At 50.3% G+C, this 53432-nt stretch overlaps 1 protein-coding gene across 2 annotated transcripts; it reads left to right on the top strand.

Annotated features, from left to right (window-relative positions):
- Window positions 1–423: 423 nt before the first annotated feature.
- SLC43A2 (solute carrier family 43 member 2) lies at window positions 424–47774 on the top strand. 2 transcript variants are annotated; one of them, XM_037492391.2, is made up of 14 exons: window positions 424–510; window positions 1410–1613; window positions 11130–11337; window positions 12417–12472; window positions 13497–13573; window positions 31173–31265; window positions 32723–32856; window positions 32941–33143; window positions 34174–34320; window positions 36853–36991; window positions 38311–38443; window positions 40858–40931; window positions 42156–42279; window positions 42768–47774. In XM_037492391.2, the coding sequence occupies exons 2-14, from the start codon at window positions 1454–1456 to the stop codon at window positions 42927–42929; spliced, it is 1710 nt and encodes a 569-aa protein (XP_037348288.1). In that variant the 5' UTR covers window positions 424–510; window positions 1410–1453; the 3' UTR covers window positions 42930–47774. The 2 variants fall into 2 exon arrangements, with proteins under 2 accessions (XP_037348288.1, XP_037348289.1); XM_037492392.2 differs by lacking the exons at window positions 424–510; window positions 1410–1613 and adding an exon at window positions 4439–4583.
- Window positions 47775–53432: the final 5658 nt, after the last annotated feature.

The following is a 53432-nucleotide window of genomic DNA, read 5'->3' as shown; positions in this document are numbered from 1 at the left end:
AACCACCCCCGGGAGCCAGAGCATCGGGGCTTGGCGCCCAGGGCCGAGGGAAGCCGCGACTATGTGGTCTGCCGGAGCCCCGTGCAGTGCGCGAGCTCAGTGGTGCTCCAGGGACTCCGGCGTGCAGCGGGGCAAGTTCGGGGGGCGCCGGGCGCCCAGCCGGGGTCCCAACCCCGGGCAGGGTGTGGGGCTCTGGCGAGGCGCAGGGGCAAGACCCCGGGGGTTCCCAGCCCGGCGGGGACTCCGGCTGAAGGCGGCAGAGCGGGGCACAGCCCGGCGCTGCCCCCGAGCCCCCCCAGCTCTCTTGTTTGTCTCCAAGTCCGGCCGGAACCGGCTTCTGCTCGCCGCGGGGCGGGCGGGCGGCCGCGGATTGGACGGCGCCTGTTTCCAGCCCCCGCGCAGCCAATCAGCGGGCGGCAGTGTTTTCATCTCGGGGTCGGAATAAAAGGGCTGGAATAAAAAGGGGCAGAAAAGGCGCCGGCGGGCCCGACACACACCACCAGGAGCCGGGTGAGCTGGGATCCAGGGCTCTGGGCCTCCCGAGGGTGGACAAAAGCAGCGCCAGCGGGAGCCTGGGGAGAAGATGTGTGACTCTGAGAGGAAAGACACGGGATGGATAAGGCGTCGCCGGGGGGGAGAGATGACGGACAGAGAAGGGCCCGGGGATGGAGGAACGGGGTGTGCTGTCATGGAGGCGGGCGAGTAACTGAGGGAAGGGCCCAGGATGGGGGTCGCGCGGGCAGCTCGCGCCGCCGGTTTGAACCGGCTTTGCTTCTCCCATGCGGGGTTCGCGTGGCCGCAGCGCCTAGCGACCTGCGCAGTGGCCAATGATGCGGCAGTTCCTGTGCGGCCAGGCCAATGAGCAGGCCGTGGGCGGGCCGTTCCGGAGCTCGGAGCGCTGATCTTGTGGTTGAAGCAACCTGCTCTGGGGAAGGGTCTCGAGGTCGGGCGGGAGGGCGCCAGTCAGGGCCCGAGGGGACTGGCAGCCCTCAGGTATGCCCCCAACCTGGTGTCGGCCCCTCAGGCTGCCGCCCCTGTCGGCCCCCAAGCTGTGTCTGTCCTGCTGGGAGCCAGGACTATCCCACGTCCCTGAGCATGCGTTAGTCTCTTCCGGCTCTCGTGCCTCAGTTTACCTCTGAGTCAGCTAAGGGAGAAGTCTCCCGCTTGGGGGAGAACTGCGCTCCCGTGGCCTAAGGCAGCCCGTCCAGCCAGCTGCAGGGCTGAGGGTAGGGGATGGCCCAGGGCTGGGGCAGGGCTGGGGCAGGGCTGGGGCTTCTTCCCTCACTGCGCGCACCTACAGCCCGCGCCACCGAGGGGTGACAAGCTCCGCGCGCTGCGGCAGCGGCCGGCGTTGCCCCCTCGGGCTGGGCTGGGCTGGGCTGGGCGCTGACGCCGAGGTCTGTGCGCAGGTGGCTGCACAGCCGGGAGCCGGGCCACCGCGCTGAGCCGCGCCATGGCGCCCACCCTCGCCACTGCCCATCGGCGCCGATGGTGGATGGCCTGCACCGCCGTGGTGGAGAACCTCCTCTTCTCGGCAGTCCTCCTGGGCTGGGGCTCGCTGCTCATCATGCTCAAGTCGGAGGGCTTTTACTCCTACCTGTGTACCGAGCCAGGTGAGATCTGTGCGGTGGGCTCGCGGTGGTTCCTGGAGGGGAGCTCTGGGAGACGGCGGGCCGGCGGGATGGCGGTGAAGAGCTAAGCAGCAGTACCACCTCACAGCGCAGCGCCTCCCAGTTAGCAAGAGGCCCATTGGATCCGTATCATTGTCCCCTTTTGTGGATGAAGAAACTGAGGCTCGTATTTTTCTGATTTGCCCAAGACCACACAATCGGGAACTGATAGGCCCAGAACCCCCAAGTCCAGAGTGTTCTTTCTGCCAGGGAGGAACATTGCTGGACTCCTCTCCTCCCAGAGCCTGGCACATCACTTGCCTTGCAGTAAACATGTTGCTGCTCCCTGACTGTAAGAAAGAGGAACTCCTGATTCGGTGGCTGGGGTGCAAACTAGAGAGAGGAAGTGGCTTGGCCTCCACCCCATGGAGGGTTCATCTAGAATCTAGATGTTTTTTAGGCCATTATGGAGTGTCTTAAGGACTTGTCGGGTAGAATTTTTTGCCTGTTATTGCTGCTTTATGATTTTCTAAGGGACATTTGCTTTCGTAGGCAGTGAGAACCATCTCAGTGGCCTTCTACCTGCAATGGGAGAGCGAGGAAGAGAGGCAGGGGTGCCTTTATGGGAATGACTAGGGCTGTTCTTTCACTTTGCCACACCATCGCTGTTGCTGAATGCAGGGTGAAGATTCTTGTCTACAAGAAGGATCTGCACCCCTACCTTTACACACACATCCCTACCCCCTATTGAGGATCCTAATTACAGCAGGTTAGCAGTTTCAGGTGAAGAATAGGACCCAAGTGGCCCACAACCTCTTTCTGTCCCTGACAGAGTCTACCCAATAATTGTACTCAGTAATCTCTCTCCCCAGTGCTTTTGTCTGCCCACCCCCTGCCTGATCCCCTTAGATGGAGATCACCCAAGTTTGATGCCAGTACCACTGACATGCCTTTTTCTGGACTTCTAACTTGGAGGGGGAGAGGAAGCTTTGGACCAGCTCATGCTGCCTGTAACCCTATGTAAAACCCTCCCTGTTTGCCTTTTCTGATCTTCCTGGGAGATTCCTGAGTGTTTCAGTATCTAGGGAAGCTTTGCTGTAGAGGTTAAGGGCAGGAGAAAGGGAAGGCAAGCGAAGAGGGCAGAGTATGTAATTTATAACCTTTAACCTTTAGCCTCAGAAATATTTCTGTTATCCTTAAGGGCTCTTGGCAGCCCTTTCCCCACATCAGCAAGAAATCTTGGGAGAGGAGTTTCACTCAGACCTTTGAATAAGCTTTCTGCTTTGTCCAACAGATGTTAGGAGATTAGTGGCGCTAGAAGGGACAGGTTGGGGAGTTTGGCTCCTCCGCTCCTCTCACTGCTTCCTTTTAGATCTTGACCCTTCCTGCTAGTGTCCCTGATGCGCTCTCTCAGGCTGAACAGAGGTTTTTTAAAAATGAAAAGAAACATCTTCATCCCCAGAGGAAACTTTTAGCATCTCACCCAGATTGACGTACTTTTGTGGTCAATTTTGTTTGGACCCTCTGTGGCGCTGGAGGGACAGATTGCCCAGGTTGCCCACAGACTTGATTTATTTTATGCGGTCGGCAGTATTGGGGCTGGTTACTTCACTCTTGCCTCAACCTTGACTTCTTCCTTCATTTGCGTGGGAGGAGACCAGAGATTGTACAGACACTGTGCTGAGCTGGTGCTTAAGTCCTTGAGAGGCTTGCCTGACCCTCCCATAGACCAAAGTGAAGGTGAAGGGTCAGGATTGTGGGTTGAACATCAACTTCTTATCACGTGCCTTTGCTCCTGCCTCTGATTTTGGTTTTTCTGACTATCTGGCAAGCCTGCTGACCCAGCATCCTCCATGGGCAGGCTGCTGATTTCACACATCTTATCTCTCTGGCTTCCCTGCTCCTTGCTTCTTGGAGTCTACGTCACCTGTTGTCTTACTGGACCAGGAATCTCCATGCCTCACCTAACTGGGTGTGCCTGGAAGATTTTAGGTTCAAGGTTTCTGCTTGGGCCTAACATTTTCAAACTTGGTGGATGGCTGAATTACAGAGGAGCAGCTAGGCCATTTATTGAATTTATTGAATTACAGTCATGATAAGCTGATCAGCCTACAGCTGATTGAGATGCAGATGTGTCAGCTTTTCGTTGCTTTTAGGACTGATGCTTTGGTTTTTTTTTTTTTAAAGATTTATTTTTTATTTATTTATACAAGCACTGGGTACAGTCAGAAGCGCAGGAGGGTGAGAGAATTCACCAGAGCCAGAGCAGGGAGCAGAGCAGGCAGAAGGACCGAAGTACACTGCTGAGGGGAGCAGCGGGCGGCAGGAGAGGTCTGCGCGCCATGTGGGACCCTCCTCCGGTGGCCGGGGAGCAGCTGGGGATCGAACAGGCACTGCAGAGGCTGCGGGCAGCTTCGCAACCCAGAGCTCAACCGCTGCGCCACTGGGGAGGCCCCGCTTTGGTTTGTTTTTGAAAGAAAATTTGCCTGAACCTGTTAAAAGGTTCTCAGGACTCTCAGGACCCCAGTCAGAATCTGGACAAGACATGGTGCTGGGTTCTAGCTTGGTGCGGCGGGAGAAGGAAAGAAGTAGCCTCGTTCTCTGTTGCCCTTTGCTTATTTTGCCCCCTGACTGGACAATCAGGATTGATGTCACAAGGGCTGTGAACCTAGGGCTGGTGTGAACAGGACGCCAACTGGGTTCCCAGCCTGGGAGCAATGAGGCTTTCTCCATACTATGTCCTTTTGGTCCTGAATGGCTGCCGTAGCAACCACACCTATCTCCTTCATTTTCTTAGTCATCTGGTGGCCCACTATGACAAGGTGAGCTCAGGGGGCCGGTGCTACCTGTGGATGTTTAATCTTCTCTTTCATACAACCTGCACATTCAGTAAACATTTATTGGGGTGCTGTGCTGGGATTCTGCTGTCTGCCAGTCCAGCAAGTCATCACACAGAGACCTACAGGATTCCAGGTAGAAGTTGCACTCCACAAACAGCAGGGTGCCAGGAGTGAGAATGCTTCAACTTGGGTGAAGTTATTTGACAAACTCTGATGTTTAAGAAGTGTGTGACCTGTTAGGAGGGGTGAGTCAGGAGAGGGCGGGCCAGGAGTCCCATGGCAGTTCCCAGCAGACTGCACATTGGAGAAGAGGCAAAGGATTAGTGGGGCAAGAGGTGACTGGAGTGGTGGGAAGGCGCTCAGGGCCTGCATGACCTGGGAGGACACTGGGGAGATTGGATTTTACTCTCAAGGAAGGAGAAAGTGATTAAGGTGGGAGGTTGATGCTCAGATTTGCCTAATAGGACCCTGGATCACTGGGGATTTGGCCGGATGGGGGCAATGGTGGGACACATGGCCTCTGTCAAGGAAGACACAGTGCAGCCCAGTCCTGTATTCTAAGGGGCTCCCAGTTCTGTGTTCCTGACCACTGCAGGCATTCTGCCTATGGTGATGGTGGGAAATTGTATCCCTTACCTTGAAATTGTATCCCTTACCTTGAAACAAAGCAAGGAGTTGCACTCTGGGGCCCTGCAAGGGAAGGGGGGCAGCTGTCACCCAGGAAAGCAGGACCAGGCCTGGCCCCTACCAGACTGGGTTGAAGACATAGCTGTGGACAGGAGATATTCCGGGCTGCTTCCAGGCCCTCCCTTTTCACAATCTCCTCCCATACCCAAAGGTCAGTGGTTAATAGTTTTTGAAAACTACTGTTTGCTTTTATTGCTGTGAATGTGTTTTAACTCCTTCTACCCCCCAGTTTGTTTTGAATTTAAATGAAAACGTTTTGTAGCAATGGGTAAAAGGGTCTAAAGGCTGATGCCTACAGCCTCAGGATCTATCGCAGAGAGGAGCTAGTGTCCTTGGGCCTTCCCATCAACCCTTCTTCCTTCTCATCTCAGGGCCTGACTTCCCTCCCCCATATCCCTTGGCCCCAGTTGGCTTCTTGGTGTCCCACTGAGGTCCTGTCCCACTTGGGTTAGCTTTCAGGAACCTCATGGTAAGGTCTTGGGGGTGGTCCCAATCTCACTAGGTGAAGGGCCATCCGGTGTGGTTTGTCCCATCTCTATTCTCTCAACATTTTCTCTCTGGAATGCTCTAACCCAGGTAATACAGCATAAGCACAGCCTGAAAGATCAAAAGCAGGAGTTTTGAGGTAGAATCTGACTCAAGTCCGGCTTCCCTAAAGACCATCTCTAAGACCTCCAGCAAGTGACTTACCTGCTGTGAGACCTCCTGGTACCCTGGTGTGGAATATGGAAAGAGGGCCTCCCTGGTGGCCTAGAGGTTAAGTCTCAGTGCTGTCACCACTATGGTGTGAGTTCTATCCCCAGCCAGAGAGCTGACCCACATGGCGCAGACCTCTCCTGTCTTACCTGTTGCTCCCCTCAGCAGTCTATTTCAGTAGATCTGCCTGTTCTGCTCCCCACTCTGTTGCTGGTGAATACTCTCACTGCCACACCTCTGGCCTGCACCCCAGTTCTTCTGTACACCAAAAAAAAAAGTGGAGCGGAGGTGGAGTGTGTTAGTGACATAGAAACCAATAGTATCGAACCCAGCGTTCATTACACACAGCTACCCTGTGACCACGGCTATGGGGCCAAGCCCTGGCCTACCCAGGACAACTCGACTCTCTGGCCCTCTGACTGTCCCTGCTCTGTCTCTTATTTGCTGTTTGAGGTTGACCTCTTACCTACATCCCCCCTGCTGGACTGAGATGTTGCTTCCTGTTGCCGGATAGACAAGGATTTGAGAGACAGGAGATCCTGGGGCAGAGACCATCAGCAGGGAGGTCCAGGGCCTGCCCCTGGGGTTTGGCGTGGGGGAGGGTCTGTAAGCAGCCTGTCAGAGAAGGAGACTTCTCAGGAATTTTGAGGGCCCCCCAGCCAGGTGCCCTTTTGCTCCCTCAAGCATCCTCTTGCCAGCTATTCTGAAGGCTCCCCTCTCCTTTTTTGTTCTTGGGTTGGAGGGAGCCCCCTCTTTGACCGAGGGATGTCAGAGGAGACTGAGTAGGGTCACAACACCCTCTTTTCTCCCTGGAGTTCTCTGTAAAGATTTTGTGTATGAGTCTTCTGTGAGTGGGGCTGAACAGTGCGGGCATTGTTCTTTCTTCCTTGATCGTAGGTCTCCTCCTAAACTGCCTGTTCCCTGCACACTCTGGCCTCACCAATTCCTTGCCTGTCTTCTTGATTCAACTTCCCTGTCTGTGCTGGGCCAGGCCACTCTGGCTGTCCGTTGTGGAGGCATCTGTTTAATAAACAGGCACAGGTGAGGCACAGAGCAGGCTGGACTGGGATGAGGGCTCAGCCATAGGCGGCACAGAGGGGCACCCCGGGGCTTGGTACTTCCTGGTTGCTTATCTGTTTGTGTCTCTCCTGGCACACAATGGCTCAGGTGGGAACAGAGGGAGAGGAGCAGCCTGGGTGTGACTGTGTTAGGGCATCTGCTGGATCTCTGCCTATTTGTGTGGGTTGTTTACTGTTAACAAAACTGCTGGGCTCACCTAAGTTTTAGTTCCCTCTAGGAGCAGGGAGACTCTAATAATGCTCCATAGGCAGGACTAAAAAAGCCAGGCAGGTCCCCAGACCCCAGATTGACCCACCCCCATCACTGCCCTGAGGCAGGAGGGCAGAGGGCCACGTGCCTCCATTGGCAGGGATTTATTTAGGGAGAGAAGGCTGGTGACCCAAAGTGTAAGGTCCCTGCTCCTGTGTGGTGGCTTCAGCATGAAAGACAGGAGGGACAGATGCCCTTCCTTCCACTCTGACCTTTCTTCTCACTGGCCCCCTCTCTAGTTAACAACGATCTGTAAACAATTCAAGATGTTTCCGCCCCCATCCCCACTTACAGCAAATCAGGCAGATTGCTTTGGATACATTGCTTTGGGATTTTATTTCCCTCTTTCAGTGAGTGTCGTCATGGATTTAGGGGTCCAGTTGTGGTTCCTCTCTGGGAAAACTGGGGGGCAGGGTGTAATGAACATACAAAGCTTACAAGTAAAACTAAAAATACTAAGGTGCCTGAGAACGCGAGCACTGTGAGTGAAAATGGCTGCGGCCAAATACTGAGTGTTAAAGACTTGTAAGGCAGATGGTGCCCGAGGCTAAGCCTGGTAAGGATGTATAAAAGGTGCGGATCCCTGAAGCAAATTCAGAGCTGTCCTAAAACTGGCTCTGAGCAAGGACTTGCCGGAGGCTACTCAAGTCCGGAGGCTGCTCTTTCGAAGTCTAGCTCAAAGTCTAGCTCGTTGCCCCCCTTTGGACTCAGGCTGCTCTCCAGCCGGAACTTCTCCTCCGTTTGTGGTGGCACCCTCCGGCCTCGGTTTAGAAACCTGTTGCCTGGCACCCTTCAGCCTGGTCCAGCTACTGCTCCCAGCCTGCAACAGCAAACCCTGCAGCACTCAAACCTGGAGTTATAGTGTGTCCCATAGTGTACTAAGGGGCTTTAGACCCTGATGGCCACAACCAGGTCTTATAGGCCAGTGATCCAGGCCCTGGGGTGCCTGCTCACCCACCCACTCTGCTGCATTAGTGCTAGTTTGCTTGTACCTGCACACTGACCTGGAAATGCCATTGCTGTGTAGAGACCCTGTTCCCCCACTTCACAATTCCTGTTGTTGCTTCAGAGCCAATCTTTGAAGCAGCTCTGTCTTTCCAGAAGCTTCCCCACAGTGGATGAGTGGCTCAAGCCTGCCAGCCAAGGCAGCTGGTGTGACAGTTCTGAGCTGGGTCGTAGTGGGCTCACATCATTCTGCTTGTGTTTGGGCTACCAGTGTGGTAGAGCCCCTTTGAAAACAGAGCTAGTGTCATGGAAAGGGGCTAGCAAGGCTGGGAACAGCAGAACTGTGACTTGCTATATTGTTTCTGTGACTTCAGGAGGTTAACGTAGCTGTAATCTTCAGTTCTCTCTATCTTCAGCTTGGTTCTGAATGTCCTGTTTCCTTTCCACTCTTTTGATCCTTTTGGCCATGGTGATCTGATTTCATTGCTTTCATTCATTCAATAAACAACTCTTGTGCATCAGGACCTAGGAAAGGTACTGCGGGCTCAGGTGGCTAAAACACAGTTCCTGCCCTGTAGGGCCCCTAACCCAGTGGGAGACCAGACTCAATTGATGTTACCAACCACAAAGTTACAGCCTCTGTGTGCCAGTCAGCTCCATGTGCCTTTGCTCTGCTGCCAGTCAGCTGTACCATTACCCCATCCCAAGGCTCTAATAATGTAAGAATAATAACTATTGAGTGCTTTCTATCTTGTGTGAGCTCTAGAATATAATCTAGATTTTCTCATTTATTTTTCCCAAAGCTCTAGGAGGTAGATACTAATTCTATATTATGACCATTTTTTTAGACAGAGAGACTGACATAATATGAAATGAAGTCACTACTCCAAGGTTATTTGAATAGAAGGTGAAGGAACCAAAACTAGAACCCAGAGGCCAGGGCCTGGCAACTCACCCTCAATCAACGTGCCCCCAGCAGGGCTTGGTGATTAGAGGTTGGCATATGGCATGGTTCACCCAAGGGGCATCCTTTTCTGTGACCTCGGGGCAGCCCTGAGAGGCCTGGGCTGGCTTCTGCAGACCTCAGCTTTACAGCCCAGGCGCCAGAGGGCTGCTGTGGGGACGCACGCAGTTATCTGGAGAGGTATTTCTTGCCTCTCCCGGTATGACCTCACATCTAATCAGGCATTCTTCAGGATTAGTCAGCATCTCTTAACTAGCAGTCCCGGAGAAGAGAGAGTCCTTAACTGTATCCCGGCCTTTTCCCCACCCTCCTGCCCTCAGCTGCCACAGCACTTTTTCTTCCTTATTTTTGTTGTCTTGATGCTGGGTGAACTTTGGAGGGGGCCATTAAGGGCTGGGATAATAGCACAGGTGTGGCCACAGGGGACAGCAATACAAAGACCTCAGCAGGAAGAGTTAAAAAGGTGCACCTGAGGGCCTCCCTGGTGGCAGAAGGGGTTAAGCACTGTACTATGAGGCTATCTGCAGCCTTGCAGCACAAGTTCGATCCTCAGCTGGCCAGGGTGCTACCCACATGGCGCAGCAGACCTCTCCTCTCTCACCCACTGCTCCCCTTGCAGTGTATTTCAGTCTGCCTGCCTGTTCTGTTCCCCACTCAGTCTCTGGTGAATCCTTTCACCCCCCCCCACCTTTGGCCTGTACCCCAGTTCTTTTTTTTTTTTTAAAGATTTATTTATTTATACAAGCACTGGGTACAGTCAGAAGCTCAGGAGGGTGAGAGAATTCACCAGAGCCAGAGCGGGGAACAGAACAGGCAGACCGACGAAGTACACTCCTGAGGGGAGCAGCGGGCTGCAGGAGAGGTCTGCGCGCCATGTGGGACCCTCGCCCGGTGGCTGGGGATTGAACCGGTACTTCAGAGGCTGCGGGCAGCTTCGCAACCCAGCGCTCAACCGCTGCGCCACTGGGGATGCCCTGTACCCCAGTTCTTGTACGCATAAATAAATAAAAAAAAATTTTAAAAAAGGTGCACCTGAACAAGTGAAAACAAATAACTTTGGATGTTAAAAAAATACCAAAAACCCTGCCCCAAGGATGAATGGCTGGCTTAGCTGCCAGGCCCAGGACAAGATGTGACAAAGCACATGTGGTGGTTGATGCTATGAAATGATCAGGGAGGAGGTGGCAGGTAGACCATGCATTTGAGAAGTCTGCCATCCTTAGCAGTCGAGGAGTCCACTCTTACCCCTGCTTCACAGAGAACCAGGCAAGTGCTTGCCCTTCCCAGGTGGTCTGGAATCCCTCCTACGGACTGGCTGCAGTTTCTTTCCATGGACAAAGCTGAGAAGTGTCTAGCCAGCCGGTACCAACGTTGGGTCCCGAGGTCTGTATTCTAGGGCGTAGGTTACTCTTGAATGAGAATCCCAGCCTGAGCAGTATGAAGCCCCTGAAACTGTGCTCAAGACTTGTGCTTTCTCTGGAGAGCAAGAACATAGATTTCTTTTTTTTTTTTTTTAAGGGTGATTTAATTGTGGGTTTTGTTGTGTGTTTTTTGTTTGTTTGGTGTTTTTGGTGTAGAAGAAGTGGGTTGTAGGCCAGAGATGTTGGGGGGTGAGAGGATTCACCAGAGACAGAGTGGGGAGCAGAACAGGCAGATCCACTGAAATACACTGTTGAGGGGAGCAGCGGGTGAGACAGGAGAGGTCTGCTGCGCTATATGTGGGTTAACTCCCTGGCCAGGGATCAACTCGGGCCATAGTGGTGATAGCCCTGAGACTTAACCTCTAGGCCACTAGGGAGACCCCAGGAACATAGCTTTCTTTATTGGCTTCCCCAGAGGGTCTGTGATTCCCACAAAAGTTAAGAACGTCTGCATTATCATTTCAAGGGGCTTAGGCCACATAGACATTCAAATCTGCTGGAGTAGCCAGAGCCCTCAAGGGACTCAGAAGCAACCCTGTCATTCCCCGTGGGGTGACTTGAACGAGCACCTGCTTCTGTGATCTTTGGGAATCCCTGCCATGACCCTGTGATCAGGTTTCCCTCCCTCTACACACAGAAAATGTCACCAATGGCACAGCGGAAGGCACGAACAAGTTGGAGCAGGAGGAGGTGAGCTGGATGAATGGCTGGCTCAGCTGCCAGGCCCAGGACGAGATGCTAAACTTGGCCTTCACCGTGGGTTCTTTCCTGCTCAGTGCCATCACCCTGCCTCTGGGCATCGTCATGGACAAATACGGCCCAAGGAATCTCAGGCTACTGGGCAGGTCAGTGCTGGGAAGGGACAGGCAGGTGGACTCCTTGGGCTGGGATCCCCACTGGAGGGAATCCTGGTATTTGCTATCAGGAGCCCAGGAAGGGTTTCCTACACCATTTGCCACTGAATTAGCAGGTACCGTGGTCCTTATAATGTGCTGATACATAAAAAAAGACAGCCCTTCCAGACCTTTCTGAGAGGCCCAAGTTGCTTGCTTTTTGACCTTATACCTCTGTCAGATTAAAGGATTTTGAACATATAGCTCCCATATAAGCTCATGGATTTATCAGCTACATACACATGAGCCATATATGTATATGTGTGTATATATATGTGTTTGTGTGTATGTGTGTGTCATAAAGCACTAAAATATATATATACATACAAAAAGAGAAATTAAAGTGGTGGAGATTAAAAATTACAAAAGTTCTAATATTTCCCCTACTCCTAACACCCTAGTGGATCATCTTGTGCACCCGCTGAGTGTGAGTCCCTAGTCTATAAAGCTGTAGTCTACCATACTCAGGGTCAGCTCACCAAGCAGCTCACCTGCCAGGCCAAGATCCTCCCCAAGTTGGTCCCATTAGGAATAATCTCTCCCTGGGCAGTGGTTCCCATTGAGTATGACAGTGCCGCGGTTTGAATCGCTCTTTGGCACTTAGAGCCCCGATGCCCAGGGCAGAACAGGTGGAGGGGATTCAGGAGCTGCTCTCATCTCCCCCATACCCATTGAGGTACTGTCCACCCTCTGACTGAGTGGGCATAGCATTGTGCTTCAGAGCCTTGCCCTCTGCAGTCTGGGGGTGGGAGTGCAGTGCCGTATTCACCAGATTTGGCTCTGTGGCTTAAATGCCAGCTTCACCACCTATTAGCAAGGAGACTTTGGAGAATTTAGTTCTTCCTTTTTTTGAATTTTATTTTTTTCGTTAGTAAAATGGGGCCAATTAGACTTAGAATTGTTAAATGAAATAACATGTAAATTTCCTGAAAGTATCTGACACACAGTAAATATCCACAAGTAATAACAGTATGAACAAAAACAATACACCATGTGATAATAAGTAATATACTGTTTCTTCTGGGTTTTAGTGCCTGCTTTGCTGTCTCCTGCTTGATGATTGCATATGGAGCAAGTAACCCAAATTGTGAGTACGTTTTTCTTCCACCCTTTGTCAGGGACTGGGAAGGGAGTGCCCAGGAAGCCGTGCCAGGCCTGGTCTCACTGCGCATGTTAGAGGGGCCTTTCCCCACACCCTTCCTTCAAATGGCCAGTTAGGTAAGAGGTCAGTCACCCCAGCAGGTGACTGAGAGAAGCCCTCAGGTGGTGTGCAACTCTAAGCCCACCAGTCCCCAGTGGCCTCATTGATGCCAACCTGGGAGACAAGTGCTAGGAACTAGGCCGGGTGCAAGGGTGGGTACAGAACTAGTGAACTGTGTCCCCTCCAGGCATCCCTAGCCAACACTTGAATGGAGTTGGAGCTACCTGGTTCCCAACCTTGTCTAGGTGGCGCTGTCAATTCAAGAGCTGGTTTTTTTTCAAGATTTATTTATTTATACATACAATAACTGGGGTACAGGTCAGAGGTGCAGCGGGGGTTGGGGATATGTGAGAGGATTCACCAGAAACAGAGTGGGGAGCAGCACAGGTGAATTGACTTAAATACACTGATAAGGGAAGCAGCAGATGAGACAGGAGAGGTCTGCTGCACCCTGTGGGTAGCTCCCTGGCGGGGGCTCGAACTCACACAGCAGTGGCTGTGGATAGCTTCATAGTGCTTAGGTTTAACCCCTTGCACCACCAAGGAGGCCCTTGAGAACTTTTAGAACAAACACCAAAGTAGAACCTGGGTTTCATCCAAATTAACCAGGTTCATTTACTGATTTGGGGTTATCTATATTTTATTTCAATGAAACAGTTCCTCTCAGCCTCTCCCTTGCTGCTCAGGTTAGTGGAGAAGGGAGGATAGAGATGTACCTTTTGCAAGGGTCCTAACTCCATAAAACAGAAAAGAGGGGTGTGAGTAAGATGCTGTTGCTGTTGCACCCAGGTGGCCTGTCATTCACTCACCTTGCATTTGTTTGGAGCCTGCTCCCTGCAAGGCCCTGGGCTAGGTGCTCCCTGGTGCTCACCTGTGGCTCCCCACTCATGAGCTTTCTGTTTCCTTACAGCTCTGTCTGTGCTCATCTTCATCTCCCTGTCTCTGAATGGCTTTGGTGGGATGTGTATGACTTTCACCTCATTAACAGTAAGTATCAGTTTTTTTAAGATCTCTATTTCAGTAACCTCCTTGTGAACTTAGAGTTTATTGGCTTCCATTTCTTTGCCTTCCATTCACCTATGTACACCTGCACATCCCAAGCAGAGGACCCCTGGCAGCAAAACCAGTCCAGGTCTCCCAAGTGGGGGAGGTCCTGTGAGCTGGCCTGACCGTAGCAGAGCATGACTGTCCTTCTCCTGGAGCCCATCTCCAGCCTGCTGTCCTTGGCTTAGGCCATGTGTCCAGGGAAGACAGGCACACTTTGTCTTCTCTTCTCCATGGCAGCTCTGGCTAACAGTGCAACCTAAAAACAAACCTCCCTTGGAATTGCTCCCACCCTAACCATTTCCTTTGTCCAGAACTGAATGAAAAACTTCAGGGAGCACATAGACTACCTGTCTCCTTGGATTTCAAAATGCCAGGGCACAGAGAGCCCTGTAGGACGGGATATGTTTTCTCTAGATGCTGAGCACACCCGTATCATTGTACCTACAAGAACACCACAGAATCTGCTGCTTCTTAAGGTGGAAGGAGCCGCAGGATGGTCCAAGTTGAAAGAAAGAAAGTCAAAGAAGGCAAAAAAATGTCTTCCCCAGAAGGAAGGGCATTCCCTGTGGGCTAACCCGAGAGAGACTTCCATCCTGTGGGAGAGTAAGACTTGCCTTAGTTTACCCATTTAAAAGTTGTGGGCTTTTTAAAATTTATTTATGCATACTAGAACTGGGGTGTAGACCAGAGGTGCAAGGGGGCTGCTGGTGAGAGAATTTACTAGAGACAGAGCTGGGGAGCAGAACAGGTGGAGCTACTGAAATACACTGCTGAGGGGAGCAGCGGGCAAGGACGGAGAGGTCCACTGCACCTTGTGGGTAGCTCCCTGGCCAGGGATCAAACTTGTGCTGCAGTGGCTGCTGATGGCTTGATAGTGCTGAAACAACCCCTTGCACCACCAGAGAGGCCCCTCATTTAAAAGTTTTAATAACACCATACCCACCATCACTCTTTGCAGTGTACTGATTCCTGATTTTCCTTTCCACTGCCATGTTGGGGGGTGTGCTGTTGAAGGTCCCTTCTGAGTTTGAGGGAGCCCTGGGGACTCCTGGTAAGGATCTTGTGGAGGAACTGACATCTCTGTGACCCCTTATCTGCATGTGGTGAGCCAGAGGTCAGGCAAGGCCCAGCTCTCCCATTCACCCTTCTTAGCCTTTGTCTTGTTAACGTGTCCTGGTGTGTATGATTAACTGTCTGGCCTAGGCCCAGGGAAACAACTTGGTAGAGCATGTGTTAGGTGAGAAAGGCCTGGTCAGCACCATGCACATGGTATGCATCATACTCAGGTATGGACACACACACAGATCTGGATTCTGGTTGTCTTCTCCCTCGTGGTTGAGGGAGAGTTACTTTGTACTCCTTTGTGCATTTTTTGTTTTTTGATCAGGTCTGTTATTTATTTATTTATTTTTTTGGAGATTATTTATTTATTTATTTATACAAGCACTGGGTACAGTCAGAAGCGTGGGAGGGTGAGAGAATTCACCAGAGCCAGAGCAGGGAGCAGATCAGGCAGACTGACGAAGTACACTGCTGAGGGGAGCAGTGGGCGCGGCAGGAGGGGTCTGCGCTCCATGTGGAACCCTCGCCTGGTGGCCGGGGATCGAACCGCGCTACAAAGGCTGCGGGCAGCTTCGCAACCCAGCGCTCAACCACTGCGCCACCGGGGAGTCCCAGGTCTGTTTTTTAAAAACGGATATATTCCCTTCCCCTCTCAAATACCCAGGGGAAGACAAATGTTGAACCCATAGGAGAGATATTCGAACTGTCAAAAGTACACACATTACACAAAGTTGTGTAAATTGTGAAACAGGATTCATGGTTCTGTTCTTTGACAGTGTAAAAAAAGACCAACTCTTTCATCAAAATAGAAAATCAAAACCTGGCATCACCCCCTTTATTTTAGTCATGCAATGCCTGTGTCCTAGCAGTTCTAAATTTTGGGGATAAAAGAAATAGATGGTGCTTGAACCTGAGGAATTCATAATCTAAAATACAAAAAGATGAAAGCATCAGACAGATAAAACCAATATAATATGACTCCCTGGTGAGAAGCCTTTAAAATAAACTCACAGTTATCTTAAGAAACCTTTAGGGGGAAGCTAGTAGGCCCATAAAGATGATTTTTCTTTACTTTTTATGATTACAAAACAAAAATTATTTATTTATTTATTTATTTATTTATTTATTTATTTATTTATTTATTTATTTATATAAGAACCAGTGTACAGGCCAGATGCGCAGGAGGGTGAGAGGATTCACCAGAGACAGAGTGGGGAACAGAATAGGCAGATCTACTGAAATACACTGCTGAGGGGAGCAGCAGGCGTGACAGGAGAGGTCTGCTGCGCCATGTGGGACCCTCGCCGGCCAGCCGGGATTTAACCGCAGCGCTCAACTGCCTACGCCACCAGGGGAGGCCCTATTTTTTTTAAAGGTTTATTTATTTATTTATGCATGCAAGAACTGGGGTACAGTCCAGAGGTATGGGGGGTGAGAGGATTCACCAGTGACTGACCAGTGACAGAATGGGGAACAGAACAGGCAGACTGACTGAAATACACTGTTAAGGGGTGCCACGGATGAGGTAGGAGAGTTCTGCTGCAGCATGTGGGTAGCTCTCTGGCCAGGAATGGAACTTGTGCTGCAGAGGCTGTGGATAGCTTCATAGTGCTGTGACCTTGCACCACAAGGGAGGCCCCCCCAAAATATTTTTTTAAAGATTTATTTATTGGGCCTCCCTGGTGGCGCAGGTGGTTGAGCGCAGCACTGTGAAACTGTCCACAGCCTCTGCAGTGCCAGTTCGATCCCCGCCGGCCTCGGAGCAACCCACATGGAGAGCAGACCTCTCCTGTCTCGCCTGCTGCTCCCCTCAGCGATGTACTTCAGTCAATCTGCCTGTTCTGTTCCCAGCTCTGTCTCTGGTGAATCCTCTAACCCTCCTACGCATCTGGTCTGTACCCCGGCTCTTGTATAAATAAAATAAATCTTTTAAAAGAAAAGATTGATTGATTGATTGAGTTACACAAGAAGTGGGGTACAGGGCATAGGTGCAGGAGGGCAAGAGAATTCACCAGAGACAGAACAGGGAGTAGAACAGGCAGAACGACGGAAAACACTGCTGAGGGGAGCAGTGGGCGAGACAGGAGAGGTCTGCCGCACTCTGTGGGTTTCTCCCTGGCCAGTGGAGAATCAGACCCGCATGGCAGAGGCTGCGGACAGCTTCATAGCACTGTACTCAACCTGCTGCGCCACCAGGCAGTTCCCCCAAAAAACTATTTTTATTTTAAAAAGCCAATATTTTAGAAACATAAAGTACATACAGTAAAATTCTTTTTTTTAAAGATGTTTATGTATTTTTTTTTTTTTTTAAGATTTATTTATTTATTTATACAAGCACTGGGTACAGTCAAAAGCGCGGAAGGGTGAGAGAATTCACCAGAGCCAGAGCAGGGAGCAGAACAGGCAGAAGGACTGAAGTACACTGCTGAGGGGAGCAGCGGGCAGCAGGAGAGGTCTGCGCGCCATGTGGGACCCTCACCCAGTGGCCGGGGAGCTGCCAGGGATTGAACTGGCGCTACAGAGGCTGCGGGTAGCTTCGCAACCAACGCTCAACCACTGCGCCACTGGGGAGGCCCCATACAATAAAATTCTTTAAGCCTATCTTCAATTTAGAATATATCTCCTGTATTTAAAAAAAATTTGCATATACCAGTGTTACTTTTGTTTAAAAATACTATTACAAATTGCCTTTTTCAGCTAACAATGTACCTTTCACTCTTTTCCTGGCAGTACTTAGACTCTACCTTATTCTGTTAAACTCCAGAGACCCACCCTATTATTAAACAGTTCCATGGTATTCTGTAGTATAGTTGTACCATAATTTATTTAACCAGTTTCTACTAATGGACATTTGGGTCGGGTTCCAGTTTTTCTGATTAATGATGCTGCTGAAGTGAACATCCCTGTACATATTTTTTCTGCAAGATAAATTCCTGGAAGAGGAATTGCTAGGCTACAGGATTTAATTTTTTTTTAAAGATTTATTTTATTTATTTACGCATACAAGAGCTGGGGTATAGGCCAGAAGTGAGGATGATGGTGTAGGCCAGAAGTGGGGATGATGGTGAGAGGATTCACCAGAGACAGAGTGGGGAGCAGAACAGGCAGATCCACTGAAATACACTGCTAAGGGGAGCAGCAGGTGAGACAGGAAAGGTCTGCTGTGCCATGTGGGTAGCTCCCTGGCTGGGGATGGAACTTGTGCTGCAGTGGCTGCCAGTAGCTTCACAGTGCTGAGCCTTAACCCCTTGCACCACCAGGGAGGCCCAGGTTTTAAATTTTAATATGCATTGTCAAGTGTTCTTCTCCAAAGATTATACCCTGATGCTATCCTACCAGCATGTATGAGAGTGCCTTTTTCTTCACTCTGTTACAGGGCAGGGAGAGGGGCAGCCCAGACCCAGCAAACCTGCCTGCTCTAAATAGGTTCTGCCATCTGCCTCATCAACACAAAACATATGAGACTTTAATGGAAAGGAACTTTAATGCAATTAGTAAACAACACAGGAAGGGCAAAGATTATAGTCTCTAAATCAAGCACCCAAAGTTACCCGTCCCCTTGTGGGTAAAAGTCCACCCAAGCAGGATTGGCCCAGAGCAAGGCCCAAAAGCTTGCCACAAGTCCTAAGCACCTTTCAGTGGTGACCCACAGAAAAGGATCAGAAACAACCAGACAGGTCTGGAAGGAAAAGAGCAAAATCAAAATCAAGATGAAAGCTGCCATTGTTATCCTCTCCAAGGGTCTCTCACCCACATCTGTTTCAACCAGTCCAAGACCAAAAGGCAAGTGCAGTTTCTTCATGTGTCTCTCGGCTCCATGTGCCTCATTCAGGTCTCCTTCTGGCTCTCCATCCTGCTTTCTTCCTTCCTCAGTCCCTGCTGCAGCTTCTTCTCCCTGCTCAGCTCCACCCTCTCTTGGTGGGGCAGGAAACCTGGAATCTCCCCCTTTCCTGGGGACCACCATGTTACAACACCTCTGCCAACACCCTAGTACTCATCTTTTAAACATTAAATAACCTGATCTATACCTGATCTATACCTGATCTATACACTCTCATACATGCTGGTAGGATAGCATCAGGGTATAATCTTTGAAGAAGAACACTTGACAATGCATATTAAAATTTAAAACCTGGTATAGATAACCTGATCTATATAACCTGGCTATAAGAAATGATAAATTATGAATTACATTTCTTCTATAATTATTAGTGAGATACAATGTCTTTTGTGGTCATTTGTATTTCTTTTGTGAATGGCTTCTTTGTGTCATTTGTCTATTTTTCTAAGGAGTTGTTTATCTTTTTTTAGTGTTTTCTAAGAGCTCTTTCATATGCAAAGAAATTAGCTCTTTGAGTTACCTTGGGGTTTTTTAGACCTGTAGGTGGTCCATTAATAAGCTTCAGAAGGTGCTGTGTGACCCCTAAGATTACAGGCAAGCAACCTGTGTGTGGGTTAGGGGGTGCAGGTGCAGTTTCTGGGGGGGCGTCCATTGCTTTCATCAGTCTCCAGTGGGTCTGTGTGAAGGCCGCAGTGCTACAGTGGGAAGGTTAGCCCCCCTCTCCCAGGAGGTAAAAAGGCTAGGTAATGACTAGACAAGAAAACCATTCAGTTGTCACCTAAAGCAGGGACCTGTTTAAGGGAAGCTGATGGCTTGTCCTCTTGGTCCCAATTCTTGGACTTAGAGCAGTCCAGTTCAGACCACTGGGGTTTCGTGAGCCAAGTTTTATTGGTGCATAGCCACACCTACTTATTTACTTATTGGCAGTGGCTGCTTTTGTGCTATAGCAGCTGAGGATAGAGGTTGTGACACAGACCACATGGCCTGCAAAACCTAAAATATTTACTAGTAGCCCTTTATAGGAAATGGTTGACAGCCTTTGGTCTAGAGGTACCAAGAAGCTGTTCACTCACTATCCTATCTAAAGGCTGAGGTTGACACCCACATCTGCCGTCCCACATCTGCCGATGCCTCCCCTCCTTTTTAAGATTTATTTATTTATGCGTGCAAGAACTGGTGTACAGGTCAGAGTTGTGGGGAATGAGAGGATTCACCAGAGACAGTGAGGAACAGGTGGATTGGCTGAAATACACTGCTGAGGGGAGCAGTGAGCAAGACAGGAGAGGTCTGCTGCACCATGTGTGTAGCTCCCTAGTGGGCCAGGGATGGAACTTATGCTGCAGAGGCTGCAGGTAGCTTCACAGTGCTGTGCTTAACCCCTTGCGCCACCATGGAGGCCCCGATGCTCCTTCTAAGCACTTCTAAAATGATATCTTTCCTTCCACCACTGCTTCCAGCCTGAGGGATTTCCTTAGACATTCCCCTGTCCCATGAGGCCTCAAACGAGAACCCTGTGATTGCACCTTTCCAGAACAGACCCTGGAAGGGGAATGGAGGCAGGTCAGTGAGGACAGGGCTGGAGCTCTTGGGCAATGTTCTTGGGCTGGCCGAGGCTTCTGCTGAGCAGAGCTGAATCTCGTTCTGACACAACCCAGGCCTTTAAAAAGCAGAACTGTCAGGGCCAATTCCCAGAGAGGCCAGGCACAATGGCACTTTCTGTTTGTGTCTCCCACCCATGTTCTAATTTTGGGGAGAAAGAAATCTTCAGGGTCGCCTTTAGGAGCTTCCTAAATCAAATCTCTTGCATAAGTGCTTTGGGGCCATGGATAATTACTCTGATAAGCTGGGAATCTGGGGGGGATGGGTTACCATAGAAACCTCAATTTGGGTACTTTCTGAGTCTCCAGGGTTTTGTGTTGCATGGGCTCTGGAATAAATAAAGATGACCAGGGGCTGTGAGCTATTACTCCCATTGGTGGAGAGGGGGCCCCCAACTTGGCAACAAAATGCCTTTTCCGCACAGATGAGGTTGAGACCCATAGGCCACTCTACAGAGCTCCAGAGATCTGTACTCATGGCTGAGCCTGTCCTGTAAGGTGGAGGCTCAGAGGAGCAGGGGTATGTCCCATACCCGCAGGCTGCCCAGTGCCAGAACTTGCTTTCCCAGATCCCCGCAGCAGGGGAACTGGATGAGGTGACATCCTGGGAAGGTGCCAGGTTCACTCCCTGGGTGAAGAGCACCCCCCCCCAAGGTGCAAAGCCTCAACCTCCCCTCTCCCTCTCACCCCTTACACCCCCCTCCGACATCTGGACAGCACACTTTGGTCTGTTTGGTCTGTTTGCTCAATGCTTTGCATTTGTATAAGCCTGTAACTCGCCTCGGAGTGCAAACACTGGCCGGCGGCTGAGGCGGCGTCTTTGGGCCACCACCCCAGCATCAGGGCTTGGGTTGCTTAGAGATGTGAGCGGATGCAGCCAACATTGTGAACATATCTTTTCCACTTCATTACTCTGACCCCTGTCAGCGTGGGCGGGACAGGGAGTTCTGAGCTGAAACCTTTGCAGAAAAATGGTTACAAAATGTTGCCAACCTCCTTAATGAAAAAATTCTCTGTGGGCTTTTCCTGTTTGATTCACTGAAGTCTGACTTTAAACTTGAGGAAGAAAGGATCCCATGAGAGTTGGGATCGGCCTCTGAAAAGAACAGAATAAATACCAGTCTTCAAATACCTGAGAGACGGGGAGGGAAAGGACTCAGGGTACAGCAGTAAACCAAGTGCCTCGTGTGGGGGTGGGGGAGTACAGCTTTCCTGCTTAGCTGACCTATTTCTGCCGCCAGGGGAAGGTCCCTACAGCAACCCAGCACCCCAGTCAACTTGCTGGGAGCCCGGGTGCCCTGTGAGCTGACTTGTCCTGTTGCCCAGAGCCAGTTTTGCCTCTCGTTTCTGTCCTTTGCCTTGAGAAGCCAGAGCAGTCAGCTGATTGCCACTGGCCGGGGAGAAATTCACCCATCCAGGGTTCTGCCTGGTCAACTTCCTGTAGCATGTGACACACTCAGTGGTGGCTAGAAATGTTAGAGGGGCATCAACAGAGCTGGACCTGGTTGGGGAGGTGAATGAGGTGGCTGAGGGAGTGAAGTCCCTTCCCCCCACTCCCTCAGCAGTGAAGCGGAAAGGTGACCGCAGGGACCTTCTGGAAATGTGTGCTTGGAGGTGCCTGGTTGTTTTGGGTTAGGAAATAGCCCAGCTTTGCTGAGTCCGCTTGTCCAGACTGGTACCTGGATCCTGGCCGATACAGGAAGTACAGAGCTCTGGGTGTGTACACCAAGCATCTGATGAGGTCTCTCATCACTGGAAGGGGCCTGAGGGCCAGAATACCCACCTATACCCAGGCTGCACCTGGCATCTCCCCCAGGGCCAGGGAATACCTCCAGCTGGTGGGCTCCAGTGGCCACATATATGGAAAGTCAGTGCCAGGGGACTACACAGTTCCCTGTCCCTGCCTGCCAGCAACCCCCAGGCCAGGGTAAAGAAGCCTGCACCCTCAGCCGTCTTCGAGAGGATCCTTCTAGGAGGACAGCCCATCCTCACGCTCCTGGAGCTTAGGCACCTGGAGACGCTAGTCCAGTAGCCATGCCCAGTGGCCAGAACTCTAAGAGGGGCTTCCTGCAGCTGCTGTTTTCCCTTCTCAGAAAGTCACACAGCCAGGGCCTGTTTACAGTGCAGCTGAGGGGCTGGGAGGATGAATCACCACTGCATCCCCCTGTGAGGAGACCTGCATGGAGGCAGAGCAGCCCGGGCCAGGAGGAAGGCTGTGCCCCAATAGCCTACTCTAGCCCCCTCAGCGTCTGCCCTTGCAGGGGTGGCTATGGGAAGTACTCAGCTGTGGGATAGGACCTATGCTCCCCACCTGTGAATGCAGTTATGAGCCCGAGTCAGGAAACAGCCTCTGCTGAGTGTTTTCCCCTGGCATCTGTCATGCAGCTCGGCTCCAGCTTCCTACTTGGCAGCTGGGTCCGTTCTTCCCTCCCCACCAGGCCCTTGAGGCCCACACTAGGGCACTTTTCTCAGTACGCAGCCATCGTTCCACCATGAGGGCTTCTGAGTAACCATTATTTGGAGCTGAGGCAGAAGGAGGGGGAGAGAGGAAAGAGGAAGGACGCGGAGACCAACCTGTGGACGAGTATTCAGTCATGCAGATGGAACTGGAGAGTCCACAGGCAAGTGCAAGATCACTTGATGATGAGACCCTGGAGCACTAGGAGGTTGGCCTCCAGGAGGGGCAGACGGGTCTAAGAGGAGCGTCAGAAAGGATCTTAGAGGTCACTAGGTGAGAGAGCACACAGAATGCTTGGTAGGGAACACATAAGAGCCTTCGAAGTGAGGGTAATTGCCTTGGGGCACAAGCTGAAGCCTGTACCCGACGGGCCACATGAGATTTCCAAGGCAGAGTAGCGCAGTGACTGGGCACATAAGCCTGCCCTCTTTGAACCTTTACCAGCTTGGGGGGAGTCCCTTGACATTTCTTTCTTTTTTTTTTCTTTTTTATTTATTTATTTATTTATTTAAATTCTTTTTTTTTTTTTTTTTTTTTAGAGGCATGTTTTTTATTTATTTATTTGTTTGTTTGTTTGTTTGTTTTGTTTATGCATGCACTGGGTACAGTCAGAAGCGCGGGAGGGTGAGAGAATTCACCAGAGCCAGAGCGGGGAGCAGAGCAGGCAGAAGGACCGAAGTACACTGCTGAGGGGAGCAGCGGGCGGCAGGAGAGGTCTGTGCGCCATGTGGGACCCTCCTTCGGTGGCCGGGGAGCAGCTGGGGATCGAACCGGCACCGCAGAGGCCGCGGGCAGCTTCACAACCCAGCGCTCAACCGCTGCGCCACCGGGGAGGCCCTTTTTTTTCTTTTTTAAAGATTTTATTTACTTATGTATACAAGAGCTAGGGTGCACCAGAGATGCGGGGGGTGAGAGGATTCACCAGAGACAGAGTGGGGAGCAGAATAGGTAGATGTACTAAAATACACTGCTGAGAGGAGCAGCAGGCGAGACAGGAGAGGTCTGCTGAGCCATGTTGGTCACCTCCCTGGCTGAGGATCGAACTCGTGCTGCAGTGGCTGCTGATAGTTTCATAGTGCTGCATCTCAACCCTTTGCGCCACCAGGGAGGCCCCCTTCACTTTCCTAATCCTAAAGTTTAATGCCCATTAAGTGAGAGTGATAAGTGACTCCTACCTTGTAAGGCTGTCCTAAGGGATTTTAAGATAACATGTAGTACTAAAAATAGTTGCTATTATTATTTTAACAATGGTATTATATTATGACAATAATAAATTAATATGATTATGTTATATATCATTACTTAAGAAGGAAAATTCCCTGGGCATGTATGACAGCTCTAGGAGGAAGGAAAGGAAGAGGCTTAAAGGATAAAACATTAGTATTAACATCTAAAAAATAATTAGGGCCTTCCTGGTGGCCCAAGGGGTTAAGAGGCAACCTATGAAGCTATCCACAACCTCTGCAGCACAAGTTCGATTCCCAGCTGGCCAGGGAGAGACCCACATGGCGTAGCAGACCTCTCCTGTTTCACCTGCTGCTCCCCTCAGCAGTGTGTTTCAGTCAGTCTGCCTGTTCTGTTCCCTGCTCTGTCTCTGGTGAATCCACTCACCCCTCCTACCTCTGGCCTGTACCCTAATTCTTGAATGCATAAATAAATAAATCTTCAAAAAAATGATAAATGGGGCCTCCCTGGTAGCGCAGCGGGTTGAGCTCTGCACTGTGAAGCTGTCCGCAGCCTCTGCAGCACGGGTTCGATTCCCAGCCAGCCAGGGAGAAACCCACATGGCGTAGCAGACCTCTCCTGCGTCTCCCACTGCTCCCCTCAGCAGTGTCTTCAGTCTGTCTGCCTGTTCTGCTCCCCGCTCTCTCTGGTGAATTCTGTCATCCTCCTGCGCCTCTAACCCGTACCCCAGTTCTTGTATAAATAAATAAATCTTTAAAAAAAAAAGATTAATGTCCACAGGGACACCTTCTCTTCTCCTGTGCTTGCCTTTCTTTTGTGACTGCACACAGACTGTTGCCAGGATGTTTATGCTTTGGGTTTCACTGGTCAAGGTCATCCTGATATTCTTTTCAGAGAGATTTCATATGACACAAACTCCAGTTAGTACCTAAGAGCTGAAACACACTTTCACCACCTATTTAAACACTTCTGTTGGTCAAAAAACACCATGAACTAAGAAGTTAAATGACAAACAAGGAAAACATTTGCAGTAGATGGACAAAGTGTAACTGTCTTTAATATGTAAAGGGCCAATACAGAATCATTATAAAAAGACTGATATCCCTATAGGAAAAAAAGGACAAGTCTAAGTACTTATAGAAAAATGTTCAGTCATTTCTAATAAAATAAATGTAAATTTTTTTCCATTTCTTTTCTTAATCTTGGAAAATTTTAAACCTACATGGTAGAGTGGAAATAGTAAAAATAATGGCAGCACACAGGGTTGAAGTGGCTAGACACTGGTAGGGGTATTGATTGGTGTAAATTTTCTGTAGGACAATTGGCACACAGGACAAAAAATTTAAAATATGTATTCCGGGCCTCTCTGGTGGCGCAGTGGGTTGAGCGCATTGCTGTGAAGCTGTCCGCAGCCTCTGCATCGCGGGTTTGATTCCCGGCTGGCCAGGGAGATACTCACATGGCACGGCCAACCTCTCCTGTCTCGCCCGCTGCTCCCCTCACCAGTGTTTTTGGTCCCGTCTACCTGTTCTGCTCCCCGCTCTGTCTCTGATGAATCCTCTCACCGCCCCCTGCTCCTCTGGGTTGTACCCCAGTCCTTGTATAAATAAATAAATCTTTTTAAAAATATATACCTTTTTGCCTAATGATTTGACTTTGGGAATTAACCTCAAGGAAATAAAAGCTATGTGCATATCTTTTTAGCTTCAGGATTATTTATTGAAATGTTGTTTATGATAAGAATTAAAAAGCACCTGAATTCCAATTTCAGAGAAATGGTTGCATAAATTATAACCTATCCAACTAAGGAAATACTAGGCAGTCATTACGGATTATATTGAAGAATACTAAATGATATTAAAAAACATAATATAACAAGTGAAAAAGGGAAAACTATAAAATAATATATAGCATATAAACTATTTTGGTAAAAAGTAATAGGTTTTTGTAAGAAAAGATGAAAGGGAAATAGGTCAAAATGTTTAGTGGGGACCTCCCTTGGTGGCGCAGCAGTTGAGCGCTGGGCTGCGAAGCTGCCCGTAGCCTCTGCAGCACCGGTTCGATCCCCGACTGCCGGTGAGGGTCCCACATGGCGCGCAGATCTCTCCTGCCGCGCCTGCTGCTCACCTCAGCAGTGTATTTCGTCAGTCTACCTGTTCTGTTCCCCGCTCTGGCTCTGGTGAATTCTCTCACCCTCCCGCGCTTCTGACTGTACCCTGTGCTTGTATAAATAAATAAATAAATAAATCTTTTTTAAAAAAAATGTTTAATGGGTATATTAGAGTGGCTTTTATTGTATTCTTTATGTGTGCTCTATTCCAAATGTTTTATAGTGGATATGCCTTGCTTTTCTAATCAGGAAAAGTAATCGTAATTAAAAATATAAACTGGGGGGCTTCCTTGGTGGCCTAGGGGTTAGGTTTCAGTGCTACCAACACTTTGGCCTGTTGATCCCAGACAGGGAGCTACCCACATGGCACAGCAGACCTCTCCTTGTCTCGCCAGCTGCTCCCCTCAGCAGTGTATTTCAGTTAATCCACCTGTTTTGTTCCCTACTCTGTCTCTGGTGAATCCTCTCACCCCCCCAACCTGCACCTCTGGCCTGTACCCCAATTCTTGTATGCATAAATAAATAAATCTTTAAAAATAAAATGCAAGACTCAGGTGGTGGAGGGAAGACTACATTATATAGAGTATGGTTGCCCTGAGGCGCTGTCCTCCCCTAGGAATCGCCCTATGACCAAAATAATGTGGGGGACAATCATAATGTTGGGAGTCAGAACTTTTTTGGTGTTGCTAAGAATGTTCTAGGTAGAGAGAGGCAGGGCAACAAGGACGGCAGCTGGGAGGCTACTGTCCTTGGTATGAGAGCGAGGGAGGAACAGTAGGAAAGTCACTATCTTCTCCCTGCCTTCCATTCTTCTTTTCCACCTCAAATAGAAACTCTATGCCATTAGTATTTCTTCCCATTTTCTTCTGTTTCAGCCTTAAGCAACTGCTAATCTTTTTACTGTCTCTGGATTTGCCTATTCTGATGCTGAGGAGAAGATTCCAGAATATAGGTCAGAGTTGCACACTAGCCCCAAGCCCCTGTAGTTCTGTTGGCCTCTAGCCTGGATTAGTGAAGGCAAGCTCCAGCTTAAGGTAGAAGCAAAAGCTCTATCTGGCAAGCTGTCTGCTCTTTTGGAGTCTCCCCTGGCACTGTCAAACAGTTAAGACAGTCTTTGTGCCTTCAGGTGACTGCAGCAAAAATGTTTACCTGGCTTGACTGTGCACCAGTGGCCTTTTCTGCACCAGGCTCTTTGCCTCCATTTGCTTTTTTTTTTTAAAGATTTATTTATTTATTTATTTATGCAAGCACTGGGTACAGTCAGAAGTGTGGGAAGGTGAGAGAATTCACCAGAGCCAGAGCAGGGAACAGAACAGGCAGAGTGATGAAATACACTGCTGAGGGGAGCAGCAGGCGGCAGGAAAGGTCTGCGCACCATGTGGTACCCTCACAGGTGGCCGGGGAGGGGGATCAAACCGGCGCTGCAGAGGCTGCGGGCAGCCTCGCAACCCAGCGGTCAACCGCTGCGCCACCAGGGGAGGCCCTCCATCTGCTTTTCTGGTTGGTTTCTAAGCCTTCTTTGATCCCTCTTGTCCTGTACCTGCCCTCATTGGAGTGGCATCCCAGGTGGGAACAGTTCCCATACAAGCAGAACTAATCTTTTGATTCTCCCTGGGGCATTTATGGCCCCAGAAATGCCTCCCTGCAAGGCATCCTAGCTGGAGTGGCCAGCATGGGGCAGCCCAAAGATACGAGCTCTGAAACCAGGGGATCCTTTGACCCGCAGCATACCTAGGAAGCAGGTATGCTCACCTGGGCATGCCCCTGCATACATGAGCACATCCCCTTTTCTCTGTCTCTTGCTGGGGGGATTTTCCCTATACTTTTGATCCCCCCTGACCCTCTCTGAGAAGCCTGACTGGACAGAGGGGCCACTCTGCAGGGGGGCTGGAAGGAGAACACTTTGTATGCTGAGAATTCTTTGAGGAACCACACCATAAAATGGCCTGGTCGGCCATACACTATAGATTTGTTCATGTTGCCCTTGATACTGTTATTTTATGTCTTTTTTTTTAAATGGAGGTAACGCTGGTTTAAATTCTTGTTCCTTTTAATCTTGGGATTAAAACTCCTGTTTGGGGCCTCCCCTGGTGGTGCAGGCAGTTGAGCGCCACGCTATGAAGCTGTCTGCAGCCTTTGCAGTGCTGGTTCGATCCCCGCCGGCAGGGAGGGTACCACATGGCGCGGCAGACCTCTCCTGTCTCGCCCGCTGCTCCCCTCAGCAGTGTATTTTATCAGTCTGCCTGTTCTGTTCTCCGCTCTGTCTCTAGTGAGACCTCTCCCCCTCCCGCGCATGTGGCCTGTACCCCGGTTCTTGTATAGATAAATAAATAAATCTTAAAAAAAAAAACCTCCTGTTTGTTTGTTTTTAAGATTTAATTTTATATATTTATGCATACAAGAATTGGGGTGTAGGCCAGAGGTATGGGAGGATGAGAGAATTCACCAGAGACAGAGTGGGGAGCAGAACAGGCAAATTTACTGAAATACACTGCTGAGGGGAGCAGCAGGTAAGACAGGAGAGGTCTGCTGTGCCATGTGGGTATCTCCCTGACCGGGGATCAAACTCATGCTCCAGCGGCTGGTGATAGCTTGACAGCACTGAGATTGAACCCTGGCGCCACCAGGAACCCCAAAACTCCTGTTTTTTAAACAGCATATCAAGGCATAATTTTCATATCATACAATTCACCTAAAGCGTAGAATCCTGTGGTTTTTTAGTGTTTTCAGACTTGTGCCATCATCACCAGTATCAATTACATCACCTCAAATAGAAACCCTGTACCCATTAGCATTTTTTCCCCATGTTCTATTCCGTCCCTAAACAGCTACTAATCTATTTACTGTCTCTGGATTTGCCAGTTCTGGGCATTCCATATAAATGAAATCATACAATTCCATACAATGTGGACTTTTATGGCTGATTTCTTTTGCCTAACATGTTTCCAGGTTCATCCATTTTGTGACATGTATCAATATTTCATTTCTTTTTATGTTGAGTAATATTCCACTAAATAGATCCAGCCCAACTTGTTTATCCATTCACCCATGGATGAACACTACATTGTTTATACTTTGTGGACATTATGAAGAATGCTGTTGTAAATACGCATATAGAAGTGTGTGTAGACAACATTTTCATTTCTCTTAGGTAGATACCTAGAAGTAACATTTCTGGGTCGTAATTGTTTGAGGAATCACCAGACTTAGCCAAAGTTGCTGGACCATTTTACATTCCTACTTGCAGTATATGCAAGTCCTCTAAGCCTCACTGACATTTGTTAATATCTGACTTTTTTTTTTTTTTATTATACTCACTCTGGGGAATGTGAAGTAATCTCATTGTGGTTTTGATTTGCATTTCCCTGAGATTAATTTAAGTATTATACTGTGTATATTTTCATGGCCCTATTGGCCATTTGTGTATCTATCGAGAAATGCCTATTCAGATCCATTGCTTATTTTAAAAATAGTTTATCTTTTGATTACTGAGTTGTAGAAGTTACTTACAGTCCCTATCAGATACACGATTAGTAAAAGCTTTCTCTCTTCCATACATTATCTTTAACTTTTTTTTTTAAGATATATCTATTTATACATATAAAAACTGGGGTATAGGACAGAGGTGGGGAGGGTGAGAGGATTCACCAGAGACAGAGTGGGGAGCAGAGCAGGCGGATCTATTGAAATACACTGCTGAGGGGAGCAGCGGGCGAGCCAGGAGAGGTCTGCTGTGCCATGTGGGTCAGCTCCCTGGCTAGGGATCCAACTTGTGCTGCAGTAGCTGAGGATAGCTTCATAGTGCTGAGACTTAACCCCTTGTGCCACCAGGGGGGCCCCATCTTTAACTTTTTCGATGGTGTCCTTTGAAGCACCAAGTTTTTAATTTTGATGCTGTCTCTTACTCATTTTTTTACTGAGATAATTTACATATAACACTATCCATTTTTGGTATACAACATGATTTGATATATGGCTCACTCATTTTTAATGGTGGGCAAAATAAGCACACATGATGAGGGGCAGGGGTATAGCCAAGTGCACACTGCCTGGGCCCAGCAATAATGGGTTAGCTGTAGGCAGTCATCACATGTTTCATGTTTGATAAACCACAAATGATTCAGTGCAAATGGGGGAGGGGAACATAGATTAGATCCATATAAACAACCTGAATGCAACTAAACAGGTTGGTATAGCTATCCAGGTAGCAGTTCTCAATGCCAGGGACATCGTGGGTGTGGATGGGAAACCTTCACAACAGGCCTGGCTGTTTGGGAAGATGTTCTCTGCCCCATGACTATGGAGTCATTTTTTTACCAAGCCTGGATTTGTTGGGGAATCACTGAGGGTTTCTGCTTTGAAATCATGTGGGAAAGGCTGATGCAAGATGCAGTGGTTCAATCTTGCTGTTGACTTTCGCAGGTGCTGATCGATGGGGCAAAACATCAGGTGGACAGGGAAACCCCTCCTTGTTCTTATAAATTCAGAAACAGGAATCCTAGACCCACTCCCTCCTGAACCCTAAGGAAACTGTAGAATTCTGATTGGTGCCTTCCTGAAACCTAGTCTCTCAGAATCAAAAGCAGCTTTTGCTGACATCTGTTCTTTCTGGGACACTGATTTTTTTATTTATAAAATGACGCTCTTATCCCCAAATAGATTCTTATTTTTAACAGGCTTGCTCCCTTTGAGGGATGTCTGAGGCTCACAGTTTTGCTTTCTGGCATGTCATTGTAACCCTGCAAACACGGGAAGGCCCCAGCCTGTGCCAGAGCAGGCGGAAAAGGAGGGCCACTCTTCTCCCAGGAGGGCCAAGTCTGTCTTTACATCTGGAGTTTGATTTCTGCTTTACTCTTCTCCCCTCCACTTTTTTTTTCTTTTTAAGATTTTATTTATTTTTGCATAGAAGAACTGGGGTACAGGCCAGAGGTGTTGGGGGGGATTCACCAGAGACAGAGTGGGGAGCAGAACAGGCAGATGTACTGAAATACACTGCTGAGGGGAGCAGCAGGTGAAACAGGAGAGGTCTGCTGCACTGTGTGCGGGTTAGCTCCCTGGCCAGGATGGAACGCTGGCAATAGCTTGATAGTGCTGAGACTTTAACCCCTGCACCACCAGGGAGGCCCCAGGAAAAACTTCTCAATTATCAGTAATTGCCCCCAGGAGAATCCCTGTATGAATAACTCAGGGAGGAGAAAAGTTTCCTGGAGATGCCTGGAGCCTCTTCCCTCTCCTTCCTGCGTCCTCTGCCCCTTCTCTCAGCTTCCTTTCTTCTTGTCTTCCAGCTGCCCAACATGTTTGGTGACCTTCGTTCCACGTTTATTGCCCTGATGATTGGATCTTATGCCTCCTCAGCAGTCACCTTCCCAGGAATCAAGGTGAGGGTGTGGTTGGCTGATTTTCCGCATGTTGGTTTTGTGCGGGTGTCTGAACAGGGACCTCTCCAAGTCTCCTTCAGTTACTTCAAGAGGAAAGTAATTGTGGGTGCTGGGGCAGGCCCCTTCCTATTTTCCCCAACACACACACACACACACACACACACACACACACACACACGGATGCACCTGGGCCCCACATAAATAAGAAAACCACGGGGCCATGGGGGACAGAAAAGTCAAGCGTATCGCCCAGGTGTTCCCACAGCCTGCCTTTGCATTTCTGGGCAGTGGTAGAGAAAGGGAGTGGGTGAGTCTGTCCGTTCTTGAATCCAACTCCTGTCTCCCCTACCCCCAGCTCTGTTGTTGTTGGGCTGTTACTCTCCATTAGCAAAGCGCTGCTCTCAGCCAAGTTGGTTCAGCTGTTTCCCTCCCAGGCAGGATTCTGAGCCCATGGAAGTCACACAGGGTCAGGATGAAGCAAACACCTCATAGTCCATCAGATCCAGTTCCTACTCCAAACCCTGCTACCCCTGCAGAGGTTCAGAAGGGGTTTCTCTCTCCCCTGGCACCAGCACTACATGAAGCCCATTTCCTGAGGTATATGGGGGAGAGGGGGCATGAGGAGAAGGCATCACAGATGTGGGCTGGCCAGCTGGGAATCAGGGTGCCTCGAGGGTCCAGGACCAGCCATCCTGTGGACTTTAGGGGTCCTCACACTCCCAGAAGAGCTGACAAGTCCCTCTATGCTCTTCTCAGTGTCTAACCGCTAGTCTCCTTCCTGGGGAGTTGGGCAGCTGTCTGCCAGGACTCCCGGGACTACTCTGCTGGAAGTAAATGGTGATAAGCCTGTATTTAATAACAGGTAACACACTCAGCAGGTGTCCCACCTGCTGGGGCCCATTCTGAGAGCACTCTCCCAGCATCAAACTCGCTTACCCCCATCCTACACCACCACACAAGCCCATGTTACTCCCATTTCACAGAGCAAAGCAAGACATTCCTCTGGTCATTCCTCGAGTATTTTTTTGGCACCTACTATGTGTACTTCTTCAAGGCATGAGAGAAACATCAGTGAACAGGGTTAGCAGGTTCCTGTTCACTGGAAGTGAGTCTAACAAAGACAAGTAAATAAACCAAGAAGCCAGGAATCTCAGCCAGGGCTATTTACTGTGAGCCAGGGATGTGACAGTGATGGCAGTGTCAGGGAAGGCCTCTCCAGGGAAGTGACATTTGGCCCAAGCTGGAGGCTTAGGGGGTTAATGACATGCCAGTGTGAGCTCGGATTGTGGGGATGCAGGGTGCCTGATGACTAAACACCCAGACTGACAGGCTGTGCCTCCTCATGCAGCTAGCACAGAGAGAGTGGGGGCTGCCAGATGCCCTCTGCCTGCCACCCGCCCCGCTTCCCTCTGCTAACTGTCCTCCCTTCCCCTCCCTTACCCCTTTGTGCCTGTCAGGTCATCTATGACTTTGGTGTCTCCTTCATCATCATCCTCGTGGTCTGGGCCAGCTGCTCTGGGCTGGTTTTCCTCAACTGCTTCTTTAACTGGCCTCTGGAGCCCTTCCCTGGGCCAGAGGACATGGATTATTCGTAAGTGCATATTCTGTCTGCCCCTAGCCCCACCCCAGCCAGTATCCTGGGCAGCACTGACAGATGCTCTTCCATGGCTTCCAGGGTGAAGATCAAGTTCAGCTGGCTGGGCTTCGACCACAAGATCACAGGGAAGCAGTTCTATAAGCAGGTGACCACGGTGGGGCGCCGCCTCAGCGTGGGCAGCTCCATGAGGAACACCAAGGAGCAGGCAGCGCTGCAGGAGGGCCACAAGCTATGCCTGTCCACTGTCGACCTGGAGGTCAAGTGCCAGCCAGATGCTGCAGGTACCTGCCATGCCACCCTCACCTTCTGGGTCTGGCTGAAATGTCAGTCAGGGCACCTGCATCTACACCCTGGCAACAGGAGTGGCCAACCCAGATCTGGGGCTGAGGCTTCCCCAGGAACCTGCCTCACTGTGCCAGCACTGGCTGAGGGCTTAATGGCTACCGCCTCACTTAATTTTTTTTAAAAGATGAATTTATTTATTTATTTATACAAGCACTAGGTACAGTCAGAAGCGCAGGAGGGTGAGATAATTCACCAGAGCCAGAGTGGGGAATAGAACAGGCAGACCAACGAAATACACTGCTGAGGGGAGCAGCGGGTATGGCAGGAGAGGTCTGCACGCCATGTGGGACCCTCGCTGGCGGCCGGGGATTGAACCGGCACTGCAGAGGCTGCGGGCAGCTTCCCAGCCCAGTGCTCAACCTCTGCACCACCAGGGGAGGCCCTCACTTAATTTTTTTTTAAAGATTTATTTATGCATACAAGAACTGGGGTGTAGGCCAGAGGTTGGTGGGGTTGAGAGGATTCACCAGAGACAGAGTGGGGAACAGAATAGGCGGATCTACTGAAATACACTGCTGAGGGGAGCAACGGGCAAGACAGGAGAAGTCTGCTGCACCATGTGGGCTGGCTCCTCGGCCAGCCGGGGATTGAACTCATGCCATGCTGCAGTGGTTGTGGACAGCCCCATAGTGCTGCGATTCAACTCCTTTCGCCACCTGGGAGGCCCCCCACATCACTCAGTTTAACCCACTTCCTCCCCAGTGGGCAGCTCATCTGGTTCACAGATGAGCACACTAAGGCTCAGAGAGGGTAAAGGGATATCTAACTCACTTCACACAACTGGGTGACCTGCCTCTGGCATGCACACCACTAGCCCTGCCAGGGCCCCACTTACATCCAGCATGCAGTATGCAGCAATTTGGTCAGCAAATCGGACCTTCCCCATTCACACACCTGGCCCCTGGGTGGTGGGTGGGCTTTTCGGCCGTGGCAGCACTGTTCTCCCTGAGCACCTTCTCCCCACAGCGGCCCCCTCATTCATGCACAGCGTGTTCAGCCCCATCCTGCTCCTCAGCCTCGTCACCATGTGCATCACACAGCTGCGGCTCATCTTCTACATGGGCGCCATGAACAACATCCTCAAGTTCCTGGCCGGCGGCGATCAGGACGTAGGTAGGTGGCCCCTGGCCCTCAATGTGCAGCCCTACAAGACTCCCCGCAAAAAGTAGTCACTCCCTTGTCCCTGAGGTCAAGTCCACTGCCCGACTGACTGGCAGCAGGACTGTGAAACGGCAAAACTCAAGAGACCGATTGATGGCATGTTGGAGCCGTTTCATCACAGTCGGGGTGTTTGGGATGTGGAGGGGATGTTTCCATCGCCTGCGGGTGGACGGTGTTTGTAAGTGAAAACATTGCACAGAACAGAGTCCTCTACCTGAGACTTGTTGAAAGACGGCAAATCAAACCCAATGCCAAGAATTCCCCAGGAAACCTCAGGGTTGGTGTGTGAAGAGGCCGGGTGCCTTGGGGGAGGACAGACCATCCGACAGGAGACTCTGGGACAGTTGGACCCACACTGATATTGACCTCCTGAGCCGGAAGCCCGGCCAAGAGGAGGCCTCCTCCCCATGTAATCCAGTCGAGACTTGTTAAGTCTGGTAAACAGAACTGATAACCCACATGCCTCTTTTCCAAAAACCACACAGAATGTCCTCAGCTGATTAGAGGTTTTGATTGTACAAAGAAAGTCAGTACTTCCTCAGGGCCTGAGCTGAGTCAGCTTTAGTCATTCCTAAACAGGACAAACACTTTCGGTAAATCTTTTTTATTGGCAATCTCTTTGGTGTGCAGCTTTTTTGTTGGTTGAATTGTTTTTCCCTGAGGGAAGATAACCTAGGCATTGTAAGGAGTCGAATCCTGTTTTATTGGGGACGAGAAAAGATGACAGGGAAACAGTCAACACTGGTTCCTCTGTGAACTGGAAGGAACACAGTCATGGGGCCTTGCAGAACCTCACAGTGAACATTGACATAGCAAAGCCCTGATGAGCCTCTGGGAAGAAAATCACCTGTTTAGCTTTGTTTAATCCAATGATAGTCCCCCAAATGTGTACCACAGGAAAACTCCTGTCAGGTAACACTCATTAAAATCTGTGCACCACACCTTAGGGAAAGCTGATCTAGCAGATCTAAACACCTCTACTCCGAACTCTCAGGCTGAGGGAGGGAGAGTCCCTGAAGTGTGCAGAGTAAGGCCTTCACAAGGGCCTTTGGAAGGCGAATTTCCCTATTGCTGACTCATAGCTTTTTCACTCAAGTTTTCTGAGAAATATTTTGCTACCTAAGAGGATTTTTTTTCCCCCAACTGTTTCCCACATTCAACAAGTTAATTTCAAGAAGTAGAGGAAGTTGGGCCAGGAAATTTAGTCTGTGGCTGAAAAGGGCATTGGTTTTCCCCACCCTGCCCCTGTGAGCCACTGCACCCATACCAACAGCCATGGCTATGCCCAGAGTGCCTGCTTCAGGGTCAGGGAGCCCATGTGGTTGAAGTGAGACCCACTCTGGCAGTTTGGGGGAGACCCGTGGAGTCTGACACTTTGACTGTGGGTTGAGGTGGATTCTTTGATTTCTGGCAAAGATGTGTCCCTGTGGGGGAGGGAGAGAAAGAGATTGAGATTGAGACAGACAGACAGACACACAGACACACACAGTGAGGGCCTCAAGTTCTGCAGGATCCTTCTGCACCCACACTACTTCCTCATCATGGTCCCCAGCCAGTACCACAGGTCTGATTCACCAGCCTGTCTGTGACAGCACCAGCTGCACATGACTGAGGCCCCAGTAGACAAGAAAACGTCAGTGGGCACCCACGCCAGCCTTCCTGCCTTCGCTCCCAGAACCTGGCTCAAGCTTGGCCTCTTCTGGGCCTTCTTAGGATCAGTTCTCCATGGGAAATAACATGCACACGGGCCCCAGAGCTCACTTGGCCTCCACAGCCCATCTCTCTGTGACAACCTTTGAGATTTTGCTGCTAATAACCTCCCTCCTTTCTGCTTTTTCCACCCTTGCTTTCTTGGTGCAGTGATGGCCACTGGTAAGCAAGGGGTGGGGGGTTTCTGGGAACATTGCAACATTCCCTCCCAGCCCATCTTTGTTCAGCCAAGAAACACCTTACCTTGAGTTCCAAAACATCCCTGTTGGCCAGAACTGTGGGTGGGGGTGGGGCAGCTTCTATTTGCCTGAAAAATCCTGGCGTAATTTTAAGACTCTTTGAAGATAGAAGCTCTTACGTCAGAGCCCCTATGAATGGTGCCTTCCTGATATATTTCTAGAGGCAGAAAACTAGCAGTCAGTCGCACACAAAGCCTCAGTCGCAGGCCTTGGTAATTTTGTGGTTCCCGAGTCAGAGAGACTTCCTGAAGCTTCTGGGGGAGGTCATTGTGACATCCTGGATTTCGTTAGAGATGTTTCTTGGAAACGAGCAGGAGATTTGGAGAACAGTGTAATCTGCCTGTTGCCCCAACAGGCAGATTTGATTTCAGAGGTTAAGGTTTCATTTCTCTCACCCTCATAACCCAAAGTGACAAGGGAAGGGAGGTCTGGGGGAGACCCCAGAAGGGCCTGTGAAGTATCGCATTGTTCTCAGTGCCTACCCCTATCACCAGAACCCTCCCCCGCCTGTGACACAGCCCGTCTTCCTTCCCAGTTGGCCTCTACACCTCCATCTTCGGTGTGCTACAGCTGCTCTGCCTGCTGACAGCCCCTATCATCGGCTACATCATGGACTGGAGGCTGAAGGAGTGTGAAGATGCTTCGGAGGAGCCTGAGGAGAAGGAATCCAACCAGTGCGTAGCTGAGACTGTGCCCGGCCCCGGCCCTAGAGACGAGAGCACAGTCAGACTAGGCAGGGCTAGGGCGGGCTGTTCTATTTTAAAGTCAGCCAGAAGGATGGGAGCGGCACACTCCAGGCACTCTCACTGGGGCTTCCAGGCACACACTCAGCTCAACACGCTTTTCATGGGGCCTCTGTGTGGCCTGCACTCTTTGTGGACATTCTCTGGTGTGTTAAAGTTTGGGAACCACTGAAGTTGATGGAGGGTGGGGGAACCAGAGGAGGATCAGTGTCACCTGGTTAGCAAACCACTCTGCTTTTCGGATTGCTGTGAGATCCTTGGCACAAATGGCACAGGGGGATAGAATCCTGCTTGCCTGTGCCATTTACTCCACTCGGTGTGAGCAATAAGTTGCTGTGACCCTCATCTGTGTTCATATATTTGTTCATGATTGTGAGGATTAGATACAGTCATGTTTGTGGAACCCTACTTCACGGAAGGGTGGGACTCCAAGATCAGAGGATGAATTAAACGCTGTCTTCTCTGACTCCACCTAATGTAATAAGCTGCTATTCATTGCATTAGGCCCTGTGCCAACCACTTAACACAGACTCTCTGTCAGGCCTCACACTTCCTGCCCATTTTACAGATGAGGAAACTTGAGGTTGGAGTTTAAATAGCTTGCGCGAGGTCATATAGGAGAAAGCAGCAGACCCGGGGCTCCCTGTACCTCTCGAAGCCCTTGGCATTTGTTCCTGGATGTCGTATAGTTGTCCATGGGGCGTCCACGGGTGGTGAGACTAGAATCAGTAACAGTGAATTCACAAGGCAGTGATTATAGGGAATGTTATCTAGGTCAGGTCCTACAGCCAAGAGGTTATTTGTGCCCATTTCGGTTCCATCTGCTGCATATTTGTTTCTTCTTCACCCCCACAATCCCTTATTTGGCTTATTATCTGGCCCATTGTCAGCTCCCTGCAGGATTTGGGTGAAGTCGAAGCTAATGGTGCAGTGAGACTTTGCCACTTCCTAACATGGGCACTTCTGCTCATCTTTTGAGCTGCCTTAACTGACACAATCTGTATGATGGTGACCATCTTCTCCTGTTTGGCCTCTCCCCTGAGGTTTACACCCAGTGCTCTGTTGCGAGGATGCAGTATGGGAGGGTCACTGAGCCTGGTCCAGCCCCAACAGTCTAGAAAATGTGCTGGGGTAGATGAACTCTGAGTCTTATGTTGTCCACAAGCTATGACCCCCAAAGCCTGAATTGCTAGAAGGGTCCATTCTCTTCCAGGGAGCCTCCAGCTCCACGGTGGGTTCTGTCTCCACAGGGGCCAGGAGAAGAAGAAGAAGCGGGACCGGCAGATCCAGAAGATCACAAATGCCATGAGGGCCTTTGCCTTCACAAACCTGCTGCTTGTGGGCTTTGGGGTGACCTGCCTCATCCCCAACCTGCCTCTACAGGTAAATATGGGGAAAGGGAGTGGTCAGGTGGGGGTAGGGGACAGTGAAACTCAAAAAGTGCATGATCTGTCCATCATGGAAGCCAGCAACAAAGGGAACAACGACTTTGATGTTTATTTCACTCAACCAACTGACTAACCAGCCAGTGCCCTGTTACTTACCGATGCTGGATGTGAGCTGTAAATAAAACTGGAATCGCCATCCACAGGAGACTCTTCTCTAGGAAGGCATATTGTTCTTAGTCTTTGAGGCATTTTGTATACCCTGAATACCACCCTCATACCATTTCCAGAAATGTGTGGAGTAGCTATGTGGCTACTTGTTTTGTATTTGTTCACATGGCTGAAATATGATGTCCAAAGAGGTCTAGCTAGTCTGCGGCGCTGGCGGGAACATCTCCTCTGGTATAAGTGCCCCACAGGGTCTCTGTTGGAGAGCATGGAAAAAGACTGTGGTGATCACTTGGAATTTGGACCTAAAGCTTAATTTCTTTGTACAAGATTTCCAATGATTTTGAAACCTACTTTTGTCAAGATTTCAAGCAGGGCCTCCCCGGTGGCGCAGTGGTTGAGCACTGGGTTGCGAAGCTGCCCGCGGCCTCTGCGGTGCCAGTTCGATCCCCAGCTGCTCCCCGGCCACCGAAGGAGGGTCCCACATGGTGCGCAGACCTCTCCTGCCGCCCGCTGCTCCCCTCAGCAGTGTACTTCGGTCCTTCTGCCTGCTCTGCTCCCCGCTCTGGCTCTGGTGAATTTTCTCACCCTCCCGCGCTGCTTCTTTTTTTTTTTTTTTTAATAGAGGCATGTTTTATTTATTTGTTTGTTTGTTTGTTTATACATGCACTGGGTACAGTCAGAAGCGTGGGAGGGCGAGAGAATTCACCAGAGCCAGAGCTGGGAGCAGAGCAGGCAGAAGGACCGAAGTACACTGCTGTCACCCTCCTGCGCTTCTGACTGTACCCAGTGCATGTATAAACAAAACAAACAAATAAATAAATAAAACATGCCTCTATTAAAAAAAAAAAAAGATTTCAAGCAAGGTAGATTTTGTTACTTGTCTGTCTTCACTGTTAGGTTCACAACAGCATTCTAGCCCCAACCCCCAAGTTTACAAACTTAGAGGGGACACGAGTGATGGCATTACTACCAGATGGTGTGTCCCAGCTCCAGGTGGTATCTTGGGCCAGGCCCAGGAGGAAAACCTAGTTCCTTCCTTTTTACAAGTGGCCATGAGTTGAGGGGCATTGAACACCCGGGGGTGTACCAGTCCTGGGTATTGTCAGTTGTATGTGTGCATATAAGTGCATACAGACCAGAGTAAACCACTGGAGACTTGTATAGCTCCAAGTGGGAGTGTCCTTGCCTCCTGCTACTTTCCTGGCCTCCTGCTGCTGCCCTCTCTGCAAGATTGGCAGAGCCTTGCCCTGAACACTTTGTCCAATTATGGGACATTGCTCAGTGTCTGCTTTTTGCTTTATTTATTTCCCATTGAAAGAAGAGTTGTAAAAGGCAACTAGGCCTATGAAGAGAAAATGAACCTGCACAAGTATGTGAATGCACATGAGGGCTCAGCGCTCTTTCAACACTGTAGAGAGCAGCCCAATGCCCCCTCCACCGCCCACATTCTCGGAAACGGACCTGGCTGCTGAGTAGGATGTGATGGCAGGGCTGTGAGCAAACAAAAGGTCCTGGTGGCAGAGTAGACTCCTTTCATGCCTCTCAGGAGCTTTAACAAGTGCTTCTTGGACTTGCTACGTCTGCCGCAGTGGCAGCCCTTCTTAAGAAGCAGGGCTCTCCTAGAAAGGGGAGAGGACAGCCACATACCAATACGACCTGGGTGACCAGGCAGGGACACCTCTGGGCACAGTCCTTCAGTTACCAAGGCAAGAGATCAAGGCCATGAGCAATGGCCTCCTACTTAATGCTGCGTTGATACCTAGTTAATAGCAGATTCCAGGTGGGGTGGAGTCCCCTAATTTTAGTGTTCGCCAATTTCCATGGTCATGACTGATTTCAGCCAATTTGATGTCACTGACCATAGAGTTGGAAAGAAATTCACATTTACACACCATCCTGTGATATTTCTACCATATACATACATGTTTTATATATGGTGTTTCAGTGTATGTTTGTTTACATACACTAGACTTAAAAAACTTAAAACATTGAAATAATTAGAAGCAGTGAATCTTGAGTATTCATCACCTTTGTTTTTGATAGTTTATTATAAAATTTAATTTTTAGGAATGGCTATATTTACTTTGGCTCACAGAATTCCTGAACATTCAAAAATTGACCTCAGAGAGCTGGTACAAGCCAGCCCCAGGTTTCCGTGCTCCCATTGCAGGGCCCAGGAGCCAAGGGGATGAAGTGGGGCCCTCGCAGCCTTGTGCTCACGCTCTGTTCTCCCTCCTACAGATCCTTTCCTTCATCCTGCACACAGTTGTGCGAGGATTCATCCACTCTGCCATTGGAGGCCTGTATGCTGCCGTGTAAGTCCCAGGAGCTTCATGTGGCCCGGTGGCTGAGGGTGAGGGGATGGCCTGAGGGAGATTCATGGTGGAAATAAGATCCAGGGGCGAGGGGACGGCCTGCCCTCACAGGGTTCATCTTTTTTGCATTGAGGGACAGGTACCAGGGCTTCTGTGGAGTATGTCAGGAGAAGGCCATACTTGGCTGAGGTAGGTCAATGAGAAACCAGTTGGGTGCCCACAGGCCTTGGCATTTAACACGAAGTCAGTTCTCTGGCCATGGTCAGTGCTCTATGCAGCTCATTATGCCCTAGGGGCCGCTGCTCAGCCGAGTTCTAAAGCTGCCCGTGGCTGCTCATGGGAATGGTACAGGTCTGGCTGCCCAGACGCAAATGCTGAAGTTCACATGGGTCTCAGGGGAGAGTGACATGGATGACTGATCCCAGGATTTATCAGCCAATTCTCGACCAGCACCTCAAAGGGCCTGGTTCTGCCCAGGGCCTTTTCAGGCCCTGGTTCAGATGAATCCTTCCTCTTGTTCCAAGAGGCCTTATATGCATCAGGAACTCCGGTCGTTCCTGTCTCTTGGGCCAGGGCTTGGCTCAAAATCTGTAACCCAAGCACCCTCTACTGTCTCTCTCTGACTGAAGAACCAGCTTGTCCCTTGCTGGGAGCTCCTTCCTGCCTCTGGGGCAATAGCACCTGAGATTTTGCCAGAACTCTCTCCCTCCCAAAAGCATCCCTCGAGGGTCATTCCAGGTCTGCCTGTCCCACACATCCCTGGCCTGGAGGAAGTGGTGGCTGTCCTGGCAGGGCCTGAGGTAGTTGACTGAGAGCTATGATGCTGAGTTTCCGTGATTACACAATGCTCCTTTGGATAAGGGCACAGCAGTCAGGCCCAGCCTCCACCTGCTCCCTGGGCCTGTTCCTCAAGCTGCAGACTCCAGCTGGCCCCACACTTTCCACTCAGCTTGGCCAGATACCCATGACCCAGGGCACACACTGGGGTGAGGTAGGGTTCTCCCCAGAACCTGGGTCCTCAGGCTGGTCTAAAAAATGAAATTCACTTTGCAAAACTGCCTAGCAGAAAGTAATCCAAGGGCAGATACCCCGCTGTTCTCTGGGGCTGTTCCTGCATCATCCTTCTCTGGCACCAGTGCACCTGGGACCAGGCTGAGGCCAAGGAGGATTTGGAAAGCCTGGAGAATGGCACCTGCAGTGACAGGTTTTCAATTGCCCCGGCAGGTACCCCTCCACCCAGTTTGGCAGCCTCACGGGACTGCAGTCTCTGGTCAGTGCACTCTTCGCTCTCCTGCAACAGCCCCTGTTTCTGGCCATGATGGGCCCCCTCCAAGGAGACCCTCTGTGGGTAAGAAGGCTCTGGGGGTGGTGGGTCACAGTTATCTGCCCCATTTTGCTGACTGGGAGTCGGGAACCATCACTCAGAGCCCTGAGGATGGGCAGCTTGGGAACTTGGGTTAGGGTCGATTTAGAGTTTCCTCATGAATGGTGGCTGGGCAGCAGAAAAGTGTCTTCTTTGGAGCTGACTTTGCAGTAAATAGATCAGAGTTGCTATCCCAGCCCCACTTTTGTAGATTCAGATCAGTAAGTCTGAGGTGGGGGCCCAGGCCCTGAGGGATTGCTGGGTGGCTGGGTCAACTGGGGAATTCTGAGGTTGGAATGTGGAACTATGGCCCTTAGACAGCTCAGAACTTCCTGTTTCAGTTTTTCCTCTTCTCTCCTGTGACCTTTTCCTCTTTCCCAAACCTGAGTGTGAGGCAGGGTCTCGAGCCAGGCTCTGCAAAGACCACGGTCCCCTGCCTCACGTGACAGTGACTTTGATCCCTGCCTCCCCAGGTGAATGTGGGGCTGCTTGGTGTGAGCATGCTGGGGTTCTGCCTCCCCCTCTACCTCATCTGCTACCGGCGCCAGCTGGAGAGGCAGCTGCAGCAGAAGAGGGAAGATGACAAGCTTTTCCTCAAGCTCAACGGTTCATCTAACCAGGAGGCTTTTGTGTAGCACCCATCACCTCAAAACTGTGGCCTCTTGCCCTTGCTTCGGTGACTGACTGATGTCCTCCTCCCCAATCCAGAGGACCCCCATGCACCCCCAGGTTCTTCTCCTTCACCATGTTGGAGTCCATGCTCCCTCTCAGGGTCATGGTCCGGCCTTGGAGCTCTGTGGTAGAAGGACAGGAGAGGGCCCGGACAGGTGGTTTTCCCACTCTGCCACCCTCAAGGGGCCCTGGAGCCTTAAGGCTCCATGATTCCTATAGGAAGAGCCAGGAGGACCCCCGGCAGGCAGGCTCTCCCCGTTAAGTGTCTGGATTCTGCCATCCACTGCCCACCACCTGCCCTTTAGCTGCATGCCCACCAACCACACCTGCCTGAAGACAAAGGCTTGCACTGTCTGCACCCCCTCGCCTGGCCCCTCACCTCCTCCCCTGGCCAGTCTGAGGCGGCCTGAGGAAGGAAGGACCCGCTTCCTGTTGTTGGTGCTAACTCCTTTGTAATCCCAGCCCCCTGTGGCCTGCTCATGGCCTGTCCTCCCATTAAGCCTGTGGAGAGCCCCCCAGCTTAAAGTCTGAGGAGAGGATGTAGGACTGGATGGTCACACACACAGCTCAAGAGCTGTGGACAGGAATGACCAAGGGGGGAGACAGTTTCAACTACTACCCTCCATCAGTCTGTGACCTGAAGGGCATTAAAGGGCACCACCAGGGCATCCCCTCACACACAGATGTTTATGTGGGGATGAAAGTGAGGTTGTGACTGACAGCTGTGGAGATCCAGGGTAGTGAGGTAGATTTTGTGAGGGGCCTAGGTATATGTGTACATGTGGGATAGGTGTATAGGTGTGCTGTGTGAGGTGGGGGCTTTGGGTAGGGTTTAGGCTCTGGGTGTTTTCTTACCCTTGAGAAGCCAGCCAGACCTACAGTAGCCAGTGCCCAGGAGCCAGCCTCCTCAGGGCAGGGAGTTTGTCCCAGGCCACAGAGCCATATCGCCCTCTGCTGGCAGATTCCTCCAGCACCCAGGCACTGTTTACTTGGGAGAGGTTGCCTGCCCTTCCTCTGCAAGGTGGGCCTGGCTCACCAACCCGCCCCACAAATGTGTCTGAGACTTCCCAGGAGGAGTGGGTTGATTTTTAGTTTTATGGTTTTCTTTTAAGTCTTATCGGCCTCTTTTTTATAAAGCAATAAATCCATTTTCCCCCTGGTAGGGGTTACCCTTTCTAGTTTATCAGTTAACAGCTACATGTGCCTGTTTGGAGGTGAAAAAACAAGATTTTCTGCCACTGACCAGCCCAGGTTGTACCCAGCTGCTCCCCATCTCTCTGGATGATTGATGTTGTGGGAGGGACAGTGGACCAGAAAAAGATCTTACTTTCCCATGTCACCCCCAAACAAATTGAGCCTGCGCAACAGCTTGGAATTATGGGCTGCCCTCTCCCCGGCTGCCTATCCTTGCAAACAGACTAACCTCCCTCCCCCTCCATCCCCTACTAAGATTTCCTGTCACTAGTCCCCGACCCTGAGGGTTCCTCCAGAATTCAGCACACAAGGTGACCCAGGAGAGCCTCAGGCCAACAGGATGGATGTAGGTGGGGAAGAGGAGGAGGAGGGGAGGGGAGGCAGAACAGGAAGGGGCAGACCCAGGCCCAATTCCAGTTCTACATTAACAGCTGAGCACCTTGCACACACCTAATCTTCCTAGGCTTTAGCTCACTCAACTATTAAAAAACAAAATATTTGTTTTAAAGCATGCTCATGAACTTTGCAGCTCTCCAGGAGAGGGTGTGTAGTCTTGGAGGCATGTTGCTGCTGAGGAATGGTTCACAAAGAGCCCTCTCTGTGCCACCAAGTGACCAACTGCCTCAGGAGCTCCTGGGGTGCTTGTTAAAAGTGGAGACTACAAGTCTTGTCTCTGAGAAGGAAGCTGGGGTCTTCATCTTGCTTACTTTCCACCTGGTGATTCTGGTGCCCCCCCAAAGTTTGAGGCCCAGTGACAAAGAGAAAACACAGTTTGAGAAAACAACTGGCCAAGGGCCTTCTACCTGGAGAAACGCCTCAGGGTTGTATACTCAGGGCAGCCAAAGTGGGGGCTGCTGCTTCTCCCCACTCACCCACAGGGTGTGGGCACTTTGTGGAAGGAGCAGGCATTGATAAATTAGAATTTAGGGTCAACAGTGTGAGGATTAAAAGCATGAGAATGGGAGCAGGGTGCCAGGTGGGTTGGGTACCACCTGTACCCCCACTTTCATCAAGGGCCAGTCATTCTGCTCTAGCTGTACAAAGTTGGCAGGTTACTTATTTTCCTGTTGTTTTCACCAAATCATGGTTAACAGCCCAGGAATTAAGTAAATACTATCAACCCTATTTTATAGCTGGAAAAATGGAGGCCCGGGGAAGTAGAGTAATTTACTCCAGCTATAGCCAGGACTCATTTTGTCTTTTTTATTTATGCATACAAGAACTGGGCTGTAAGCTAGAGGTGGGGGGCAGTGAGAGGATTCACCAGAGACTGGGGAACAGAACAGGCAAATCTGAAATACACTGCTGAGGGGAGCAGCAGGAGAGACAGGAGAGGTCTGCTGTACCATGTGGGTCAGCTCCCTGGCCAGGGATTGAACTTATGCTGCAATGGCTGGTGATAGCTTGATCATTCTGAGACTTAACCCCTGCACCACCAGGGAGGCCCCACATATTTACTTTAAGCACTGGAGCTGCCAAGGGCAGTCAGCATCAATAGCCCTTGAAAGGGAAGCAAACCCAGACATGATCTCTAGTTCTTGGGAGTCAAGAGCTCCCTCCTAGAGTGGGGTAAGCTCTAGGTACAGTCATCTTGGCCCTGGAGGCTAATAGTTTTTTGAGGGAGTAATTTTCTGGTCACCCCAAACCCTGAGAGGAGTGTCCTAGGAGAGTGCAGGGACCATGGGCCAGTAAAAGGCAGTGGGCACCAAGCAGCTCCAGTCCTGCTTGTCCCTCAGGCTCCTGGTAGGAATGCACAGGAAGTGGAGCCTGGCCCTGTAGTTTCAAAAGTGAGGAAGGGGGCCCTTCTCTTAGGTGTTCTTTGTAGTTGACTTCCTGCAAACCGTCCCAGCCTCAGCTTGCTGCTCCTGCCACTTGGGCCTGTGCTAGGGAAGGTTCCAACCCTCAAAAAAGGTCAAAGTTCTGACTGCAGGTGCTTATGTGTTGTGTTTTAACTCCATCTCCTTACCCAAAGTACCTAAAGTCAGCCTGATCAAAAGAACTACTCAAGCCCTGGTCATGGCCCTGGGCAGTGCAATCTGAGCAGGGCCTCACCTTACCCTAGGCCCCCAGGACACTGAAAATGGGGGGACATCCAGGATTATTGTGCAGGAGCATCTCAATAGCATGAACACATTTGGTCCAGTGGCGTTTTTGATGCACTTGCACATCAGCATCTATAAATTTGAACAGATTTGCAACTGGAGTGAGTGTTGGGGTGAGGACAAACTGTCCTCTCAACAGGGCCAGACTGCAGGGGTCCTGTAAGCACCAGTTCTCTCCTCTGGTTCTCATGGGCCCTTGGGGCAGTGAGGTGCCTCTTCCAATTATCAGGGACCCAGCTCAAGGTGCTAGTCTATTTTCCCCAAATACAGATGGTAGGATTAGAAGTCCAGGAACCCCCCTGAGTGAGGGAGTTAGTTTTCCACAGACCTCTGCTCTCTCCTGGGGTGGGCATGGGGGTGTCAAGGTGAGCAGGCAGGCTTCTGTGAGCCTGTTCCCCCTGCCCCTTGGCCCTAGTCCTCCCCAGCCCTTGAGTGCGAAAGGAGGTGTAGCATCCTCCCTGTGGGGGCCTTGCCACACAATTCAGCCACTCTCTGCCCCACCTGTAAACTAGTTATTCTCAGCCTTTGGGCAAGACTGGACTGGTCAGCCCCTCAGAGTGAGGTTCCGCCCATCTGTGCCAAGGAGGGAACAAAAGGAAGAAAAGTTAACACCTTCACCACATCCATCTCAGTGACCTTAGGCAAGTTTTGAGCCTCAGTTTTCTCATCTATAAAATGGAGGTAATAATACCCTGACTGTGAGGCCAAGTGAGCATGTACAACACTTGTACCTGGCACTGAATAGGCACCTAACAAGGGAATGGCACTCTTTTAGTGACCCCGGAGGGGCGCAGTTGACACAGGGGACACCTGCTTCAGGCAGCTCTGATCAGAACAGGCTCGTGGCCAAGTAAAGGAAGCGAGACCTGGTTTCTCTGATTCCTACACCTTTCAAACTCCTCTCAAAACAAAACCCTTAAAAAGTTGTCCCCTTGTTCAGTTACCTTATACGCCTTTCACTTTTTGGTAAGAAATTTAGCCCCCAAACTCAAGATAATCTGATAGTGGATGCACAGGCACCTGGCAGACTGACATAGAGCCGGGCGAGTCGGACCATGGGTAGTACACCGCGCCTCCGCACCACCTCCCCCTACAACCATGTGGCCGTGCCTCTGGAGGGGTGTGTCTGTGTCTGTGTCTGAGATGAAGTGTGAGATGTGAATTTGTTCAGAGGAATGTGGAGGAGCTTGTCTGTGTGCCTCTCTACCTGGATGGAGGAGAGAGAGGGTAAGGGTCTTGCCTTATTGAACCCCTTTCCACTGCTGGAAAGATCTGGGCAGGCCCATCCAAAGACCCAACCCTGGCCCCCAGAGTGCCTGAGGGTTATCTGTTCCCTGTGTTAACCAGGGTCAATACACATCACTGCATCACTGACAACTCAGCAGCTGACCCTGACTCCTCCGCCCCCTCGCTGTTTGCAGCACCTGGCTTACTTCCTGCGGCACAGTAAGCACTCAATAAACGTATGCAGAGAATGACTAAGAACTGCTTCCTCCTTGGCTCCTGTGTCTAAGTCACCCATCCCTTCGCCCTTTGTCCTTGTCCAGATTCCCTGCCACTTGTCCCAGCCGAGCTCCCTAACTCCCTCCTCTCCTGCCTGCTGCCTTCACCGGGGGCCGGCTTCTCTGGTTTGGCCTTTGTGCTGCCATTTGATGAGGCGAGGAGGGACAGAATAAGGGATCTCTTGGATGGGACAACAACCAACATTGCTGGTGAATTCTGATTCTACAGGAAGGGAGCTCATCCTTGCCCTATTTCCTGTATCTCCAGGCAATGGACATGACTGTTCTTCCCACAGATTTCCCATCAATCTGGCCAGCCTTCCACCAGGCCCTGGGCAGAGGCAGTGGGAGGGAGAGAACCTCTGGTTTCCCCAGAGAAGGTTCAGGGAGGTCCCCCACCAGGAAGGGGAGAAGGTGGTCCTATCCCTGTGAGTGGAAGGGCTTGAGGCCCCCTCAAGGGGAGGGCTGAGGATGGCCTGGGGGGGGGCGGTCCTCTGGGGAAGAGCAGCTGGGCCCTGCATAGCCAGGGAGGGAGACGCTAGGTGGGTGCGCACGGGAACTCTTACTTGTCAGGACTGCAAACTCATTGTCCTGCCTCTGAGGGAGACAGCGCAGAGAACTATTTCTCAAATATAAGCAGAGCCACAGCGCACCTGTATCACGCTGCTCTGCAATGACATGGGAACTAGACCTTGACCCTGGGCCAGGGATCCAGGAGGATGCGGTGGGGACTGTGAGGACCTAGAGGCTGTAGTCCCTCTCTCAGGGGACGCAGCTCCTGCTAATTTTGGCCTGCTGGGAACAACCATAGTGTTGCTGGATCTTCTGAATTTTTTCAAGAGAAACTGGAAATGTTGGGTTTTATATAAAAATCCTGATCTTCAAATGTTGACTTAATAACAGTTTTTCAAATATCACAGCTGCTCAAATAGATTTTAACACTATGCAGGCCAAACACTGTCAGAGGTAAGGAGAGAGAAGAGGAGGAGGGAAAGTGCCTCCTTACCCCTTTGGGTAAGTAAGTCACTGCTGTCTGCTTCTGTCTCCAGCAGATAGACCGGTCCTGCTTTATTTTTTTTTTCAAAGATTTATTTATGCATACAAGAACTGAGGTACAGGCCAGAGGTGTGGGGGGTGAGAGGATTCACCCAAGACAGAGTGGGGAGCAGAAGAGGTGGATCCATTGAAATACACTGCTGAGGGGAGCAGCCGGCGAGTCAGGAAAGGTCTGCTGAGCTATGTGGCAGCTCCCTGGCTGAGGATAGAACTTGTGCTGCACTGGCTGCAGATAGCTTCATGGATTGCGTCTTAACCCTTTGCGCCACCAGGGAGGCCCCCATCCTGCTTTAGACTGAAGTTCCTCGTGGGACCTTTTTCCTTTCACCTTTCTCCACACCTGGTGCAGAATGAGTGAGTGAACACATGGGATAAACACTGTAGTTTGGTTTCTAGAGTGACCCACGTCCCTATTTAGGGCAGGAAATTGCCAGGGAAAGCACAGTGCAGAGCCAGCTTGTCCTCATGGGCCCAAGTCCCCACCCATTTGGGGCCTGGCCTGACCATACACGCCTCTGCCCAGTGGGATGAGCCAGGCAGCCAGAATCATGCATTTGCTCTTGGTGTGGTGTCTGACTCCCCACTAGAACAAAAGCTCCTTGAAAGCTGGCACCTGCCTGCCTTGGCCACTGTGATACCGCCAGTGCCCAGAATGGTGTCGAGCATGGAACCGCTGCCCAAGAAATACTTGGAGGATGAAATTTAAAGAGAGAGCGAGAAAGCTGAAACACTCAGACAGGGGCTGGGAGGAGAACATGCTTTCACCAGCCACGAAGGGATAGGGCAGAGATGGAAACAGTGAAACACAGTCTCCCGACATATGTAGAGATACATTACAGATGTGGCTGTGATCACGGTGGTAACAAGGGCTGCCAGCCAGAACCACCTCAGGGCCTGAACCATGAGATGAACAAACACGAAGACCAAGGCATGAGAGAGAAACCAGACAGAACAGAGAGCAGGCAGATAGGGAGGAAAGGGACAATTGCAAAGGGAAGACGAGAAACAGGCCAAAGGTGCATTATCCAGAACAGAGTAACAAACACCGAGACCACAGGGAAGGGGAGAGTCCGGAGAGGAACTGGCAGAGAGAGACCAAAGAGGAGAGACAGAGTCAGAGATACAGAGAAACAGAATGAGAGAGAAAATAAAAGGAAATAGTAAGGGAGATAGAGGGACAGAGAGATACAGAGGAGAGATAAAAAGACATAGGCACTATAAAGAGAGAGACAGAAGGAAGAAATATATACAGAGAGGAGAGAGGATGGGAGGGAGATAAAGAGACAGACGGTAGAGAGAAACGGCAAAAGAGAAAGACAAAGAAAGACACCAGAGACAGATTATGTGACCCTTGAGTCACTTCTTTCTCTCCTGTAAGCCTGGAGCGTGGAAAAGTAGTTGTTGTTGGTTTTTTTTTTAAGATTTATTTATTTATTTATTTATTTATACAAGAACTGGGGTACAGGCCAAATGCGTGGGAGGATGGGAGCATTCACCAGAGACAGAGCGGGGAACAGAACTGGCAGACTGACAAAATACACTGCTGAGAGGAGCAGCGGGCACGACAGGAGAGGTCTGGCGCGCCATGTGGGACCCTGGCCAGCCGGCTGGGATAGAACCGGTGCTGCAGAGGCTGCGGGCCACTTCAAAGCACAACACTCGGCCGCCTGCGCCACCAGGGGAGGCCCTGGAAAAGTAGTTTTGAGGGGCAGTAGTGTCCATCCTCCCTTCCTCCCTAACCCCTTCCCTCTATAATAATGATATGGAAATGTGCCAGGGGGTACACAGATGCTTTATGTGAGTTACCTCATCTAATGAGTCTCAGCAATCGCACCAGGCAGGCATTATCACTGCCCCCATGTGACAAATGAGAAGTTGAGGCACAGAGAGGTTAAATAATTTGCCTAAGGTCTCACAGGTGGGAAGGGTAGGGCCGGGACTCCAAGGCTCAGGGCACCAAGTTGTCTGTTTCCACAGTGGCACTATTGGTGGGGCGCAGTGGCAGAGCGCCATGGCCCCTGCACACCTGAAGCCAAAGCCTGCTAGAGTGAAAGAGGTGTAAGAAATGGAGCACCTGAAAAAAGCAGGAGACAAATGCAGACCTTTTTTGGGTACAGAACTTACCTAAAGAAATGACAAAATAGTATTTTTTTAGCTAATTTGAGAAAACTGACTATGAACCAGGTACGAGCTAATATCCAGAAACTATTATTACTTTTGTGAAGCATGACACTGGCATTATGGAATTGTAAGAAAATATTTGTATTTCTAGAATGCACGCTGAAACGTGGAGGGGTAGGAAGACATGTCTGAAGTTCGCTCTCAAATATTTCTTTTTATTATTTATTTATTCTATTTTGCTCTCAAATATTTCTCTTTTTTAAGAATTGTTTTATTTATTTATGCATACAAGAACTGGGGTACAGGCCAAAGGTGTGTGGGGGGTGAGAGGATTCACCAGAGACAGAGTGGGGAACAGAACAGGCAGACTGACAAAATACACTGCTGAGGAGAGCAGCGGGCAAGACAGAGGAGGTCTGCTGTGCCATGTGGGTACCTCTCTGGCCGGCGATCGCACTCATACCATCAATTTCATGCCACAGTGGCCGGTGATAGCTTCATAGCGCTGAGATTTGAACCCATGCCACCAAATATTTCTGAAAAGAGAAGAAATGAAGGGAGAATGACAACTTCTGCTAACAGTTGAACCAGGGTAATGAGGCTGGGGGTTCCTTAAGCTTGCACATGACTGCCCCTGTGCAGGGGACACTTCTCTAGTGTGCACAAGGCCCTCTCAGGCCCAGTGTGCCTCAGGGTCAGTGTGCCCTTGACATGAACCATTTGAGCTCTAGCCAGAGACCTTGTTCTGGCCTCTCCAGCCCCTCAAACTCCATCTGTGTAGAATTCTGTCTCTGTACCTTGGTAGATACTAGTTTCCCTCCAAAGATACCATTCCCTCCTCCTAGCAAACCTGGTTCCAATTCCCCGTGTCCCGGGATGCTTCTTCAGCCCAGAAGACCCATCCTTGGACCTTCTCCAGCATTGTTCTTTGTAGAAAACTACCTCTAGTCAATGGTTACAGTTTTCTGAAGTTCAAGGCCTCCTCTTCATGGGTTCCTCCAGAGGGGAGTCTCTTTCTCAGGTATTTAGATCATTGTTTTGCTTTTTGTTTCTCCCCACTACCCAGTATAGCCCTCCAAACTCCATTCTCTTATTAATTTTGAGTCAGCTTAGCAAGAATTCCTCTAGTCATTCAAGTCTCAGCCTAAACATCGCCTCCTCTGAGTCTTCCCTGCCCACCTGACTAATGCACCACCACCCATAGTCACCCTGACAACCTCTTCATAACATTTACCATGTCTCGAAGTTATTTCTGTGCTTCTACTCCCTCCCCCACTCACCCCATCTCCTGCGTACTGAGCAAGGCAAGGATCTCGCTTTTCTTGGTCAACCACTGTGTCCTGAGTGCCTAGAAAAAAGTCTAGGACAGGATCAGGAACTCAATCAATATTTATCGAGTGAATGAATAAATATAGTTTTCCCAACTAGACTACAAACTCCCAGAGAGCAGGGTCTCATTACTTCCTGGAGAGAGCCAGCACCTGGCAATTGTTCAGTAACTATTCATTGATTATGTAGGAGAAAAAACGTACAGTGAGGGGTCAGGGGACCAGGCCACTCACTTAATCTTGGATTTTGTGCCATAATGTTTCCATTCTTGGCCTTCCCTTGAAGGGTTTGGGCTTAGATTTCTCGGGCAATCCATGCTCCCACTCTAGGATTTGATGAATGATTGACCAATAGGTGCAATATCTGGGCTAACCTAGGGTACCAGTCACAACCTGACAGCCATATGGCCACCTGCTCTACCCTCCCTTCCCAAGTCCCTACCATCACCTGGGTGCCTGACCAGTCCAACACTGGAGTCAGTATCTTCCCTTGTGTAAATCCGCCTTTCCTGTGTTTGCCTGAAGGCAATATTGTCTGCGCAGTTTCCCAAGGAAAGGTTTTTCCCTTTCCTCCCTCTTTCTTACCCTCTCAGCCAATTAATTATTAGTCAATAAGTCTTGCTGGTTTTACCCCCGTGTTGCTGTTGAATCCATTACTCCTCCTTCTTTTTCCCACTTTCCTGTCATTATCCTAGTCCACCTCTGCCTGGATTTCTGCAGAAATTTCCTACCTGTGAGCTCTGAGCCTTCCATCCCCTTTCCCCAGCGCACAAAGAGAGTCTTCAAACACCAAACTTTTATTTATTTATTTTTAAAAGATTTTATGCATACAAGAACTGGGGATCTAGGCCAGAGGTGCAAGGTATGGGGGGGGGGTACGTGTGAGAGGGTTCACCAGAAATAGAGTGGGGAATGAAACAGGCAAATCTACTGATATACACTGCTGAGGGGAGCAGCAGACAAGACAGAAGAGGTCTGCTGCATCATGTGGGATAGCTCCTTGGCCAGGGATCGAACTCATGCCGCAATGGCTGGTGATAGCTTGTTAGCCCTGAGACTTAAAGCCTGCACCACCAGGAAGCCCAAACACCAAAATTTTAAAAACCCTTCCATGCCCACCATACCCTCAGAATAAACTCCAAACACCTGTCATCACCTGCCAG

The sequence above is a fragment of the Talpa occidentalis genome, unplaced genomic scaffold (genome assembly GCF_014898055.3).
Source record: "Talpa occidentalis isolate TD23 unplaced genomic scaffold, MPIMG_talOcc4v2.1 talOcc4.7, whole genome shotgun sequence".
Classification (NCBI taxonomy): domain Eukaryota; kingdom Metazoa; phylum Chordata; class Mammalia; order Eulipotyphla; family Talpidae; genus Talpa; species Talpa occidentalis.
The sequence above is the reverse complement of the archived record's forward strand: the minus strand, read 5'-3'. Positions and strand labels throughout refer to the sequence as shown.

Bases quoted from the DNA above. Each gene is read 5' to 3' on its own strand.
- SLC43A2 (XM_037492391.2), top strand. From the start codon at position 1,454: ATGGCGCCCACCCTCGCCACTGCCCATCGGCGCCGATGGTGGATGGCC. The intron at 32,857-32,940 runs GTAAGTGCATAT...CATGGCTTCCAG, and splicing joins CCAGAGGACATGGATTATTC to GGTGAAGATCAAGTTCAGCT. The intron at 42,280-42,767 runs GTAAGAAGGCTC...CTGCCTCCCCAG, and splicing joins TCCAAGGAGACCCTCTGTGG to GTGAATGTGGGGCTGCTTGG.